This window comes from Camarhynchus parvulus, chromosome 3 (assembly GCF_901933205.1).
Source record: "Camarhynchus parvulus chromosome 3, STF_HiC, whole genome shotgun sequence".
Lineage (NCBI taxonomy): Eukaryota > Metazoa > Chordata > Aves > Passeriformes > Thraupidae > Camarhynchus > Camarhynchus parvulus.
The window spans coordinates 107,999,531-108,066,169 of record NC_044573.1 but is presented as its reverse complement, the minus strand read 5'-3'; the positions used below and the strand labels follow the sequence as shown (position 1 = coordinate 108,066,169).

General features: G+C 42.2%; 2 protein-coding genes across 2 annotated transcripts; both read left to right on the top strand.

Moving 5' to 3' along the window:
• The first annotated feature begins 16,374 nt into the window (after nt 1–16,374).
• On the top strand, nt 16,375–22,688 carry LOC115902671 (zinc finger protein 420-like). The gene is made up of 3 exons (XM_030946356.1): nt 16,375–16,487; nt 16,734–17,336; nt 17,968–22,688. The coding sequence occupies exons 1-3, from the start codon at nt 16,421–16,423 to the stop codon at nt 20,607–20,609; spliced, it is 3,312 nt and encodes a 1,103-aa protein (XP_030802216.1). The 5' UTR covers nt 16,375–16,420; the 3' UTR covers nt 20,610–22,688.
• A 1,468-nt stretch (nt 22,689–24,156) lies between these two features.
• Nucleotides 24,157–55,595, top strand: CDC5L (cell division cycle 5 like). The gene is made up of 16 exons (XM_030945368.1): nt 24,157–24,480; nt 27,299–27,402; nt 28,224–28,385; nt 29,149–29,276; nt 30,099–30,198; nt 30,282–30,500; nt 31,619–31,763; nt 31,887–32,075; nt 33,426–33,574; nt 35,196–35,358; nt 36,407–36,571; nt 38,191–38,271; nt 38,596–38,841; nt 41,594–41,791; nt 53,138–53,350; nt 55,087–55,595. Exons 1-16 carry the CDS (start codon nt 24,436–24,438, stop codon nt 55,189–55,191), a joined length of 2,412 nt encoding a protein of 803 aa, XP_030801228.1. The 5' UTR covers nt 24,157–24,435; the 3' UTR covers nt 55,192–55,595.
• Nucleotides 55,596–66,639: the final 11,044 nt, after the last annotated feature.

Genomic DNA, 66,639 nt, shown 5'->3' with positions numbered 1-66,639 from the left:
ACAGCCCAGTTACAAAATGGAAGAAAAGAAAATGAAAGATTAAAACCAGAAGAGCTGACGGGTCCCAAACCCAGTGCATTATTCATGTGTACTTTAACAATAGCAAATTGTGCTCATCGTCATCTTCCTGCACATCAGATTAAGCCATATGATCTGTTCACAACAGCCCAAGTAAATACATCTTGACAGACCCAGATTTGGGGGTAACATATATTAAAATTATTTTCGTGAAGTTTTTGTGAAACTTACTTTTGATTTAATAAAGCAGTCATGAAATTAGGCAGATGAAGGATGAAGTTGATACCTAGTCATTTCTGACAGGTTATGTGAAATTTCAAGCAAAAAATGAACTCACCATGAAACTATTATATATCCTAGATATATATGAATATGAAATATGGACGTACATATTAAAAAAACATTCCCATTGTTGGCATAAAGCAGGGGATGAGTTGAGGAATTACTTGATGTTTCCAAGTGAGAATGTCCTATGAGTTTACTTTTACTTTCCACAGGGAAAAAGCATAAAAAGTATTCTGAATCTGTAGGAACAAGGGAATTGCTCTGAATTATCAGTTTGCACTGTGTAGGGGTTCATTTTGAGAGATAAAATGTCTCAATGTGAGGAGCTGTTTGGGACATGAATACTGGGTTGTGTTTGGTACCATATACCAAAATCACTGATATTTCCTGGTATGTGGGGAGGGCTATGAATCTGGGTCCTTATCAGAAATGTCTATCAAAAATAGTCATGTATCATTCAGAGGAGGACATGACTTTGTTATTCCTGTTTATCTCTGGCTGCTGTGTCCAGATTTTCTCTTTGCAAAGACCCTGAGATCGCCAGTGAGCAGAGAGAGTGCAAACAGTCTGTGGGGACAGGCCCTTTTGAGTGTCCTCTCCTTGCTGCAAAACACATCAGCCATGATGCACAGCTCAAGCTTTTTGATTAAAAAATGCCACCTTTTCCAAACTCCTTGGAGGAGACGATTTCATCGCATTCTCCAGGAATTCCTACAACTTCCTTCCTTTATAACATTTATTTCTGCAGTTTTACTTCTGAAGCTCATCTTTGAGCTGAGACTTTTAGCTGAGCTTCTCTAGCTTTCACCTCTATTTATGAAAATCATAACCAGCATTTAAGTGGAGTCTCCTCATGCAGTTGTATGTTTTCAACAACTAAATCTTGTTTAAGCTGGTATTTGCAACCTCAAGCATAGTAATTTTTTAATTGTTTTCTTCTGTCTGCCTGCACTGAGTTGCATGTTATTGCCTGAGGGGTTATTTACAAAGTCTAAATTCAGTCTAGGGACACTAAACTCCCTAACTTCCCTTGGCAGGAACTGAAGAATCCACTTTGATTGATACATTTGGCTCTTTCACTACAACCAGTTTAACACATAAAACTTGGATGTTGGTAAACCCAGTCCAAGTGAGTAACTTGGGTCACAAGAACTCCTGCAGCGCTGCAGGCTGGGGAAAGAGCGTCTGGGAAGCTGGAAAAGGACCTGGGAGGTGCTGGTGACAGCAGCTGAACATGAGCCAGCTGTGCCCGGGTGGGTAAGAAGGCCAAAGGCACCTGGGCTGTACGAGCCATGGTTTGGCCAGCAGGGCCAGTGAAGTGATTGTCCCCTGTGCTGGGCATGGCTGAGGCCACACCTCAATTGCTGTGCTCAATTTTGCGCCCCTTCAGGACAGAAAAGACATCAAGGGGCTGGAGTGTGTCTAGGGAAGAGCAATGGAGCTGGGAAAAGGTTGTGGAACTGAAGCCAGAAGCTCACATTTATTAAACAAAGTCATTATTTCTTGTAACCATGATATTCATGCTGCACTGGCGAAAAAAATACCAGTTATGCAGTGAGGAAAGTCATACATGGAGTAAAGATGTCCCTGACATGACAAACCAGCTCTTTTCAACTGGGCAATAGGCTGGCCTCTCAGGGACAATTTTTTCCTCCCCAGCATCTCAAATTTGTAATGAAAGGTTCTAATTTGAGTAAACAAGGCAAAGGAGAAACACAGCAGGAGGTGGGAAAGGAGAGATTGGAGGTTAATTCAACATTAAAGTATGAAGCACGCTACAGCTGTTTCAGGGGTGTGAGAAGACAGACACTAATGCATTAAGAGTGGAAAGGAAATGTCACCATAGGTGCTAAAATAAAATGAAAGCTACCATTGTGTTGAGAAAAGAGAAGAATAAAATATATTGCCAATGGTATGGAATTTGACATTGCCAACCTGCTCATATTTAATATGATGACCATGTTCCCAGACCTCAGTTTAACACTGGTATGAACAGCAATAACTCTCATTTTCAAGGGCTCAAAGACAAAACCATGCTCTGTTATGCTGGATATTGCACAAATAATCACACAGGGACACTTTCTTACTGTTTTTTTTCCCAACCATTTATTGACATGTAGGTTTTGGTAGCAAGCTCCACTGACTTTTCCTTTGCATTTTGGTCTTGCATTCCATTTAATCATGATTCCTTTGTGTCATTCAGACAATGGGGAAAACCCCCACAATTTGTAGAATGGAGCACACTCTACCCTCTAAAAAATCAGATTCAACAGATTGGATCATTTAAGATTCTCCAGTTTTGTGTTACTGTAGCATGATGGCAACAAGGATGTGATTGTCTGTGATCCTAAGATCAGAAGTGTTCTGGAAGCAGCAAAACAGCAAACAGGACAGGGAGACAAGGGATCACAGTGTATGGGGTTGGGGCCAAACCTGCCCAGATTCTTCCAGCAGCACTGGGAGCAGCTAGGCCAGCTCTGCAGGAGTCTGCCCAGCTTCAGGACTAGTCCCAGCTCTGCACCTTTGTATTTTTTTTCATTTGACTTAGTGCTGATTTGGGCTCACCCCCTCCTCTTTTGAATAACAAAAGTCAATCCTCTCCTTTTTGCTAGGAAATCCAGAACCATGCAGAGAGGGACCATCCCTCCAGCAGCACAGGTGAAACTGGTCCTTCTCTTTGTTCCTTACTTGGATAGCAGGACTAGGATCTGGCAGAATGGAGACAGGACAAAGCAGGCTGTGGTGGGATGTTTGGGATGCAGGGTGACATGGAACAGCCAACACTGCAGGGCTTTCCTGGACACTGGCATGAGGACACTGAAATCCTCCCAGTGCTCCCTCTAAAAGAGTTCACTGGCTGCAGCTGGTGGTGTTGTTCCTTGCTTCACTGAAGAGGAGAAAGGGGATTTGTTTTGAAGGAAAATGTTTACATTTATTTAAAGGTAGTCAGAGGTTACCAGAGTGGAAGATGAGATCAGGGTATTTATACAACCTTTGGGGCCAGAGCTGATTATATACTGATAATCTTTACCCAAATAGTGTAACCCAGTTGTGTTGGCACCATGGCTCTCTGAACACTGTTTGGGTGCACACATCTCTATTCCCTGTTCCAGTTTCTCTGCCAAGGCAGGCATAGAGCAGCCCAGGGATGTGATCCCAGAGCAGGCATGGCTGTGTCTCCCACACAGACAGTGGGGATGTTCAAGGGTGCAATCCTATGGCACTAGAGATGAACTCAGTGTCACTGCCCTGGCTCTGCTGCTGCCTTCTGTGTGACACTCCTCAAGTCACTTCCTTCCTCTTGCTGCCTCCGATTGACCCTCTGAAATTGTACATTTCCCAAGGTCTGACTGATCTCCAGCTATTTCTGCCCAGTGCCTGGTAACAAAGCAGCGCCATTGTTGGTTTGTGCCTCTCAGCCCCATTGTGATACAACAATAGTTTTAAAAGGCCAATTTTCTTTCATATTAGAATTACTCTTACTAATTTCTAAATAGACCCATGCTGGGAATTCAAAAATACCAGGATTACAACTTATTATTTAGAGAAAAGAAAAATAGCTGAGACTGAATCCCGTAAAAATATAGAGGCAGATAAGAGTGGAAATTCATGGAGATGCTTCTCTTGGATGGAAAAAAGCAGGTTTCCTTGCTCAATCTGGAACACAGAGTTTAATGGAGAAAGAACAAAGATTGGGAAACAAGGGCATAAGAGAGGCTTGATGATAACAAATCTCTTACTAGGTAGAATGGGGAAGACAAAACTTCTGCTCTGCAATAAAGTGCGGTGGCATCACCAGCTCTTTGACAATGACCCTGCTGAGGACAGCATTGAGCAGAGCTGCCTGAATGACAACCATCACAGCAACCTACTGCTAAGGCAACTTCCCTGGATTTTAACTTCCAGAGAAAGACATTGCTTGGAATTTAAGGGTCCCTGGCAGCAGGGAGAGCACCAGAACCCTCATGTCAAGACCTTCTGCCATTTTCTTCATCAAATCATGTTCAGGTCTCTTTTCCAGCCTCCAGATTATAATCACATGAGTTAGAGAAGTCACAGCTATTCTGTCCTGACTTCCTTTCTGAGGTCTTTTGACCCTTTAAGCCAAGAAAAGATTAATTCCCTCTATACAAAACTGCCAGCTCAAGATGGCTGTAAATATGGCACAGAGTAGGACTGTGAGGGAAAGAAGAAAAAGTACTTTCTCAAAATCATTATTTCTTAGTCACTACCATTTAAATTGCTTGAGTTTTCATGGTTAACGGAACTGCAGCAACACGTTGCTTTCAGAGAGCATTCTCCGTGCCTTGTAAAGTGCTTTAGGTTTTACCTTCTTTGCACTTCACTCCTTTGCAGTGGTGTGAAATGCCCTTTGTAAGGATATAAGAGACCATTACACCTGCAAAAAATTAATCCCACAAGTGTTATTGACTTGCAGCCAGGTCCTCTGCTCATTGCTCTTGATACTTGACAGGAAACAAAAGTGGGAGTAAGTTACATATTTAGTAGATATTCCCTGCATTCACAGAGAAATATTCCAGTTCTTTCCCCCATATTTACACAGTGCTCAGTTTGTTTTGCTAATATTGAGTTATCCCTCTTCTTGCCTTCCCAGGGCCACTCTACAGTGAAAAACTTGTAAGACAAGGAAGGGCCTCAGAAAAGCATCACTGCATCCTCCTTCATCTCAGGTAAGGATGACATCAATTCCTTTGCTGCTCATGTTATCTTCTGTACATCAGAAAAGTATTGTCTTGTTTCTAAGAGGCTGGTTCAGATTATTCTCTTAACAGACCGTGCTCAAAAACAGCAACAGCGACTGTGAATACTTCCTGCACTCAATTACACTGAAAAAACTGAGATGAACATACCCTCAGAAAAAAAAAAAGGTCTGTGGTGAGACCCCTGGGGCATTCTGGGTTCAGATCTTCACCTTGCCACAGTCTTCCTGTCACTGCTTTTTGGCCAGGGATTAAATCTTTCTGTGCTTTAATGCCCCAGAAATGAACTATAGATGCAAATAAAAGCTTTCTATTTGATATCCTCTAAATCACTGTCACACATTCATGGGAACAGAATGGTTTGAGTTGGATGGAACCTTGAAGCTCATCTCATTTCAGCCCCTGCCATGGACAGGAACACTATCCCAGTTTGCTCCAAGCCCCATCCAGCCAGGCCTTGGACACTTCCAGGGATGGGGCACCCAGTTTCTCTGGGAAACCTGTGCCAGGGCCTCACAGGGAAGAATTTCTTCCTCATATTTAACCCAAATATAAACTCTGTCAGTCTGAAGCCATTGTTCCCTGTCCTGTCACTAAATACCCTTGTAAAAGAATCCCTTTCTGGCTTTCTTGGAAGCTCCCTTTAGGCACTGGAAGGAGCTCTGAGGTCTTCCAGAGCCTTCTCTTCTCCAGGCGAACACCCCCAGCTCTCCCAGCCTGGCTCCAGAGCAGAGGGGCTCCAGCCCCTGGAGCATCTTTGTGTCCTCTTATGGACCTGCTCCAACATGTTCCTGTCTTTTCTGTGTTGGTGCCCCCAGAGCTGGATGCAGCAGTCCAGATGAAATATCACAAGAGCAAAGCAGAGAGCAAACATTGTTGGTTGGTTGGTTGGTTGGTTGGTTGGTTGGTTGGTTGGTTGGTTGGTTGGTTGGTTTGTTTGTAGACTCCATGTCCTCATCAGGAGAGAAACTCTATGTTCATTCAGAAGGGGAAATTCTAGGCCTTCTCTATCCATTATGGTTAATTAGAAACACTCTGACAGCATAAATACAACAGGCACAATAACCATGAGGTAAATAAAGACCCATAATTATGACCCTTTTTTCTCTCATCATTGTTGTCATATTGACTTGTGACCATGTTAATGCATGGAGTTCACAGAGTAATACCAATCTATTTTGCCTGTAACTGAATATTTTAAAATATTTTCCTGTCACAGATGTTGAAATGGTTTTTATAACCCAAACATTTGAAGCAAACATTTATTGGCTTGCAACTGATTATATTAAAATCTTTCACATGTACTTAAATAGATTTTATAGCCCTAACTTCACCAGAGAATGTATTTCAGCTAAATAAAACCATGTAAAAGTTTCAGATCTGGTTGAAACTGGTCATCCAGACTTCCCCTGGAGTCAATAGTGAAAGATCACTGAAGTGAAAGACACTCTTGGTGTAGAAATACCAATACCTTCTCTGGATGAGATCAGTTGTTATTTGGAAGTGCCTACTGACATTAAATTTAATAACAAAAATAGCAATAATAATGATGATAATAATAATACCATCATTATTCACTGTGAGGGTGGTGAGGCCCTGGAACAGTTTCCCAGAAAATCTGTGGCTGCCCTGGATCCCTGAAAGTGTCCAAGGCCAGGTTGGAGCAGCCTGGGATATTGCAAGGTGTCTGCCCATGGTAGGGGTGGCACAAGATGATATTTATGGCCCCATCCGACCCAAACCATTCTGGGATTACAGAGAGCCCAGAGAGGTGACTTAAATAAGCCACCCAGTCTGAGGTAGCTAAATTTGGTTGATTTTAATCCTGCCCCGACAGACATTCTAAGAAACACAAGAAACCTGTAATAAAGGATGAACTGGAACATATGGTCTCAAATCTTGAGTTAAGGCTTTCAACTGTGTTACATTCCCCTTGTTCCCATTACTGCCAAAACTGAAATTCCTCAGAGCATGCAGTGGTCATGAAGCCTGCTTGCTATTTAAAACAAAACAAAGTATTTTAGCTGTCCAACTTTAATATTATTTTCCCAAAGGTTTTTAATTACCATTTCCTTCCTGTAGAAACATGACCAGGACAATGATGTTATTAGCATTTGGATGATCTGGGTTTGACTGTGAAAGTCACATCACACTGACCTGGACAACACAGTGAACATGAGTTTGCCTCTCTTTTGGTGCAGAAAATTGTAGGTACCTGTAAGGCTTTTCTGGTAAGGCAGTAGTGTGTTCTCTGAAGCACTCTGTGGACTCTAAAAGAATAATTTTTCCCAGATGCTGAAAAGGATGTCGGGGCAGTGGGGTGAGTAAAAGTATAAGCATTGCAAAAGCACCCACAACGCCACAAAAATAAGACAAATACTTAAACTCTTCTGTTTTCTCTCCAAAGCCTTCACTTACCCCAAAAACTATAATAGCTTTTCAAGTTATTTAATTATTAATTAATGAAGTTTCAAGCTTCAGTCTTACAACTCAATACTGAATTTTCTCTTAATAGTTTTCCTTCAAATAAGCAACATCTCTGCCTGCCTGGCAGAAAGGAAGAACATCCAGCTTTTACCCCAAATATTTTTGTCTATCTTGAATTCTTATCAAAGGTACTTTCAGCCCCCTCTTTATCAGAGATGGTTTGTTTAATCCACCAGACTTGCTACTGAGATGCAGCTTCAAGGTGGTCAAAGGCTGAAAGGATAGAGATTATATCTCAGGGAGTGGGATTGGATGGGGAGGCTGTTCTTTGTAAACCACAGACCACTGGCAGCTTTGGAGGAGATGGACAAAGGGATTAAGTATGGATTTGTATGATGATGAAGACTATGGACTAGATAAACCAAAGCAGAGGAGACTCAGATGCCAAGGGAAGGAATATTCTGTTAGGAATAGCACATGCACAGCTTTTATGACCAAGTGAACTGCTGTATTAGTCTGTGGCTAACTTGGGTCTGCCAGCTCTGCTGTGAGTGCTGACCTTTGGCAAAACATTGATAAAACCCAGGAGAATGATGTTATCTTAAATTGTTGCACCCAGCTGCTAAATTAATGTATGCTGAAACTCTGGGGTTTGCAAAGCCCATTGAAGCCAGTGGAAAGATTCCCTTTGACCTCACTGAATTATTCTCAAGTGCAAATGGAGCTCCAGTTCCAGTGGCTGGTCTCATCTCCATGCAGACTTGTCCTGGGAGAGATCCCATATCAGCCATGGCCTTTGCTGGGTGATAAAGCTATTGCTGATAAGGCCAAACTTTGTACCCTGAAGTGAGGAGGGGATGAGTTCCTCCAATCCCATCAGTCACCTGCATCTCAGCTAATCCCCCTCTGGCCTCTAGTAGTCAATGGGGAGAAATCAGCATTTCATCTGCAACTCATCACTCCTAAATGAACATCTAAAATAGGTCAGATGACTCACACTCTAAATTCCTGCTTCTTCCCATCAACAATAAAGGGAATAAAGCCTGAAGTAATTTTCTCAGATTCAAACATGTGGTTGACAGAATATCACTCTAAGTATCTTCATTAGACTGGCTTTGAAAATGTTGTCTTTTATTGCTGATTGCTAAATCCAACAGCAAAGTCAACACAAGATCCTAAGGGAGACAGGTTCAGATGAACCCAGTTGGTTTTGAGTTGTCTTGCATGAACTACAGAGCTTTGCCTCAATAGGATTTTATATTACCAACTAAAAAATATTCCAGTGACAAGACAGACTTTGATGTACCCTGCTCTGGTTACATGTTCTGGATCACAGGCCCAAAATGGTCTTATGCATATTATAAATATAATAACAATAAATGGACAAGAGGCTTCAAGTTATGGCCACTAAGGAGTTCTCAGAAAGCTCTCATCCCACTGGTGAAGAGAACAGGGGGAAATTCAGCACCAACTTCAAACCTAAATGGACATGGCTACAACAGTCAGACTCCCATTATGCTTAGTGGGGAATGACTCAATACAGGCAATGGAGACAGGAAATCACTTGTCTAAGTAGAAGTATCTAATTTAAGACTGACTTGGACTCCACGTTTTTGGCTGTAGAAAATCCTCTCCAAATCAGGAATTTGACCACCAAGCTCCAACGTAGTCACAAGACAAGAAAAGCCACCTAAAATAAGGTAATTGCTGATGAATCTCATCTACTTGAAACTGCCCACGTGGTTGCCCAGCAATAGCATCCTTACCTGGTTCTTATCCTGACAGGATACAGTGTGATGAGCTGGGCCATGTTCTGAGCCTTCAGAACTGTTGTGTCAGGAGAGAATCATTGAACACAGAATTGTTTAGGGTAGAAAAAACCTCTAAGATCATTGAATGCAATCATTAACCCAGCACTGCCCAGCCTGTCACTAAACCATGTCCCCATGTGCCACAGTTACATGGTTTTAAAATTCCTCCAGGGATGGTGACTCTACCACTGGCCTAGGCAGCCTGTTCCAATAACTGATAACCCATTTAATAAAGATTTTTTTTCCTAATATCCAATCTAAACTTCCCATAGTGTAACTTGATGCCATTTCCTCTTGTCTTATCACTTGTTCCCTGGAAGCAGAGCCCAACTCCCACCTGGCTGTCCCCTCCTGTCAGGAGCTGTGCAGAGCCACAAGGTGCCCCCTGAGCCTCCTTTTCTCCAGGCTGAGCCCCCCCCCCAGGTCTCTCAGCTGCTCCTCATCAGACCTGTGCTCCAGACCCTGCCCAGCTCTGTTGTTCTTCTTCAGACATGCACCAACACCTCATCCTAAGACTAGAAACTAAACAAAATAAGCTTTGAACTAGTAATTTAATTTTAAAGTGAAGTTTCTCTATATATATTTAGTGTTTAAAACAACACTTTCCTAAATGGGCAGGAAAAGTTTTATACTTGTGGGTATGTTCACACTGAGAATAAAAACATACTGTGAAACTTCGACTTTTGCCATGAAATGGAAATGCTGAGCTTCAGACAGCTCAAGAAAGTTCAGTAATGCCCTGCAAAATCTTTAGCACAACCAAACCCATAAAGTGGCTCCACAAGAGGACATGTGAGTATCACTGCCAGTCTTTGTTGTGCCAGTCTGATCCCCTTCCACCAGATGTTTTTGGGATGACAGTCCAGACAAATTACCTCAAACATAAGAGACCCCTTGAGTATTTGAAAAACTCTATTCAGAATCACAGCTTCTAACTTGGCACTTACCTTAAGATATTTCTGACTGTCAGCAGCTATTAAAAACAAGAATAACAATGGTTATTTCCATAATAGCTGTATTTTGAAATCTCAGAGCACATTGTGAACTTAACAGATGTATCTGAGATGTATGGATTCATAGCATCTATCAGGGAATGCAGACCTGTTTGGGCAAGATCTGGATTTCTGTTTTTTTAAATATTCCATAAAGAAATACAGATAAGGAATGAATACAGACAAGGAATGAGATTTCTGAAGGTAGGAACACCTGCCCCTATCCCAGGACTCCAAGCACTGTCCAGTCTGGCCTGGAACACTTCCAGGGATGGGGCAGCCACAGCTTCTCTGGGCAACCTCTGCCAGGCCTCATCACCCTCACCAGGAAAAATATAAATATAATGCCTTTAGACCGCTCAGTCACCCTGGTACTGATCCTACTTTACTGAGAAATCCATACCACTTGGTGAATGTCTCAATCACTTCCAATGTGCTGTGTAACTGCCACTTATGCAAGGCAAAACTACAGGAAAAAAAATGTTTTGCTAAAAATGCAAAAAGTACCTAAAGATAGAATAATCTAATCTGGAAGGAAAATACAAAAATAAGCTAGGAGGGACTTGATGTGTTTAGCTGAGGAATAGGTCGCAAACACAAAAAAAAACTTTGGCTTCTCCTTTCCCATAATTTTTCATCATTTTCAATCTTGTCAGCATGAATAATATTGTTGATTTTTGCTGGGATTTAGAAGCAGCTGCAGAATACAAAACAAAATTGAAAAACAGTTGAAAGACCATTCATCTATTTTGCTTTTAGCTGAAAGACTCCTCCCAGATGCAGACAAGTAATCCCACTGACTATAATCCCATAAACTACATCTGATCACCATATAGTTCAGGTTTTGGGGGATTTTTTAAAGAAGTCTTTTGAAACACACAAACAAAAAGTTACTTGCATGTTATATCTAGATGGCATTATGAGTGCCAGAGGTTCTGATCTGATTTTGTACAGGCATTAATCTTCTCTGCTCATTCCTTCTGTTTATTTCTGTTCTGGGAAATCAGCCTTGGCCCATATTAATTCCTAAACTGTACCTGGAAATTTTGTTTGCCTGGATCCAAGTCAGAGTCACCTGGCTATGGAAGGTGTCCCTAATCACCCAGTTTGGGAGGGTAACAGGAATTCACAATAGGGCATGACCAGATCACACCAAAAGGCCTCCAACCTGCAGAAAAGCCCTACCACACAAAATCATAGAGTCATAAAAAGTTTGGGTTGAAGAGACTTGAAAGCTCATCTCATTTCAGCTCCTGCCATGGGCAGGGACACCTTCCACTATCCCAGGTTGCTCCAAGCCCTGTCCAACCTGGACTTGAACACTTCCAGGGATCCAGGGGCAGCCACAGTTTCTTTGGGCAATCTGTGCCAGGGCCTCACCATCATCAGAGGGAAGAATTTAATGCAAAAACCATGTGAAAAAACAGCTAAACAATCAATTAACATTCAGTTAAAAGTAAATAGAACATTCTCTGTTTTGACTGAAGCACCTTTGCCTTGCTCTGGAAAAAAACAAAACAAAAGTATCATGTTTTCAGGTTGGTCTCAAACCTTGTGCCTAGGAAGCACCTTTTCCACAAACTAATGATGCTATTTTATCTTATGTGGTGTGGATGGGTTATTTTAAGTTAATTTAAGTCCATTAGGGATACAGAAAAACTAATAAGAGAACTTTTACTGCTATTTATATTCAGACAACTGAATTAAGCTTGCAGCCAATACTATCAATGGAGTCTAGAGACAGATTAGCTGGTCAAATGGAGCAGGCAGACTGCATTGTCTGAATAAAAATCTTACATGCTCCACTGAAGAAAACTTCAGCCAGATGGTGAATCATTAAATACCTGCCAATAAGCAAACACCCTTCCCTTCACCTGTGGGTTACCCAGCAACTGGCAATTTGGCAGCAATACACTTATTTTTATGATTAACCTTGTCAATCCAGAGGTACTTGCTTTCCCAAAGAGCTGACCTTTTCCTACATATTATTTTTGACAAGCAATGGATCATTACCCTCTGTTACTGTCAGTGGTTTAATGTTCAGTTTTCAAATTACTATAGAAGGCAGAGGCACTAACACCTTCTGTTAAGATTTCCTCACACTTTCCACAATGAGGTCTTGCTATGCTGGAACTTTCAAGCTGAAATTTTCTTTGCCACATTTGTTTCTCTCTCAAATGGCAACAGATTCCATAACTCAGTTTTGGGCTAACTTTGTTCAGATCAGTGTGGCCTCATAAAAAACAGTAATTTTTGATTCAGAAGTTCTCTGTCTTTCACATCAGAAAGGCACAAGAGAACTTCCCCATCCCTGGAAGTGTTCAAGGCCAGAATGGAAGAGACTTGGAACCTGGTCTAGTGGAAAGTGTCCCTGTCCATGGCAGCGGAGTTGGGAGTCAACGACCTTTAAAAGGGGCTTCCATCTTAAACTATTCCATGACTCTATGAAGAGAAAAAGAGCAAAATCAGTAGAATGGACCACGCTCAATTTGCCAGAGAAAAAACTCTGTATTTCCAGGTTTTCCTGAATTTTACCTTAGATATATTTGTCTCCAGATTAAGGGAAATGCTGCGTATGGCAATAAATCAAACTCTGCTTCCAACACTGAGAGCTGAAAACATATAAGAGCTGTTCTGCTCTGTTCTCTTACAGCAATGTGAAGAGCTTGAAACACTCTGCAAACAATAGGGATTTTCACAAACCTGCAGAAAAAACAGGAATGGAAGTCAAACTTCCTGGCTCCTTTGCCCTAACCATAAGATTGAATTTTTTTCCTAGTCTTGCAGTTTCCAGAAGTTCAAGGTGAACTTAGTGGTAAGGAGATCTGCTTGGGGCAGAATATATTGGAAAGAAGAGTGTGCTGGGATTTCGTGTGACTCTCAATCCTCAACTGCCTCTCTCTGTGGGCATTTGGTGTGAGAAGGCTCTGTGCCTAAGTGCTGCTCAGCTCTTTGTCCTCACTGATGTGTTTTCTTCTCTTCCCTCTGGAGCACACTTCAGTGGAGCTGTTTTCAAAACGGGACAAAAAAAAAAAAAAGAGTCAATGGCAGTATGAGAAAGAGAAAAACCAACCAGCAGGTTTTACAGTAAAAGAATCCATTTAGTTACTAAGCCTTGATTTGTTACCGCAACATCTGGGTTGTTAAAAAGCTCCCAGCTGAAACTGGGCTGAGCAATCCGTCTGGAGATATTTCCTTCTTTATATTAGCTGATATTGATCAATAAGTTCATTTGCAATTTATCCAGACCATTTTCTATGCTTTTCCAGCTGGATTTCTATTCAGCTACTACTTCTCTTACTGCCAGACCATTTGCAATTACATTATGCACCTACACAATGTAAGTTTCCAATTAACAATTCTCTGACTCTCCCAGGTCTAAAGGTGACATTACCTTCTATCCCTCAACTTTCAGGCTTTTTGTTCAATATTTACAGCTTGACTTTTTGTTATGTGCCCTGGCTTGTAAAGTGAAGAATACTGATGTAAAACCTTACAAAATTACTGGCACAGGCCCTTCCAACCTACAGGATTAAATGCAAGAGGATAAAACCCACTTGCAGCCCAAGGCGACCACAGTCTCAAGTTACACTTTTTAGGTCAATATCTTATGTTCGTTGAGGTAAATATGTACCACCATTCTGGCCATAAAAATGTCAAAAAGCCACACATCAAATAATCACAATTTATTTGGGTTGCTTCGATTTCTCATAGTATCTAATATTTCACATAATCACAGAATGGTTTGGGTTGGAAGAAACCTAAAGTATCATCTCATTCAAGCCCCTGCCATGGGCAGGGACACTTCCATTAGACCAGGTTGCTCCAAGTCTTGTCCAACCTGGTGTGGAACACTTCCAGGGATGGGGCAGCCACAGCTGCTCTGGGCAACCTCTGCCAGGGCCTCACCACCATTAGAGGGAAGAATTTTTTTTCCCTAACACCCATTCTAAATCCACCCTCTTTCATCTTAAAGCCATTTCCCCTGTCCTATTCCTTACAAGATACTTTCCAAAACTTTTTTCATGCAGGAGTATGGGCACAAGCACAGTTGCCAGCAGGTTCTGATTACTCCATTGCAAGCTGAATTTGCAAAACAGTTTTGTGCAAAGGGCTTGTGATGAAGAGGATGAAGCTCAGACTGACCAGATTAATTCCTCAGCCATTTCATGGTCACCTTTTTCATTGCATGATGGCATCATTAAGTACTAGGCTGAGAGTAACAGTCCGTTCCTTTGAGAAAAAGAGTAGAAAGAGCCGCTTTTGAAGAAAAAGGCTTGGATTGACATATTTGTAAAGTTTTCACAGAGTTTCGCATGTTTTCTAGTGAGGCAGATATCTTTCAAAGGAGATTATTTTAAAGTTACGGTTTTAAAAAAAGAGAAATAACCAGTATTTCCAGGTTCTTCCCTTGCAGAGCCTGTGGCTGCAGAGCCATCTTGTGGGGGAGACTGAGACGGTTCTGCCAGGAGGAGACCTTTTTACTTTGGTTTTTTCACATGGTGTGGCTTGCTCAGGCAGCAAAAAGTCTACACAAGACATGCTGCTCACCCCAGCATCTGTTTCACTCACCTTGGAGGATCAACAAGTCTTCTCACTCTGTAGAGATTTCCAAACTCCCTCAGAGCTGAAACACAGAAGCCAGTATTCCTCTTACCTGTTCCTAATTTAATGTTCCAGTTAGGAGGAATTTGGAAATGCTCCTCCCTCGAGATTTCATCAGTTCTACTTGAAAATAAAAAGATGCCACCTAAATTTCACAAACTGAACAAATGTTCCTACAAATGGGTACAGCTCCATATACAAGAAGTGAAAGCCTCTGACATTAAGGCTGATCATTGGTTCCATGATTTTTATTGGGGGAAGAATACAGGGAATAGGGAAAATTCCTCTAATTCGAGTGGCTAAACATTCCACCCTCTTTTGGAGACACCACTACTGAGTGCTGAGTCTGGAAAATGGAAACTGGGAATCCCCTAGAGTGCAGAATGTGGGATCACAGCTGGGGGTGGGGATAAAATTATGTCAGGAACAGGGTGTGGGGAACTGGGGGGATCCCTGGGATGGCAGGACAAGGAGCTGCTGGAGAGGCCACAGACATGATGAGTACGCTGGAGCATCTCTCATAAGGAGAGATGGCAGGAACTGGGCCTGGTTAGTTTGAAGAAGAGACGATTGAGAGGGGATCCCAACAATCTGTGTAAGTATCTCCAAGACAGGTGCCAGAAGGAAGGTGCCAGGCTCTTTACAGTGGTGCCCAGCAACAGGAGAAGGAGAAGTGGCTGTAAAATTAAGCACAAGTTCCACCTAGATATGAGGAAGAGCTTACATTGAGGGTGACAGAGCAGTGGAGCGGGCTGCCCGGGGATTTTGTGGATTGTCCTTCTCTGGAGACATTCCAAACCCACCTGGACACATTCCTGTGTCAGCTGCTCCAGGTGACCCTGCCTTGTCAGGGGGCTTGGACTGGATGATCTCCAGAGGTCCCTTCCAGCCCCAAGTCACAAAATTACAGAATGGTTTTTGTGGGACAGGACTTCATAGACCATTCCAACCACCCTGTCGTGGGCAGGGACAGCCTGCATGTATATAAATTGATGGATGTATATAAAGACCTACATGTCTATAATGTAAATATGTCTGCACACAAGTTCACATATTTTCCACTTTCAGCCTGAACAGCCAAGGAGGACAGAATGAAACCAAAGGTGCTGTTTTACGTTTCCTTTAATTTTGTGACTCCTGCCTGCAATTATTTTGTGATTATTTCTGTACTCAGCAGGGGGTTGCCTTATTGCTGGCACATTTCCGATGTTGAGAGTATGATCGGTATTAGCTGAGATCTAATTTTACAGGAAAATAAGTAACAACCGATCAAAATTGCTTAAAGTGGGAATAGGTTTCGCAGAGCATTCGAATAATTCTGCCCAGGGCTGGGGGCTCCCTGGCTCAGGTGGGTGATTAAACGGAGTTTTTAAACCACTTATGAGCACGTTGAAAACTGAATTTTAAGGCGTATTTGAAAGTCTCGGGTCCCAGCCCACACATTCCTGAGGCCGCGCCCCCGCCTCCCCCCAAAGCCGGGAGGTGCCGGCGGCACCGCCCCCGCCCTCTGCGCAGGCGCGCCCGGCCGCTGGTTCGAGTCCCGCGGCGCTGCGGCCCGGAGATGCGCACAGAGCCGGGAGTGGCGCAGGCGGGCGCGGAGGGGATCCCGCCGCCGGCCGCGGACAGCGGTAGGTGCTGCTGGCCTGGGCAGGGACTCAGCGCGGCCGCCGCGGCAGCGACGGCGCCCGAGGGACCGCGGAAAGCAGGGACGGCGGGAGCGGGGGAATTGGCGGGCCCGCGGGAATTGGCGGGCCCGCCGGGGTGTGCGCATGCGCACTGGGCATGCGTGGGGATGATGGTGGACGCGGTGCCGTCAGGTGTTTCGGGGTTTTTTGGGGGGGAATTGCGATATTTGTGTCTGTTTCTCCTCGCAGAGCCCGAGGTGTTTGAGATTGTGCTGCCGATTACTGTCTTGGTGCTGAGCGATGAGGATTTTCTCGAGGATGATGATAAGGACCAGGAAGCGTCCATTCCCGAGGTGGAGCAGGAGTTTAAATTAAGCAACAGCCTTTGCCTAAAAAATGAAGTGGAGCCTTCAAATGACAGCAGCAGTGTAGGCAATTGGGATGCAAACAAGACTGTTTCAAATGAAGAAAATTGTATTAAGTACTCTGAGGAGAAATGGCTTGCTGAGAGTATGTGTAACACATCGAAATTATCTTTAAGTGATGTCCACGATGCAGACACGGATAAATGTGGTCCACATTACATGTTACCTACATCTTCTTGCAAAACAGAGCTTCCAGAGATAGTGAAATACAGTGATGGAGAAGATTGTGCTGACAATGATGGCTTTCAGAGGATTCCTCCTCTCCTCTCCACTGCTGACAGTGACAGAGCTGACACTTTGGAGACATTGGAAGTGGTACTCAAACATGAAGAAGAACCTGTCAGTATTGCAAGTGTTCTTTTTGATGGCAGTCCAGAGACACAAGAAGAAATCCACAAGGAATTTAAGATAATTGTTAAAATGGAAGGTAATAGATTAATAAGATTATTGCAAGAGTTTAAGAAATACAGTAAACCTCAAGTTTTTGAAATAAAAAAATTATATAGAAAAGCTAAGAAACCAATTTCTTTTAGAGTAAGCATTTTAAATTAGATTCATAAATGCCACAGAAGGAAAATACTGCCTGGAGTATGCTCAGTTCTTTCACAGACTCCTGTGAAAGGCAATGAAACTACAAAATTTTGTCATTCTCCTCCAATGAGAACAAGGGTGTCCCTTTCATCAGGGAAATGATTCTCAAAAACGCAGAAAAAGCATAGGATTTGAGAGAATGGAGCATTAGAAAAGTTTGGTGTTAGTACTTTGATAGGAATTCTGCCATAAAGGTGTTCTGGATGTGGTGTTGTCTTGTGAAATTCAGAGTCTTGAGTGAAAATAGTAGGAGAGAAGGTGGCTTCTAACTAGAAGCAACATTTAAATGTTGGGGGCAGAGGGGAGCATGAAGAGAGGCATTAGGGAAAAAATGGAGAGAGGGAGATAATGAGGAAGCAGAAGTAATGAAGAGCAAGCAAGTCATTAGGCAATTTGGGATTATTACTATGAAGTAATAATGAATATTTGTGATTGTATGAAATGTGACATTTTATATCTCCTTGTAGATCCTGATTCCTCAAAGAATGGAGATGATGAAATTGACTACAGGAAAATAAGCAAATTTGAAGATGAAACTCAGAGTTCTCTTTTGGAATATGGCTTGAAAGAAGAGAAATTTACCCATAATTGTTCTGATCCATTTCTTAATGAATGTTCTACTTTTAAGGAACATCTAGAAGATGTAGGGAAACCTGACATGAATGCTTCTACTTGTGCTGAATCGAATTCTACTGGAGAGCATATTTACAAGATGTTAACACCATTCCCTAAGAAAAGATGCCAGCAACAAAAAGTTGTTTCTTCTCATGCAAGCCCAGAAGAGCTCCAGAGCCAGCCAGAAGGTTTAACATGGCTGAATGATGGTGTGACCATCACACCTCTTCCTAAAACCTCTTGTTTTGCAAAGGAGAATGAAAGATTGACTTTCAAGTGCAGGTTTTGTAGTTCTGTGTTTAAATGCAGTGCACACCTGAAGAAACATATTTATTCAACTCATAAAGATAAGAAATTACATAAATGCTGCTTTTGTAAAAAACCTTTTTTCTTTTCTTTCAATCTTAAGAATCACCTTAAATTTCATAAGAAGATTGCTAGGTTACAAAAGGCAAGAAAAAATAGAATAAGTGCGAGAAAAGGGAGGCAGAAAGGATCTGAAGGAGAATCTGAGACCAAGAAAAAAGAAAGTAAATACAAGAAATTTTTCATTAAAATTGAACGGGACTTTACACCGCTGGATGTGCCAGTTAGCTTTTCCTGCAGAATTTGTTTCTTTGTTTCATCCAGTCCTAGAAGTTTTATTCATCACATGAAGGGACACAAGGAGAGACCACCTTACCAGTGCCCTCAGTGTGATTACTCCTGCAGCAGCTGGTCCTACCTGTTAAATCACATGTACTGGCATGCTGGCTACAAGCTCTACCAGTGCAGGTTCTGCACCTTTTTTTCATTGTATTTTGCAAGCATGGTGAGGCACAGCCATGTCCACACAGGGGATAAACCATATTGCTGTGAGCTCTGCCAGGTAGCATTCACCAGCACCTCAGGGTTGGAGAGACACAGGAGGACACATGCAGAGACAGAAATGTGCCAAGCACAGCAACCCAGCTGCCTGAGTGGGATAAAGAGAACTGAAAGTCCTCCAAAGAATTACACATGTGATGAATGTAACCTGGTATTCTACACTAAAGGACATCTCAGCTTTCACAAGAAATTTCATGAACAGGTAAAGGCTAATGGTTACACAAGTCAGAGCAATAAATACTGTACGAGCACAATAGGCAAAGCTGATGGTGATTCTCAGGGCCATGTTTCTCACTCTCTTTTTGGTAGAGAAAATGATTGTCTGGGTGGGGGAATCCTGGCTTCAGAAGTTGAGTTTGAGCAAGAAGGTGGTGTGTGGGACAATAAGAAAATATGCCCTGGAAAGAAATTCCTTGAAAACAGCCTTGAAGGAAGCAGCAGGTTGGCTGTTGCTGGAAACAGATCAGAAGTTGCTCGGACCTCTTACCAAATGGACACCATCACTTACAAAGAGGAACCTTTCTTCAAATCAGAGACCTCTCATTCACAAGTGCAAGATAATGCTTCATTTCATAACTTTGTGGAAAACTTGGAGGATACATATCCTTCTAATTTAAATACATTCCAAACATACAGATGCCAGCTCTGCAGTTATGCTACTGCTGTTCCTAACAACTTCAGGCTGCACCTAAAGATACATACAGATGAAACACCATTTGTTTGTAAAGAATGCAATAAGACATTTAAAACATCAAACCATTTGCAGAAACACAGCCTTCTTCATGTGAAAAATGGAGAGGCGCTTGGAAGTTGCCTCTTTGTAGAGAGGTGTTTAGAGAATCTTGAATTGCATCATGAAATCCAGAGAGGCACCTATCCAGAAAGGGATTTTGATTCCTGCAAAGGCTCAAACAGCTCCTTGCTTGGTTCAGAAGTCTGGGGAGTTCAGCAGGGTGTTCAGAGGGGCACAGCAAATGATGTGCAAGCACAAAGTCAGCCACTATTATATCAGTGTTCAGAGTGCAGCTACGCTACTGGCATTTTAAGCAACCTGGAGCTCCACATCAGAACTCACACAGGTGAGAAGCCCTACAGCTGCCCTGTGTGTCAGAAGAAGTTCCGTACTTCCAGTCACCTGAAAAGGCACAGACTCACTCATTTGAACGTGGGGCATTTCAAGTGCATGAGCTGTGACTACTCAACCAACAAATGGCTGTCCTTGAAGCAGCACCTGGCTTCACACACCGGGGAGGGAACCTCCTCTCCTGGCTGCTTCTACGAGCACAAGGAGCTGCCTGTCAAGACATACAGGTGTGAAGAGTGTGGCTATTGCACAGCCCACAACGGGAACCTGAAGCTGCACCTGAGGATCCACACGGGGGAGAAGCCGTTCCAGTGCGGGCAGTGCTCCCTGGCTTTCCGCACCTCCAGCCACCTCAAGCGCCACTGGCTGACTCACCTCAAGCTGCACTGCAGGAGGTGCAGGTATTCCACGGTGGATAAACAAGCTTTCCAAAAGCACATAAAAACACACAAAAAGAAGTACAGGTGTGCAAAGTGTAATGTGGTGCTGCCCACCAAAAAACTGCTGGAGAAGCATAAGCAGCAGCATGACGTTGGAATGTGAGGTTGAGAGTTGGAAGTTGGTGCTTGGTTTTGGACAGGTTTGCACGTCCTGAGTTTTTTCATGGCTTTATGTTCCTTTGCTGTGCCCAGAACAATGGTTGGTAATGGATGCATGCAGCATTTTGGTCAAGAGAGTGACACTTGGGGTACTGGTTTGCTGCAGGTGTTTCTGGGAACATTAGTTCTAGCACAGGTTGTGCTGAAGAGCTTGGAGACACTTCATCCCTGAGTAACTGCTTCAGTAGAGGTCAGTTATTTTGGCCAGTGTTCATCTGTGTTTAAGCAGTTATTCTGCACCACTTATTTTCTTGTAAAAATTTAATAAGAAAAAGAAATCTCTTTTCTAACTGAAATAATGTGTAACGGGAGGGGAGGAAGGGCATGTTATTTTTGTAGTAATAATTTTTCATATAAGAATTACCAGTGCATCTGGAGGCTAAGTGCTACCTCCCATCTGCTGAAAGTTGCCTCCTTTACTCCCAGGTGCTTTTGCAATACTTGTAAGAGGAAAAAAAATAGTATCTCACCAAATTACAGAAACAAAATATGCATGTCATCACAGGGTAATTGTGACATTGAAATGGTTAACATGTGTCTGTATATATAAGATGTTTATTAAGCTGTTACCTTGTCTGTAGTTTTGATAATTTTTTGAGTAGTCTGACAGAAATTGTAATGTCCAGAAACATCTATTTTATGATACTGGGAATCTTTAAATCTTCAATTTTATGTGAATGTCTAATGTTAATCTAGTACAAAATGCCTTACCTTTTCTCAGGTTGGTAGTTACTGTGTTGTTTGTTAAAATAGATGAAACACTTTTCAAATAACTTCTGTTAGTATGAGCAGTTGCTGATAATTGTGAATGCTGTTTAGTTACATTGAAGACCTTCACAGTATCTGAAATTAAAATTCGTTTAAGAACTTTACTCTTAGTCTAAAATATCATGGTATAAGAACCTTTGTACTATGCAGCAGTTGGTGCAGGGTGTGGTGAACCCAGATGGATGCTGCTTCCAATTTATATTCAAATCTAGACAAATCTTTGTTTGTTTTGGAGTTATGCAGTGCTAGGAACTCTTGAGTGTGGCAAGTGGTTTCAATAACTGTTATCCCCTTGTGTGAGGAAAGACAGCAGCAAAGGCCTGGTGCAAACTGTCCCAATGCTACAGCTCAGTCTATGGAGCAGCAGAACAAACATGTAGTTTAATTTAGAGAATGTAAATGAGGAACTTAGTGCTTTTTTCTTCTGCTTCTGGATGTGTGTTTTTCTGTAGAAATACAGAGAATGTCTTGTAGAGGCTTTCTCCTAACATAGGAGACAGGTTGGGAAGGGCTGCCCAGAGAGGTAGTGGAGTTTTCCTCTTTTCAGATATTTAAAAGCCATCTGGATGTAATCCTGGAAAACCAGCTCTGGGTGGCCCTGCCTGAGCAGGGGCTTGTCTTCCAGACCCCTGCAGCCATTCTGTGATTTGGAGGACAATCTTCCAGTCATAGGTTGAAACTCATGGACGGGTGAATGTATTTAAGGCCAGATCAGCAGAGGTATTCTAGTGATCTAGTTCTTTGCAGCTTCAGTAAAGTCAGACAAGTGTCTGGGCCTGAACCATTGTGGTTACAGATGAGTGATTTAAACCTTGGAGCCACCTAATCCAGTTGTGAGAAAGAAGAATGTTGTCCTGTATGAAGAAAGAAAAGCATTTCTGGGAAATATTAATGGTTACTCAAGCTTGGAGGTGTTTTTACCTGTGTTACATTACAATTCTGATCATTTATTTGAAAAGAGCAGGTACAAAGAGAAAACAAAAATACTGAAGGAATTTTAAGCCCCTATATTAGGTGAGACTAGAAAGGCTAAATCTGATAGAATGCTGTTGTTTAAAAGCATGGTGTGCAACAATGATGAAAAGAGCCTGGTTTAGGGGGATAAATTAACCGCAGTAAATTTCTGAAAGAGTTTGTAAATGTAAGTTTCTTCAAGTTTTAAGTAAGAACAAGAAGGTACTTTCAGTTAGAGCTTGATTTTATAAAAATAATTATTCCTAGTCACTGCCTCTAATAAAAATAAGCAGTTCAATGACTCCTGGTGTTGCTTTCTGTTCCTTATGCACTGCACTGGATTTTGGGGGTTTCAAAGGTATTCTCAGTCTGCTAAGTCAGTGAAATTTAAAGGTTGAGCCATATTCAGTTTCAAATAAGACATGGGCTGTTGTTGGAATTTTTTTTTTTTGGTAGCTAGAACTGTAATGTTTTGTATTGCTGCAGTTTAAACAAAAATCAAAGCCTTTCCTAAATCATACAATGATGTTTCCAATTTAAACCAAAAAAGTTTCATAATTTTCTCCATGAACATACCTGAATTTGGACAAAACAGGGAAATGTAACAAGACAAACTGAGCAAAAGGCTGTCATTTTACCTGCTGTGCATCTTCTAATTAAATGAATACAAGTTAAACTGGAGGTGATGTAAATGAACCATAGTGAGTCAGACCTGTATGGTGTGGTGCTGCATGCTCCTGTTTGGGCCACACTGTGGTCTCACAAATGCCCGTTGGGGCTTGGCCTTGACGAGCTGAGCCAAGCTCCTCTTGAGCTTATCCAAAACACTGCCTGCTCCCAGGAACTTTTGCTGGCTAAGGGGCTCCCTGAGTTTTAAGAGCCTTTGGGAACTTTTCTTACCCAAATAACCACCCAGGAGGAACAACGTTTTTGGTTTTGAACTTTCAGAGAAAGTTACCAACCTGAATTACAGCCAGAGTGGAAAATTGCTATGAGCAAAGCCAAGTCTGTTGTGACTCTCTGAACAGGGGTATTTTAGACCCTCTGAGCTCTCCAGACTGCAGCAGGCTGAGACCAGCAGTTCCCATTGAGTGGGGCCTCTCTGAGCCGCAGAGCTCCCAGGCTGGAGATCCCTGGGGCACCACAGCTGAGGGACAGTGACAGGTCCTGAGCTGAGATCCCCACTCCTTGAGACTCAACCCTTCACCTGTTGAGAGTGACATGAGTACCTACCTATGAGAAGTTCCTAAATTCAGGTATGTAGCTTATATATGCTCCTTTGGGGTGGGTGTGTGAGTGTTAATATGCAAATGCGCTATCAATGTTGCTCTCTGGTAGAATCATAGAATAGTTTTGCATTGGCACCTTAAAGATTATCTCGTTCCACCCCGTGCCATGGGCAGGAACACCTTCCACCATCCCAGGCTGCTCCAAGCCCTGTCCAGCCTGGCTTTGAACACCACCAGGGATCCAGGGACAGACACAGCTTCTCTGGGCAACCTGTGCCAGGGCCTCACCGCCCTCACAGCCACGAATTTATTCCACACATAAACGCATGGGGCTTTTTCCTGAAATTAACAAAATACCTTGGGAACACTGGGGAGATGTGATTTCTTTCCGCTGTCTCTTTTGCGTCCCTTGGGAGAATTTGAAGAGTTTAATGAACGCCCAGTTCCTCCTTTCGGCGCCGGCCGGGCCGCTCCGCCGTGCGCTCCTCCGGCCGGCAGGAGGCGCTAGCGCGGAGCGCCGCCTCAGGACACGCGGGGGGACTGCGCATGCGCGAAGCGGCCGGACCCGCTTCCCTGGAGGCGCAGCGGCCTCACTTCCCTTGGAAAAGCCGCCGGTCCTGCTTCCTTGGGAAAGCCGCTGGATCCGCTTCCCGCTTTTCTGGCAGAGCAGCCGGCCCCGCTTCCCTCGCCCTCGGCACCCGCCGCCGCTGAGGGTGATCGTGCGCCGTCTCGGCCGGCCCCGCTGACACCAGTGGCGCTCCCGCCCCCTCTCCATTCTCTCGCTCCAGGGGTTCGTCCCCGCCTCCCTTCGCCGCCAAGATGCCGCGGATTATGATTAAAGGCGGCGTGTGGCGGAACACCGAGGTAAGACTTGGCGGGGTTCGAGCCCCCGATCCCCCTCAGGGCCGGGGGAAGCCCTCACTGGTGCGCAGGCGCGGGAGGGGGCGGGTGCCGTGTGCGCCTGCGCGGGGGCTCCGGTGCTGGGGTATCCCGGGGCAGAGTCAGGGCTCCTGGAGCCGCTGTGCCGGGACATCGGAGGGGTTGGGAACTGCAGGAGCGAGGGCAGGGAAGGGTCTGGAGCACAGGTGTGATGAGGAACAGCTGAGGGAGATGGAGGGGCTCAGCCTGGGGGGATTCTCTGTCTCTCCACAGTTCCCTGACAGGAGGGTGCAGCCAGGTGTGAGTCTGGCTCTACTGTCAGGACAAGAGGACATGGCCTCAAAGTGCACCAGGAGAGGTTTAGGTTGGACGTTAGGAAGAATTTTTTCACAGGAAGGGATGATTAAATATTGGACTGGGCTGCCCAGGGAGGTGATGGAGTCGCCGTCCCTGAAGGTGTTTAAGGAAACCTGGATGTGGCACTGAGTGCCATGGCCTCATTGACATGGTGGTGATCAGATGTAGATTAAACTCAGTGATCTGAGAGGTCTTTTCCAACCTAACTGATTCTATAATTCCTTGGCTCTGTGTTAGGTGCATTCCCCAGTAACCTATGCCTTCCTCCTTCCAGTAGGCCAAGATCACAAGGTCACATTGGTGTTTTTCCCTTGGGCTGCAGATTGGAAAGCACAGTCTTGTGTGTGTTGTGTCCCTCTGCCCCAGAGAAACTGTTCCCACCGCCACTGGAGTGGAAGCATGGCTGTGCTGTGCTTGGAGATGTCCCTCTCACAGGCTAGAGTGTGACCTGTACTGTACAGGCAGCTTTCTTATGCTCTAGGGGAATGAGGCAGCAGGAATCTCACCCTTAAAGATATTCCCAAATATGGAAATGGCAAAGGCAGAGTCATACAATTTTTAGGATTGGAAAAGATCTAAGATCACCAAGTGTCCAGCCATCAACCCAGCACCACCACCACCACCATGTTCACCATTTAACCTGTCCTTAAGTGCCACATCCACGTGGTTTTTTATCACTTCCAGGAATGATGACTGGAAGTACCACCCTGAGCAGCCTGTTCCAATGCTTTACCACCCTTTCCATGGGGAAAAAAATCCTAATAACTAATCTAAACCCCTGATGCAACTTCAGTCTGTATCTTGTCAATGTGTGTGGACTCTTCATCTGCAAGTGGTCATGAAAAAGAAATAAATAACATGAGAAATCAAGGATGTCAGTTTTGTTGGATGCATGCATAAAGCAAAAGGATGTACCTGGCACTGTAAAGTACAGAACTCTGTCACTGCATACTGTGAACACCAGGCATCTACGTGGTTCCAGGAAACAGTGAGGAAAAAGTAATAGAAGATAAAATGTGCTGTGTGTGCTTTTAAGCACTTGTGCTGTATCAGTGGTGTGCCTGGAGGCAGCTAAATTTGGGGTTGGCAGAGGACAGGAGAACTCACATTGTCTTCACCCCGATCTGAGGGTCTTCCATACTTGATAAATTTTGGTGACATGTGAAGAGAAAGAGCAGTGCATTAAACGGAATCACAGAATCTCCTGGGTGGGAAGAGAACCACAAGGTCCATCAAGTCCAGCTCCTGCACAGAGCACCCCCAAAAAGCCCACCCTGTGCCTGAGAGCATTGTCCAAATGCTGCTTGAACTCTGGCAGGCTCAGGGCTGTGGCCACTGCCCTGAGGAGCCTGTCCCTAGTTCACCAGGCTTTGTGTACCAGAGATAAAATAGGTGTTGGAATTTTTTTGTTGTTGTTGTTTTTAACATTTTGATTATTCGTACAGCATTAAAGGCAGAGAAAGAGGAATCAGGTGATACCAGGTCATTCATAAAATGACCAATTACAGGCAAAAAAGCCTGCTCATGTCACTGGTACAGCTCCTGTGTGCCATAGAGCACCAAGTAAGTGTAAAAAAAACACACAGGGGAGGACTTATTATTTATTTCAGAACAGTAATCACATGAATTGTTGCCTGTAGCAGCTCAAGCCAGATCAAGAGCTGATCAAAAGCTCACAGTTAAAGCTGTTGTTCCCTGGGAGGTGTCAGTGGAGACAGTGTCAGAGTCACTGAACACTCTCTGGGTACAGGAGAGGGATGTGTGTGGTTGACAGGGCTGTAAGAATAGCTTTAATGCATTTAAAATACCACTTTTTCTGAATAAACCAGAAATAATGAACCCATTTATCAAGAAAGGGAGAGAGGGATTGATGGATGGATTGACAGACAATTGACAGCACTTCTGGCTTTTGATCAAACTCAGTGCACACTTCATTGTATGTGAACAACCTGGCTCCCAAGCTGAATCTATCACATTTTTATTCCAGTTGTATTAAAATGTGAAAAATAGATAATTTTTCAGTATTATTTAAAACAAGGCGGCCAGGGATATCTGCCAGTTCTACTTTTTTTTCCAATTGTGATGTCATTACCAGACAAACACTTCCTTATTTCTCTTGATGTCCTTCTGGAAAGACATACAGAGCCTTTAAACACTAGTGCATTAGAGAGCATTGAAAATAATCATTTGGGAAGTTCTGTTGGCTATATGAAGTTTGGAACAATAATGATGTGTCTATTTCATTTAATCTTTATGGATTTCATTGACCTTTGAAATACAAATCTTCATTTTTCTTGAGAATAAAATGGAACAGAAGTAGCAGTGTTATGCTGTGTTATGCTGTTTCCTCTGGGACAGCCCATGAAATTTACCATGTTCTCCTTTGCTTGAGCTCAGACTTTCTGTTTTGCAGTCCATAAGGGTATTTATTTATGGTTTTTTCAAGGATGAAATTCTGAAAGCAGCTGTTATGAAATATGGCAAAAACCAGTGGTCTCGAATTGCCTCATTATTGCACAGGAAATCAGCAAAGCAGTGCAAAGCCAGATGGTAAGTGAGAGGTGCTGTGCCTGGGAATATGACCTTCATAATTAGTGGAAATTTAGGAAAAATGTTACCACAGACTAACTTATGTCCACAGACCAACAACAGTTTTAACACTGTTTGATTTTATTGTGGAAACTTCAAATTCCTATTGCTTGAAAGTAGTTGAAAAAAAATAGCCAGACTTTCTGTTTGCCGGTGACTGCAGTGTTAGCAAATGCAGGATCAGTTTAAATTATAAAAATTAATTTTTCCCTTTATTTAAACATGTTTTAATCAGTGGATATTGCCAAGGAAGTAAAATTGTAAGATACTAATCTCTCTTGCATATAATTATCTAATTTCATGTAATGGGAGTTTGGCTTGAGAGTAAATGTTAAGAAATTGCACTGTGAAATTTAGTATTTTATGATAAATAGGAGCTTTAAACTGATGCAAATACCGATGCAGCATAAATGTATTTGAGAATCAGACTTACTTTTTCAAGTACTGAACTACACATATTTAATAAAATACTTATTGTAGAGATAACAGTACTGACACAGTTGAGGATTAGTAAGATAATTGTTGAAGGTTCCAGACCAAGCAACTCTACCATTTCTCTGTCTTTGATAGTTGCAATTTTTACTTTTTTTCAGGATTAATTCTGTGCCTCTTTACTTTGCCAGAATAGAGATGGGAAAAGGAAGAAGAGGCAGTATCTGTATGAAAAGTGCCAGATAAATAATACATTTTAAAGCTCAAATACATTTGTCATGAAAACCCTCTTGAAGACAAATCAAGGGATAACTTGGATCTGTCATCCTTAATTTTTTCCCTTACTACAGGTACGAGTGGCTGGACCCGAGCATCAAAAAGACAGAGTGGTCTCGGGAGGAGGAGGAGAAGCTGTTGCACCTGGCCAAGCTGATGCCAACCCAGTGGAGAACCATTGCCCCCATCATTGGGAGAACTGCTGCACAGTGCTTGGAACATTATGAATTTCTGCTGTGAGTTTCTGCTTGCCTAGAGGGAAATCTAGCCAAGAATGCCCAAAAAATCTGTGGAGTTGTAGCAGTGTGTCATTCCCTTCTCCTTTGGTAAATTAAAGTGGTTTCAGGTTGACTGAGTTCTTTTGTAAGCAAATCTTTAAAGATTGTGTTCAGTCACTTGTGTCTAGCTTGAAAGAAGCTCCTGGAACCTGGAGAGCAGCTTGGATAGAGATAGGTGTATCTCTTCCTGCTCCTGGTCATTCTGGCTAAGAGATTGCCAAGATTTATGCTTTTATTAGGTTGTTTGGGCATTTTTTGACTGGCTGATCAACAGGAGTGGGTATGTGAGAAAGAAAAGAGACATAAAATGTGTTGAAATGGCTGAATGTGCAGATGCCATCTCTGCTACAAAGAGTTTCTTTTGGCCGCAAAATAGAAAGAACATAATATAAAACTTGATTTTTTAATTTTGTCACACTGCTGGAATTCTTGATTTTATTATTAAGGATTACCTGAAGGGATTTCTTTACTAGCTGTATCAGTGTTGTATTTTATATAATATTTTATTGTTGTAATGTAATAATGTGTTGGTTTCTTTCTCTTGTCTTGTTTAAGATTATGGAACTGTACCACATTTGTGAATTGTATAACAGGTTTACTGTATTGCACAGAGCACCAGGGTACTGCTTTATCATCAGTCTTTGAAGACTTAAGGGGTGGTTATTATGAGTCTGGGGAAAAACAAAGAGCTGGAAAACAAGCACCTACAATGTGTTTTTAGGGACAAAGCTGCTCAGAGAGACAATGAGGAAGAAACTGCTGATGATCCTCGGAAACTGAAACCTGGAGAAATCGATCCAAATCCAGAAACCAAACCTGCCAGACCAGATCCCATTGACATGGATGAAGGTGAGTTAGGAGTGTGTTTACTGTTTTTGGCAGAAATCTGATCTGTTTGATTTTTCTGTTTACACAGCTATTGTACCTTGATTTCTTCTTTTTTTCCACCACTGCCTGGTCATTAATTTACTTGCACATTTTGTCTTATTTCTGTATCTGGCCAGTCAGTTATACTTTTCCAGTTTTTCTTTTCTTGGTGCGTTTTTTGCCTCCTTATCTGTCACCTTCATCAGTTACCATGACTGGCTGTTCTTTACTTTGACAACTGCTCTGCTCATTTGCATTCTGTATCTTCATCATTTTCCATCCGCTCACACCTCTCAGATGAATCCATGCTGAAGCACAGGACTGCCTGACTTGTTTTTTTTTCCTTGCACAAAGCAATGTTATAAACTGAAAAATGCACATTGTTAAAATTCCGGGGACCATTGGTGTTTCAGACAGTCACAGGTTCACAAAAACAGCACTCTCGGCTCTGGAAGTAAATGCAATTAACAAGTTCTCAAGAAAATACTCTCAGATAAAGATGTAAATGAAGTTTTACTTTCATTAATGTGGTCAGTTTGCCTCTTTATGTAAATATTTTAATTCAGTGTTGATACGTATTGATACTATTTTCAACATGAGGCTTTTAGAAAAAAAGTCTTCATTTTACCTGGCCAGTGATTCAGTAAATATATTGGGATAACTTGGAGATTAGTGCTGACACAAAATGCCTGTGATTGATTGATTCGGCTTTTAAAGATGGTTTTCTCATTTTAATGTCACCTTTTTCCTGACTCTCATCTTTTAAGTGCAGATTCACTGCTGTATTTATCTGTGCTATTGTAGATGAGCTTGAAATGCTGTCTGAGGCCCGAGCACGTCTGGCAAATACACAGGGAAAGAAGGCCAAGAGGAAAGCCAGGGAGAAGCAGCTGGAAGAAGCTCGGTAAACTTCCATTTGGTTTCATATCCTGGGACTCCTTTTCTTTGCTCTACACTTTAAATCCCATGGTGGTACTGTTTCTTTAGACGTCTTGCTGCTCTCCAGAAGAGACGAGAACTTCGCGCTGCTGGAATTGAGATCCAGAAGAAAAGAAAAAAGAAGAGAGGTGTGGATTACAATGCAGAAATTCCATTTGAAAAGAAGCCTGCCCCTGGTTTTTATGATACATCAGAAGAAAATTATCAGTCCCTGGATGCAGATTTCAGGAGACTGCGTCAGCAAGACCTGGATGGAGAATTAAGATCGTAAGTGTGTGTTGTAATAAGGAGGGAACAGTGTATTTGAAAAGGAAGCAGCCCATATGTCTGTGTGTTAAGTCCTGGAAACATAGTGTGGGTGGGAAGTGTATTTTCCATGGGACAGATACAAGTGCAGGTGGCCTCTGCCTTTTCAGTTTTTTGTGGTTTATCTTTTCAGAAGGTCTAGTTCACCTATTGTCTGTGATCACCTCTTTTCTTTCCTCTAGTTCACCTTTTATCAGAATAATGTTTCTCACACATGTTCCTGTTCTTTAAGTTGAAATGTTATTTTTTTGAGGTTGTTTTTTTTTTTAGCAGTTTATTTGCTTGTGTATTTAGTGTCTGTCCTTTCAGTTATAACCTTATAGCAATTGCTTGTAGGAGTAGATTTGTAGTATTACTTCAGATGGAGTTGTTCTTAAGTTGATGACATTAAATGCTTAATTTTTCCCCATCCCCCCAGAAATCCCCAAAAGTGTAGTTAAATGCTATTCTTGGGTACATATTTAATTGTACAGTTGCATTTCCCATTACTGCCAAAACTGCATTTTACTGGGAGAGTTCAGTGCCGTGTACAATTTGGTTTATTAATTCATGTGGAATTACTAACTGATTGTTCTGCATGGCTCTTTGTTCAGAGGGTCAGGCAGGACCTTCAGACAGAAGGTTATGATTTCACTGACTGCCTCCATTGCTGTTTGAAGGAAATGCTGTTTTTATTAGAGACTGAAGAGAAATTCGTTCGCACTTTCCACAAAAGAAAATACTCACTTTCCCTTTAGCAGCTGCTGGAGAAAAAGATACTCTTATTTTTACTGTCTAAATTATTGGCCTGACATTTTTTTATTGATCCAGTGACCCTATTTTTTGTAGTTTTTCAGCCTAAAAGCTAAATCTGTTGGCTAATTCCATGATTTAAAAGCATTACACTGCCCTGTAGTAGGTTCTGCTGCAAGATCTGCAGATGTCATCCAATCACCCACAAGGTGCTCCACTCTTCTGCAGTGTTTTATTTCAGCATATCCAGTGTATTAAAAGGGTACAGCCTTTTTGCTCTTGGCTTGTTTGCTTTGCTTTATAGCTGCTCTGTGTGTTCTGAAATGATCTGTTTTCCATAATAACAGTGAGAGGGAGGGAAGAGAGCGCAAAAAAGACAAGCAGCACATGAAACGGAAAAAAGAGTCAGACTTGCCCTCAGCTATTCTGCAGACCAGTGGAGTGTCAGAATTTACCAAGAAAAGGAGTAAACTGGTGCTTCCAGCTCCTCAGGTGAGGTGTTTACTGATGATAAACAACTTATAAGGCCAATACCAAACAGTACTTTTTGTTTTGTCAAATGGATCTCATAGTTACATTGCATCTTACTATGCCTTGGGATTTTCTCTTTCAAAGATATCTGATACAGAACTTGAAGAAGTTGTGAAAGTTGGCCAAGCAAGTGAGATTGCACGGCAGACTGCTGAGGAATCTGGAATCACAAACTCAGCTTCCAGCACTCTTCTGTCTGAATATAATGTAACCAACAACAGCATAGCTCTGAGGACTCCCAAAACTCCAGCAGCCCAGGACAGGATCCTGCAGGTAGAGTATAAGTGTACAGGATGGGTTTTAAGTTTTGGAGCAGGAGTCAACTGAGTAGAAGTGTAAGTGGCAGAGAAACACTCCTTAGATTGTGTGCAATGTTGGGATTGAAGCAATCCCAATCTTCAGGACACACTGAAGGGCATCGAAGCAGAACTGTTTGTATTTAATCAATTGTCACTGTGTTTCAAAACATTCTGATTCTTTTTCTTTTAGTCATATATTGTGCAAAGCTTTTAACCATTCTCCTGGAGCCTTGCATAATTTTCCCTTCCTTGTGTGTCTCTCAGTGCTGAAGATGTATGAGTTCATCTCCTTAAAACAGTGTATTTTATGTTGTCCAACTTTTATTTCAAATAACAAGTAGCAATTAACTACAACAATGCAAGAATATTTTCATAGCACTTTATTGGCTTAAAACTTAGGGTAGCCAAAACCTACCTTTGCAACCTCTGATTGCCTGGATTTTTCAAAAACTGGTTTTGTTGAGTAACATTTTGTTGAATATGTGGAAATGGATAAACTAAATCAGTGCAGCTAGTGTGTAGTACAAAACAAGACCCCAAAAATCCCACTCCAAAACAAAAAACCCTCTGAGTTGACAATGAGCTGTATTTCAGCAGTTCCATGATAGGAGAAAAGAGAAAGTTCCTGGCTCTGGAGATCATAACCTAAGTCTGTACAATGTTTGCAGGAATGCTCAGGCTCACCTTCAAATGGAGTTTATCATAAATGCCACAGCATTATGCATACACATAGGTGGATTAGTGGTCTTCTGGGAATATAATTGCTGTTTACAGTAGTATAATTAGCTCATTTTCAGAAGGAGCTTCTTCACTGTAATAAGGAAAATTGAGATAAAGAAGGGGGCTGTTCATAAAAGCCTCAGCTGAGTCATGAACCAAAAATCTGAATAGTGACCATCTCTTTTGGAACATTGTCTTTGAAGTGCAGTTTGGATAAAGATGACTGAATTCAGGTTTCAGAGTTAAAGTATGCTCTTCCCTTTTAAAATCAGGATTCTTAGGATTACTTGAGTGTTTAGTCACTAAGAAATCTTGGAGATTTATGGAGTCTGGCAAACTGAAGGAAGCTGAAACAATAAGTAAAACACTCAGTTTTGCAACTCCGGTTTATAACATATTTTACTGGAAATGAAGCTCTAATGCCTCTCAGTGGAACAGTAGGGTTTATAAATACCAGTGTATGCGTGTTAAAGCTAAGAAATTTTAAACATTTTCCATGAACTGATATTCAAGTAACTCTTCAGTTATCCTTGCTGCTACTGAATCTGTTAAACATGACTGTGAATGCCTTGGTGAAGCACTGCTTGTGTTGTCTGTTACACAGGAGGCCCAGAATCTGATGGCTCTCACAAATGTGGATACTCCCCTGAAAGGAGGTCTCAATACTCCCTTGCATGAAAGTGACTTTTCAGGGGTAACACCACAGAAACAGGTTGTTCAGACTCCAAATACTGTGCTTTCCACACCTTTCAGGTAAACAGACTCCTTTTGTGATCGGTGCCTGGGTGGGCATGTGTCTGATTGGAGGTGGATGAACAGAGCAGATTTTGATGTGTAAAATACTATCATGATTAGAGCTTGAAAAGGAACTCACTTTTATTTCAAGCCCTTGTTGTACAAGTTTCTCCTTCTCTGTGTCTTCAGAAAGCTCAGCCATGTCCTCTTCATCTGTGTTCAGCTCACTGGAGTTTTGATCCAAAATGTGGCCTTCTGTGGTCTGGAGCAGTATAAATTATTCTGGGGTAATGCAGGAGTATAAATAGTAAGCTGGAGTGTTGTTCTGTATGTGGATCCTGGCCTTTCCAAAGTATTACCTTGGAATCAAAGATGTGGGAGGTCCCTCAGCCAAACCCACACTGAATTTTTGAAAAGCTGGAGTAAATATTTTATAAGCCATATATATCCAAAATAAAATATTTCTTATATTGCCAATCTAAATAGTACAGAATTGCTGGTTTAACTCTTACAGTGAACAAATACATATCCCACAAATGTCAAATACCATGCAGCTAAAACATGTTACAATTGGTACATTTTGTGTGTCAGGTTTTTCCATTTAGGTTCTAATTTTACTTGTATCATGTTAGTAGGAAAAGTGGAGAATGAAATAAAAAGGACCTTTATGGCAGCTTTTCCAAAGCAGCTTTATTTTTGTTCAGAAGCCCTGATCTTTTAATTAAAAAAAGTTCCAGCAGTGAGTGCTTTTTTTGAAGATCTGTTGGTGTCAGTGTGGTGCAAAATAAATGTAGAATTTGACCTGGGGTGATCTGGCTGTTGATTTGCGTTATTTTATATTTTAAAAAGTAGAGATGCTCTAATTTTGTTGTTTGGGATTTTTTATGGTGTGTTTTTAGCTTCTGAAGTTCAGATTTCCACATGTACATATGTTACTTTTGGGTCAACTTGGCTTGCTGGTAGAAATGCTCTGTCAGTGGGAAAATCCAAGTCCTTGAGTAGAGGGAGAAATTAATCAATCCGTGAAGTAACCCCTCATTCACGTAGTAGGTCATTGGGGTAGAGAACAATATTCCTTCCTAGTCTAGAGGAAAAGCAATCTGGCCCAACAAAATCTAAGACTTAATCCATGTTGCCTAACCACAGATGCTTAGAAGTAATTATTATAATGTAATTACTTCTTCAATAGTCAGTGAAAGCAAAGAGATATTTTAGGATGATCCATTCAGTTGCAGTGTGGGACAGCTGTTGGGCCAGATGATTTCAGAGCAAATGACTTGCCCAGGTGGTGGGGAAATCAGAGCTTTCAATTCAACCCTGGTTACTGTATCCCAAAAAAATGCCTGGTGACTGGATAAGCTCTTGTCTCAAAAGCAGCAATGGGAGTTTGTGTTGGTGGAGTTCCTGAAGCTTCTCTTGAAATGATGACGTGCCTAGATTTCAGCTTGACAGGACCTTGGTTGCACCTTGACAGGCTTAAACAATTTATTTTTAGTATTCTTGTAATTGCACTTTACAGTTTCACTGCCTCCCAAGAAAAACTCTAGACTGAATGTATAGACTGTGCTTATGTAACTTTTCAGACTTTTGTAAGTAGAGCTCTTTAGTAAAAAACTAATGACTAATTTCACTTCACTAGAACACCCTCTCAGGGGTCAGAGAGCTTAACTCCTCGAGGAGGACTGACTCCCAAACCTGCCCTTGGCACAACTCCTGGGAGAACTCCTCTGCGGGATAAACTGAACATCAACCCAGAAGAGGGAATGGCAGATTACAGTGACCCATCCTATGCAAAACAAATGGTGGGTAGTACTTAAGAAATGGAAATCTGTGCTCTGCTAATTTTCAGGTTTTTAGTTCTCATCTGCTGAAAATAATTTTATTTTATAATAAGTGTTATTGCTTCCACCTGTCTACGGGTCTGTCCTCATCACATAATAAAATACAGTCCATATTTAAAAGAACAGAAGTCTTGCCTCTTGGAATGGCTTTCAGTGTGCTCAGTAAACACACTAAAACTGTTTTTTGGAGAAGACATAGTTAAGTTTCCATCCTATTTCTATCTTTGAAGCTGAGCAGGAAATGCATCTTGAGCAAAGATTCATTTTTCTTGCAATCCTACACAATCCTCAAATTCCTCATCATCTTGACTTCCTGATTTACCTACAGGACCTTTACATCAGTCTGCCGTGTTGACAACACTGAGCTAAAGGAGTTTAATTTTTGCCATTAGGAGCCCTGGGGTTTGAGATGTTCAGAAATCTGAGTCCCATCCAGACTTTTTCATTACCTTTGGCAACAGATGTTTCCATTCTTGGAGATTCAGCCAGATGGGCCCTGCCAATTAGACATGGCATAAAAGGGCATTTACCTAATAGGTAGCACCTTGGGAACTCCTTTTATGTGGCTGATTCTGCAGCCTCAACTATAGCTTTGAATATCTCCCACCTGAGCTATTGGCAGTTTTCTTTTTGGCCTAGCTAAGATACCCTGTCCAAGTGTTTGCCATGTTCTCACAAAAATAACTCTTCAACTTCAAAATTCCAGAGCTCCTCTTAGCTTGAAGGAGAATATTTGATGTAGTTATACTCTTAGCCTTTTTACAGTATAGGGACTTTTTACTGCTAGAAGGGAAATTGAGGCTTCAAATCCATGGTGGAGTCCCCTGGTTTCCAGATCTGGTGCTTTCTGGCTTTGCAGCAGACTGAGGTGGAATAATTGGTGTGTTGTTACTGTCTGTTAATGGAGATGAGTGGAATCTGATTGTGCTGCACTCAGGGTATTGCACTGCACTCAGGATATGAATCCAGAAGGGAATGAATCCATCACATCTCTCTGCTCTTCCCACAGGAGAGGGAGTCTCGGGAGCACCTGCGCCTGGGGCTCATGGCCCTCCCTGCTCCAAAGAATGACTTTGAGATTGTTCTGCCTGAAAATGCAGAAAAGGAACTTGAAGAACATGAAGTAGATGAAACCTTTGTAGAAGATGCTGCTGATATAGAAGCCCGCAAGCAGGTCAGTGTGTGAGATGTGGATGGTGCTTTTTGTGTAAAATAAAATGTGTTCCTTGGATCGTTCCTGTTGTTTCACACCTGTTCAATGGAAGAGGTACAGCTTCTTCTACAGGATAGCAAAGTAAAATTTACCTGTTTTCTTTGCTGCTATCAGAGTATGCACACACAGAGGCCAAATCATTTTTCTCTCTAAATAACTTTCTTAATTTCTTAATGTTATGTATCACATCATTTTTATGCATGAAGTCCCTAAGAGTGCTTGTGTCCTACCTGCTGTGTTCGTCCCCCAGAAGATAAAAATTTAATTAAAAGCTTTTTTCTACAGTGGCACTTGCTTAATTTTAAGCACATAAGAACTGTGCTTTTTTTTCAGTTTCAAGTTATTCTCTCAAGGTTAAAAATTGCTGTTTGTGAAAGATTAGACAGGTATATACAAACTCAGGCAGGCTGGTAGCACACAGATAAAAATCTGCCATGCAGGGAATTGGCACCCTTGGCCACTACCAGAGGATTACCCAGACAGGCAATTTGTGAATGGGTCCCTGTTGTTTTGTTTTGGTTTAGAATCAAGGAATGCTGGATAAAGTACAAGCCTAAATTCTGCCAGTTAATTGGCTGTACTGGCCAGTAACCAGAGACGCTTTAAATCTTTCTAAAAACAGCTCCTTTTCTATTTATTGCTAAGCCTAAATTTTGTGTTGCAGATGTCTTTCTATTATATACCTTATATAAATATACATTTTTTATAAAAATAAATGGGATTTTTGAGTCCAGAGAACTTTTTAACAATGGCTGTGCTTGACAAGTGAACAAAATATTTTAAAAAAGCCTATGCTTTGATCTTTAAATGGGATAAGCATTTGCCAGAATTTGATTCCTCATGTGTCCTATTTAGGGAGGAACATATTTTTTACATGTATTTGTATGTCATGTGCATACATGCCCTAATAAAAAGTCTGAATAAATACAAGCAGTGTATGTGTGTAGAATAGAGGAAAGAATCTGAGTTGTATCGTCATACGAGAGAAGAGCATCCTGCCTTCAAGAGAAGATGTGACATGCTGGGATTACAACATGGAAGATGTTGGTCATTGTTCCTGAAGTTCCTGACAGCACTGGCTTTTCATGTTATTTATTGCTTGAAAGTGTATTGTAAAGAGAACTCTCTCGTGTTTTTCCACTTTACAAGTAGTGTTTTAGTGAAATATGTGCTTTAAGTCATTGAAGATGAGAAACAGAGTCACAGCTGCTAATTTAAGAATCTTTCTTTTCCTGGTGGATTTAATGTCTGAAGAATTAGAGCAGCTGTCACACATAGAGAAATGTGTAAAGAACAAAATTTTTCTGCAGTTGAGATTGAAGGAGAATTTGATGCCTGGAAATGACTTTTGAAGATCTCTTTTCTGTTGGAGTTAATCTGCTGTGCTCTTCCCATTCATTTCAGAGGCAGTGAATTACGTTGTCATCACATTATTTAGCTCTGGCTTAGTAACACGAAGTCTGTATATACTGGAAGGAATCTTTGCTGCAATAATCAATTAGTTTTTATATCACATACATTCCTAGGCAGCATCTGATTGTGTTACAGTGGCTGGAGTAACACTTGGCTTGTCTGTTTAGGCTCTCCGAGAAGCAGAGCGTGCCAAGGAACTGAAGAGAATGCACAAAGCTGTGCAGAAGAATCTACCACGGCCCTCAGAAGTAAGTGGAGACAAAATTCACTGTTAAGGAACAAAAATTAAAAATAAAGGCTTTAACCATTATAGGAGGAAATACAGTCTAAGGAAATCATGAGAGAGTGAAATCTTTGACTATTCTGATTTTCAGGAAACTTCCCCAGCAGAGCTGTCATGTGGTATTTTGTCTGCACAGATGATGAGATTGCTGCATGTGTCACAAGGGTTTTGGCACCTCTGCTGTGGGGTTCAGCTGATACATAAAAGTTATACTTGAGTGGAGCTACATGAATTTAATATTATCTTTGGTGTATATTATATTTACAAACTTTTTTTTATTCCTGGACAGGTTAATGAAACAATACTGAGGCCCTTAAACGTGGAACCACCCCTAACAGACTTGCAGAAAAGTGAAGAACTCATAAAGAAAGAGATGATTACCATGCTTCATTTTGATCTTTTACACCATCCATTTGGAGAACAGTTTACTGGTAAGAAAGGCAAAGGCCCAGGATTTGGAAGCAACAATGCAGAGCACATGGCTTACTTGGAACAAAATCCCTATGAGAAGTTCTCCAAAGAGGATCTCAAGAAGGTGAGAATTGTGTGGCCTGAGGGGACCTAAAGTCTCCTTAGGGCATAGTTCTGTAATATTGGGGAAAAAAGCCTACACAGAATTGAGTTTGGGAGATCTCCAGAGGGTTGTATGAAGGGCTGTAGTCATGCAGTTGTTGGGGTTGTAAAGACCTCTCAGATAATCAGGTTTGATCATTAACCCAGCACTGCCAAGCATTAAGTAAGGATAAGTTAATAAGTAAGGATGATTTAAGTGCACATTCTGCTTTCTGTGAGCTGATGTTAATCTGGGCTTTCAGCAGAATGATGAGGATGCTCTATTTGCCTATAGATGTTGTCAATGAGGTACAAATTTGAATGTGCTGTGGTTGCTTATCATTTTAAATAAGGCTAAGAGGAATAATACCCCAACAGTTACCAAATTCCACTTTGCCATTTCTGTAAACTGCTGTTAAATCATTGAGACATTAGCCAGGTGTGATACCCACCTTCTACTGCCTCTGAATTTTATTAATCCAGAATCACAAAGCATTTTCTTCAAAACAGTGCAGACTGAATAGGACAATGGTAGTCAGCTTGTACCTTGGAGCAGCAAATCAAGTTGCTTAATTGTGCTTGTCAAGCTCAGTCCAGGCAAGCTGTGCTGGTGCAGAGCCTGCTGGGCTGTGGCAGCTGATCATGCAGCCATACCTGGTCCAGAAGTGCTGAGCAGGCAGATTGGGCCCTGGCTGGCTGCAGTGAGTGGGCGGCCTGGGCACTGTGTCCTGTTTTGCATTGTAATCCCAAGTTAAACAGCAGCTCTGGACCAGGGTTCCAGTTCAGGGTGTTCATTTATTTAAGCAGCTACAGATGTTGCCTTTTGCTGCCAAGTGACAGATAGGCAATTCTGTGGTTTAGCTCTTTCAAAGAGCTTCACCTGTGAAGCTGTGCCAATAACCTTTGACCAAATGCCTGCAGGAATAAAAATGAATGAAAAGAGCAAAATCACGTGCCACCAAGTTGTCTGTCTCTTTAGACTTGTCCTCTGACAATACCTGTTGTATCTCTGCACCTAAACTCCTTATTCCTTTAAGGTGACTCTAAAGATACACAAGCAGATTTTAAATCCATGTCCTTGACCATATCTGACCAATGAATGTAGAGCCTGAAAGGAGAAACACTGAACAGTATGTACTTCCAATATGCTGTGAAATGAAAAATTATACTTCAAGATCTCTTACCAGGAGACGTTAAAGATGGAAAATACAGTTAGATCATGAATTTCACTGCCCTGCCAGTGTCAGATTGTTCCCTTAGGAATGTTCTCCAAGTGCTTTCTCTGGTTGTTTTGAAGTGCAGCAAGAATCAGGTTTGCTATCACTTCCCTTAGAGACTATTACACGGTCCAGTAGTTTTTGTCTGGAAACTTTTCTTCAAAGTCCCTGGAAGTTTCGTCTCCTAACTGATGGGCAGAAGTTCTTTTGCATCCCTGCTCCTGCTTGCTCTCTAACATTCAGGACAATATTCCGTCTTGTCTAAAATCCAGTTCAAACCAGAAAATTTTCCTATCTCTGTGATCTCATCTGGACCTTGTTTATTTTGCTTTACTTCATTTGTTTTTAGAACATCTTCATCCTAAAACCCTTTCATAAAATACTCCTTTCTTTTCCTGATGTGCAGTTCTCTTTTGGGAAGGATTAGTAGTGTTGCTGGGCAAGGTGTGCTGAGCTCCTGGAGCTGGGAAGCACTTCTGGTGCCACAAGTAAATACCCTCAAGTAGTTCCTCACAGTGTGCTAATCTTGGCTAATTGAAATTTATTGTATTTAGCTTTGTCAGGTGTGGTTGTGTTACTCCTATTTTATCTGTCTTGACCATGAAGAACAAGTAATTAATTTTCTATTACCCAGTGTCTATGGAATCATCTAATCTGGTGATACCTGAATTTCTACCTGGTCAGTGTGCAATTACAAAACATAACATCTGCTTGTAGTAAGATAGCTACTGCTGATAGGGAAGTTACAGTGCTGCACCTGTAAATGCTGTTGAAAGAGAGGAGATGGACATGTTCTTATGAACAATGAAGTCTAGACTGACAAAGATGCTTTAGTTTTTTTAGTTATTAATAAAATCAGAAGGATCTGTGTGCCTGTTTCGTTTTGCAGGCCAGTCTCTTTGTCAGAAATATTAAAGAGTTGTGAGACAAACAAGAATCTTTCAGTTCATTGTAAACTTTGTAAACTAAACTGGAAGCAGCAGAGTGCTCGTATCTCAGCAGTTCTTCAGCCACAGAACATGTTCATTTCAGTCAGAGTTGTGTTTCCTGCAGCAGAGCTTACGCAGCTCACCCAAGAATGTTTAGACTTGACTTTCCAGGTTGTGTGGAGAAGGGCAAGCAAAAGGAAATGAAAAGTGATTTTTGTTTCACAGGACAGCTGCTTCTGTCTGAACAATTCTCCCTCCCCTCAAGGTTCCTGCTTTTATCTCTGTTCTTGTGCAGCAAGATGAAGTACCTCGCTGTGCCACAGCTTTCATTAGCCACGCCAGAGTGATGTCAGGTTTGGCCAAATTATATAAAATGAGGGATAGTTGTGCTGTGAGGAGCCTTCTAGCCTGGGTTTCATTTGTAATCCACAGCATCTGTGTTCGATTTCATAGTTAGCTTAACCTGATGGTGAGCTTTGAGTATGAAAAGAAAAGCTGCCCCCATGAATTGCACACTGAAGGTTTGAAAAGAGAAATTTCCTTGTATCCTGTGTATTTTAACTGCATCTTCTCTCATCCTTTCCAACAGGCACAGGATCTACTGGCACAAGAGATGGAGGTGGTAAAGCAAGGAATGGGGCATGGAGAGCTGTCAAGTGAAGCTTATAACCAGGTGTGGGAAGAATGTTACAGCCAAGTGTTGTACCTGCCTGGACAGAGCCGCTACACAAGGGCTAACTTGGCCAGCAAAAAAGACAGGATAGAGTCACTTGAAAAGAGACTCGAGGTCAGTGTCACTTTTTTCTGCCTTTTGCACCTCCTTTTTTTTTGAGTTTCCTTGTGTTTTTTGGGTTTTTTTTCTTTGTAGAAGTTCAGTCAGGTCTTTTGAAGAGATTCATTTGAAAAGGTTGGTGGTTGAGGAATTTTCCTAGGGAGTTTATAGATGTTTTTGTGGTGCTTAAATCACCTTCTCTAATCTTCCTCCTTAAAATATCCCCACACAGAGTATTCCCACACAAAGTTTCTCTCTGCACTCATAGCTGTAGCACAGCTCATCCACTCCATTCTCTACTGGAGAGAAGGTCAGGTTCTGCTGTCTGTTAATTACATGTGGATTTTCTGATGTTTTCTTCATCTCTGCTGTGAGTGGATCAGATCTTTCTCAGTTTGCACTTGATTGTGGCCAGGATGAGGAGAAACCTCAGAGAAGGATGCTTAACAAAACCATCTCTGTGCCAAAGTTCCTCTCAAGTTCTCTTTCCAACTTAATTTTGGTTTCTGACTGACTATTACATACATGAAGGTTAGATAGTCTTGAATTCTTTCCAGGCTGGCATCTTCTTCCAGTTCCAGAGATTCCCTCCAAAAAAGAGAGCAAGGGATGTTTGTGATCCCATTTCACTTTCTTTGTCAGACCCTTTGACACTGATTTCCTTTACCTGTTCCTCTCTCTAGATTTTCCCCCAAACACGCCAAAAAAAAATCCAAAAATAGACAATGTTCATGATAACAAGTAAGCTGGTCTGAAACAGTTTTTTGCCACAGAACGTTTGTTCTGACTTGCAGTAAGTCATAAATGTTTTCTAAAATACTGCTTTAGCCTAAAAATCTCTCTAAATTATGCAAGAATCAGATTATTTTTTTTCCTATGGTAAAAGGAAACTTTGCAAAAAAAGTTTTTCTTTATTTAACATCAGCATAGCTACTGTTGCTAGAAGTAAACCTCCCCAGACAGCTGCTACCCCAGCAATAACTAGAGTCCAGAAAGGCTGAATTTTCACTTGATTCCTACGCATGAAATACAACGTGAGTGTGTGTTTTGTTAAGTCTGTCAGTCAAGGGCGTTGTCCAGGTGCAGCTCCCGCAGTTGTTCGCCCAGCTAACAGGCCAGGAGCAGTTCACCTGCGTGTATCCCGGTAGCAGGGTTTTAGTATGAACTCCAGAGCCCCTGTCGTGCTGCTGCTCACCCAGCAGAGAGCACCATTGCCCTGCCCAGCGCTGCCTGCCAGACTCTCACTTGCTCTGCTCTCCCAGACCCATGTGGGAGCTCAGCAGCAGCCTGGCCTAGCAGGCAGCGTGCCTGAAGTCAGAGGGCTGCACCTAATTGGTGTACAAATCCTTTTGAAATTTAAATATCTTAGGTCCAAAATGACATTAGAAGGGCATTATTAAAGTTGCAAACTCAAACAGTCCAAGTTAGGGAATGCACAAACAGCCTTAATTTGCCTGTGCATATGCTTTTTGAGACAGTCTTTAATTTCATGATTGCAGCCTAGTTTTTCCACAGACTCATTTACTGCACAGGGTGGATGGTACTTGCTTAATGAGTAGCTCTTGAATATTTTGTTTTCTCTTAATTGTTTGGTGTGTGGCCCTGTGCCTTTATCCTTTGCACTGTTTCTGCAGTCTAAATTGGTTACTTCTGTGTGGGCTTTCTTGTGCTGTTGATTTCTGTCCTTCTCTTCTCAATATTTGAATGAGTAGTTGGTGGTGGAATGTGTATTAAGGATACTAAAGCAAAGTAAGGTCAAGTTGTCATTTATCAAACTAATGAATGTTTGTTCTAATTGGTCTTTGCTCTGCAGTCATAAGACAGTAACCCAGGAAGCAAAATACAAATCAGAGGTCTTGCAAAAAAAAAAAGGTTTTATTTTCTGCCAACATTGCATGGGACTCTGTGAAAGACACTTAACAAAATCCTGTTAGCTGTGTCCCATCAGGCTCAGGAAGGGGATCCTTCACCTCTGCTCAGCCCTGCTGAGGCACATCTGGGGTGCTGTGTCCAGTTCTGGGCTCCTCAGGAAAAGAGAGACATGGAGCTCATGGAGTGGGTCCAGTGCTGGGTGGCAGAGATGATGGAGGGACTGGAGCATCTCCCTGATGAGGAAGGGCTGAGGGAGCTGGGGCTGTTCAGCCTGGAGAGGAGACGCAGCTGAGAGGGGCCCTCATCCCTGGGTGTCCCTGTGTGCAGGGAGGGTCAGAGCAGGGCCCAGGCTCTGCTCCAGGGCCCAGCAATGGCACCAGAGGAACGGGCAGGGAGTGATCCCCGCAAGTTCCACCTGGACAGGAGGCTGAACTTCCCTGTGCAGTGACCGAGCACTGAACAGATTGTCCAGAGAGGCTGTGGGGTGTCCCTCACTGGAGATATTCCAGAACTGCCTGGACACAATCCTGTGCCCTGTGCTCTAGAATGACCCTGCTTGAGCAGGGAGGAAGCACCAGATGAGCCACCATGGTCCCTTCCAACCTGACCCATCCTGTGTCTGTTATCAGTCACTGCAGTCATGAGGCTCTGGCTAATGTAGCTACATCCCCTGGGAGCTCAGAGTGCTGCTGGATGAGACTCATGGCTTGGTGCAATTCCACACACAATCCTGCTCTCCCATTTTCCTGTGTTCCAAAATTCCACCCCAGTGGGGCCGGCAGAGCCCCATGCCTGCAGGTGCAGTGAGCACTGTGCTGCCTCTCGCAACTCACTGTTGTTGAGTGCAGGTGGACTCTGTGCAAAGTTAAATTTGACCTGAAAATCTCTCCCAAGTGTGTGCAAAATGCAGTTTAGTGCTCCTTTGTGGCTTGACCCTAAAAGGCCCTTCCTAAAAGGAAGATATATAGGTTTTTTAAGCATAGCTCACCTGCTGTATTGTTTCTTAAACAATAAATAAAAAGCATAGCAGTTTAATGAACAAATGAATATGCAATAAAAAAGCACAGATTTTTTTTCCCTACCCCATTCTCAGCAATGACAAAACCCACCTTCATTTTAATGTTTTTCCAATTAAAATTGTCTGAAAGCAATATCAGTTGAAATAGATATTTTAATGGGAAGTATCAGACAAGCTTAATGAAAAGCAGGGATATTAGATCAGCTTTTGGTACCCCAAGTGCTTGCTTGTACTCTTTAGCTGTCTTTGTGAGAAGAGTAGAAACTGTGAAACAAAGTTTACCAGCAGCAGCAACTGATGTTGGTCAGTTTTGGGGGCTGCTTCTTCTCATTTATAGTGCACTAAGATTTTTAGAGGGAAAAAGCCACAAGAGTGTAGTGATATTTGGCACAGCTGCACATGGGGGAAGTCACTGTCTAATACTTCCATATGGGGCTGCTGACACCCTGCAGATCCTGTGCAGAAAAAACAAGCTGTTTCTGGGTCTGTCTTCATCACTTAGAGATTCCTGGCTGGATTGATGGTGTGGACACACACTCATCTTCCTCTAATTGTCCTGTTCTCACTGCCTGAGTGGTTTAGTGGTGGCATTCTATGTTGACATGACATTTATCTTTCTCAAATGGATGCTGATACCATAAACAGATTTGTGCTGTTATTGATGGACTTGAGGAGGCAAAGTGGAGCCGTTGTGGAGAGCTTCTGTTTGGCTGGGTATCCTGTCCAGGCATCATCAGTAATGCACAGCTCATCAGTAGTTCTGATGTTGGAGTGTACTGCTGTGTATTATTAATACTTTTCATTGCTCTGTTTTGAGGGTTTTGGACTCCTTGAATGTGTTACTTTATGTGGGTTTAGAGTGTTAGAGGATTAGTATGTGAACTTTCTTGCATTACAGATGGGGAGTTCCAGGTCTATGCAGGTGAATCCCTGTGACCTCAGTATGTGGCTCTGGTACACCTTAGATTTGTGGAATTTTCTGATCTTTCCAGTAGCTTTAGAAATCCAGAGTATTTTTCCAAGGCTAGGCTACACTGCAGAGCAAGTGATTTCAGAAGTTGAAGTTTTCTGATGCTTGCAGTTGTGTTGAGTAATGGCTTCAGTTCTCTGCCATGCCTTTTGCTCCCTTCTCTTCCAAACAATACATTTATAAAGAAAAGCATTCCTACTAACATATGTTAAGCTGGGAACATTATAAGATGAAATGAGATAGTAAAGGCATCTCTTTAACAGCCTAGTTGCTTCCCTTTGTAGTTCACAACATAGAAACTTCCTGCCGTCTTTACTTTTCCTTTGAAGACAGTTAATAAAGTTGGCTTGCAGAATACAAATACTTTAATTGTAGTTAACATTATCATTTCAGTTGATTACTAAATTATAAATGCTATTGGAAGCCTGCAGGGAAAAAGTTCAAGATACACTGTGTATGCAAAATCTAGTAAATTAACTATTCTTTGCATTATCCAAGATACATCAAGGTGATGATTTATCAAAGTGTTGATGGTTGCTTTTAATGGCAGCCCAAGTCCTCTGAATTAATTCAGATTAAAACAACTTGCTTAGGTGGAGTTTTATAGGATACCTGGTACACTCTGCTGCAGGGTGTATCACTTTAGTTTATTGTAGATTATCTTTTAATTTCTCTCTAGTTTATGTGCTAAAGTTTGCAGTTTCTTTTGCATTTTCAGGTGTGCTGGTACTCAGAAAGCACCCATAGAAAATAAGAGATTTTATAGGACTAGGAACAGAGAAATTACTCACAAAATTAAAATATGGTAAAAATCCTGAGTAGCATTGCTTTTATGGTCACATGTTTTATTTTGTCCTAATGTCTTGTATTTGTGGAATACACTTCAGAGGATCACAGCAGAGAGGCATCAGGGGTCTTCACTGTCAGATTGTTCAGAATCTGGTATGTGCTTTGAAATAAAGGTCAGCGTTGACAAAGCTCTCATTGCAAATGCCCTTGCACACCCTCACTGTCCAGAACTGAGTGCTGCAGGATCACCATGGAGCTTCTGCTGTATTGAGAGGGAGCCAGGCTCTTTGGCAGCTCCTCTATTGCTTGAGCTTCCACAACCTTGTCAGCCTCTGGAAGAGGCCAGTGCAGGCATTCTGGTTGTGCAGGAGTGGTGTTTGGAGGCACTTACACTGTGCTGGCTGCCCTGTGACCTCACCAGACACTGCAGTGACCTCTGTTTGCTTGTGGTTTATCAAAGCTCTTGGCCTCTGGTGGGTGTTGCTGTCTGTTTTTCCTTCCCCAATGAGTGATAGAGAGTTTCCAAAAAAGTTTAGTAAAAATAAATTACTCATTTTTCATCATGAACTATGCTCTTCTAGACGTGTTTCTGCTGTGATTGAGATAGGATCCTTGAATCATTAAATTTGGAAGACCTCTAAGATCACCACGTCAGCCATTAACCTTATACCACAATCTTGTTCACCTCTAAAGCATGTCCTCAAGTGCCATATCCACACATTTTTTGAACAGTTATAGGGATGGGGACTCCACCACTCCCCTGTTCAGCCTGTTCCAATGCTTGGCAACCCTTTCCATAACAATTCTTTTCCTAATATCCAGTGTAAACCACCTCTGATGCAATTTGAAGCCATTTCCTCTCATCCTCTCATTTGTTGTTACCTGGGAGAAGAGACTGACACCCACCTCAGTACAACCTCCTTTCTTTGTAGGGAGCATACATAGGTATCACTCATAAAACTGCTGGTCTTAGAAGCTGTTCTCAAATAAAAGATCTTCAAAGTGAACTTTAATGTCGTGGCTGTAGGTCAGCAATGACTACTGACTTGCACAGTAACTTTCCTAGATTATTCTAGTGCTAGTTGGATGCTGTGAGCCCCTGTAGGAACACTTGCTTTTCATATACCCTGTATTGTTTTTACTCAGCAGTCACACTGACTCATGGTGTTTGAAGACAAGTCATTATAATTTGTGGAATATACTTCAGGGGGAGCATGCTCTTGGGTCATTAGATTTGGCTGTGAGTAGAGAGAACAGTGTTCTGCAGATACCAGTAAGTCATAATGGTACATGATCTACGTGACAAAGTACAATATAGGAGTTTATCTGGGGCTCCCCTATTAAACTGGGAAAAGGCAGCTTTATATTGCTATGCAAGCTCTGAACATCTGGTTTAGTTTCAGTTGGGAAGCTGTAGCTGCTTACCAGCAATGCCTTAAATTGAGTATTTTTTTAAAGTGAATTTTTCCATAAAAAACGTAGTGTGATCCCAGTCAATTAGAATTAATTTCTTCTTTTTCATGTCTTACCAGCTACAAGCTCTGTCTCTCTTTGACTGCTCTGATCCTGATCAGCCCCTTTACTTCATGATCCTCATTCTTCCTCGTACATTAAGTAGAGCACCTTACGGGAGGTGAGGTGTTCAAGGCCAGCTTGGGCTTGGACTTGGTCTTGGAGCAGTCTGGTGTAGTGGAAGGTGTTCCTGCCCGTGGCTGGAGGGTTGGAATGATTTGATCTTTAAGGTCCCTTCCAACCCAACCCATTCTCTGATTCCGTGATCTTTAGTGCCACAGCAGAAATGTGAAATTGTGTCAAGCCCATGAAGTGGTTTTGGTCAATGAGCTGAGCTAATGTTTAATTGATTGAGGCCTTACTGTTCTACACTGGACATGCAATTTTGGTTTGATACTAACTCCAAGCCTCAGTTTCCAAGAGCTGACTTATATTTTACTAACTTGGGGGTAACTCAGGCAGGGCTCTACAGGGAGTTTTGCCTGGTCAAACTCTAGACAAATAGAACAGTGTTTCAAGCCAAAATTGGAGAATTTTGTCCAAGAACTTGGAACTGAAAAAGCATTTTGAAGTAGAGAAATTAATGACTCTTTTTTTTAAAGTATGCTATTGTTGAGTGCACCATAAGCTCGTAAGGGCAGATGATCTCAGCATGGCCAGAGGATTCTGTAGTGTGGGGGTTCTTGTTGTCCCTGGAGTGGTTGGAAATGCCTGGCCTGGAGCACAAGCTGCTGTTGAGCTGAGCACTCTCACTGCAGACACTGCAGCTGAGCCGGCATGAGCCAAGCTCTCAAACCTGCCATTTCAATTAAGTCAATCCATCTCCTGCCAGCAGAACTGAATTTGGGAGGGCCACGTGTGGGTCTGAGGTGAGGAAGGAAGTTACAGTAAGGTTTAGAGTAGTCCCATGTATGTTCCAGGAGTGCTCTGCTCAGCCGGCGTGGCTGAAGCTGGCAGAGGATTTCTGTGCACAAGCGAGGCAGCTTTGTGATGATGTTGATTCTCCAAGGTCACGGAACAGGTTGGTTTACTTTGACTGTGCCTCTGCTCTGAACATGCGGCAGTTTTTCTTCCATGTTTGTTTAATCCATCCAGCATGATTAGGAAGATCAATTAAAAGACAAGAGAGCTTAATGCTGTTCAGGGATTACCAAAAGCTCCACATTAAAGGGAAGGAAAACAAACCAGTCAGTACAGCGAAAAACCCTTGGAACTGAGGAGGGGTGTCCTCAGTAGACCTGGTGAGATGAGAATTCTGAAAATGAAGTTTTTAAGGCAATTGAGCTCTTCCTTCCTCACGGTCAGTTTTTCTTAAATCTTTCCCAGTGATGTTTGTTCTTATAAGGAATCCTTCTCTGTCCTTCGTTGTCCTTAGTTAAACCTTACAACTAACATCTAAAATTTCCTTCCCAATTTAAGTCCCTCTTCCTTTCTCAGTAGCAGTAAGAACAGATGAATTTTTCACAATTAACTTTGGGATATTTAAAGCAGGGTGTCTTTTTTTTTCTCTTTTTTTGTTCAGCAGAGGAAAAACAAATCAAACAAACCCTGGTTTTACAGTCAGTCTCCCTTTTCTAGATCATGTTTTATAAACCTCTGGTTATATCTGTTGCTCTTTTGGCTCTTTTGTCTGCTGCTTGTTTTGGTTTCTCTCCCTTGGTTCTATAGTGCAGTACTGAAAACTGAACACCACTTTAGAGTCATGAGGGAAGCTTTTACATTGGAGATTTGGGATGGGATGAAGCTCTCACACTTGCCTTAACATCATATATCATGTTACCCCCTGTCTGTACATGCTGTTCTCATTTTGCTGTTGCTGGTATAAAAGTCAGCAGAACCAAAGCTGACCAAGGAACAGTACAAAATAAATAAGTGGAGAAATCTTTCAAATGTCTTTGCTCTTTCTGTTAGGTTCAGGGGGAAATGGTTGTCAGATTTTACTCAAATCTATTTCTTTGCTTTAAGCAAATAATGTAGACTACTGTTTAAACACACCTCTTCATAACTGCTTGGAATTTTTAGCTTGGTATCTGAGCCTTAAAATTTTATGAAGCTTGAACTGAAATTATATGCAGTTTTTGGCACTAATGCAGCAGTCAGCAATTTTTAATAAATAGTATTTGTTACAAAAGCTGAGACCTCCTTTTGACCTTCTCATAGTAGGTCCTAAAATTTTGTAGTTGGGAGGGAGGGGAAAAGGTGGTGAGTGTTCACATTTCTCCTTAAGCAGAGAAGGAAGAAAGGGCTGTTATTTCTGGTTTTAGAAACTTGGGAGGCTTTTTTCTTTTCTATTTCTTGGTTTTGTCTTTTCACAGCAGTGAGGCCTGTGATAATCCAAGATGGGACAAGGAACTGAATAGAAAAGCAATATAGGAACATGTAACCTAAGGAGCTCTAGTAGTTAAGAGTCCGATATCCAGACCAACTCAGAAATATTAAGTCAAATCCTCTGAAAATTTCAAATAATCAGGGACTGGTGCTGTAATAAGTATTAGACTTGAACTGTCTTTGTTAGAAGCTTTAAATTTTAAAATGCTTTATTGTATCGAACACCTTAAGATAGTACACACTTGGGGTGGGATTGATCTACCTGGTCTTGGATAACAGTGTCTAAACAGACAGTTTGTGCTCCCATCACCATCAGTGAAGAGCCCTTCATGAGGTGTTTAATCTTGTCCCAAGGCTCTGGATCAGATGAGCCATGCCCTGGAGTTGCCAGTTTCTCTCCTGATGACAGAAGGATCTCCTGTGACAAACTCAGATGTTGATGTCTAAAGCCAAGCAAAGTGAATCCCACCTGAAGAGTGTAAAAGTGCGAGACCAAGCCAGTACTGCCACTGCTGCTGGTACTTGGAGCATGAGGATAATTCCGGGCTTGTGACTACAGTGCCCTGATCCAGTCTCTTTTGTGTATGGTGGGGGTAGTGCTGATAACTGTATTTATGCCCTCAGGTACTGAGTGTTTCACATTTTATGGGAAAATTAGGTGGTTGAGAGATCGTGGAATCACAGAATAGTTTGGCTTGAAGGGATCTTCAAGGTCAGCTCATTCCAACCCCCTGCCATGGGCAGGGACACCTTCCACCAGCCCAGGTTGCCCAGAGCTCCATTCATCCTGGTGTTGGACACTTCACGGATGGGACAGACACATCTCTGGGCAACCTGTGCCAGGGCCTCACCACCCTCACAGTAAAGAATAAGATCTTCACTCAGGATGACAGAAGAGTGGAACTTCTCTAAATGGTCTTTTTTAGCCTGCTCTGAAGAGTGACATTATGATGGGAGTTTCATTTCATACCAGCCATACTCTACATTGTCTGTAATGCTGGGAGTAGTATGGACAGTTGATCTTTGTTACATTAGGCCTCTGTTACAAACAAAATTCTGTTTGCCTGTGCATCCATCTATTCCATGATCTCTAAATGTCAGTGGTGCTCAGCGCACATTTTTCATCCAAGGAACAGTAATTGGAAAATAGTTCATTGGCCGCACAGCTGTATTTGTTGTTGCAGTAATAGCATATTATTTACCAATGAAGACATTTAAAGCTTTCATACTTTTCCATCAGAGAGTATCCTCACAAATCCCTAATCTATTTATTTAATTTTCTCTAGATTTATATAAATATTGAAAAAGAGGCGCCTTTCTGTATGCTTAAAGCACCTTGGGCATAGCTTAAGTCTACATTGCCAGCAGAGTTTGAAAAGCATAGCAGTCTGCATGGCTCTCCCCAGGAGCAAACTAGACAGCTCAGAAAGTCAAATTTCTCTTTCACTCACCCATTAACAGTTTGCTCCCTTGACCATTCACTTTGTTTATCTCTGCACCACCAACTAAAACTGTTCTAAATGAGTGAATAAATTGTTAAGGAGTAGGAGGGCACGTTACAGAAACCTGCAGCTGTGTAAGAGAGGGTACTTCAGTACAGTTGGAAGGCTGATGAAATGCACTTTGCAGTAGCTTGGTGTGTGAGACTGTGATGGCTGACTGTAGTTATCTCTGTGAAGGGCAGATCCCTCTTCAGTAGTTCCTCCCCAAAGGAGTTCTGTTTCATTAGTAATAAATGATATATTGAGTAATTGTAGCAATGAAAACGTGCTGCATTTTGGTTGATTATTGGTAAATTCTTTGTATGTGAGAACATTCACCAGTAAAGCTTTGATTTTTAAAGATACGAGGCAAGGATTGGTGACTCAGACACTGTGGTTCTGAATTAGTCTTTTATATTTTAATACTTGAGAAACTTTCATATCATATTTCATGTTTTGCACTAATATATCATTAAGTCTGGCAAAAATCAAAATATGAGAAGTTCAGCTTTTTCTTGAGCTTGGCATTCTTCACACAGTCCTTTCTAATTTTGTTGGGGTTTTTTTAAGGAAGTAGCATTAAAAAAGCCTCAACAAGGAACCTTATGTCCCTGTTCAGAGATGTGAGCTGTTGCACCTCTCCGCAGTTGTGCTCAGTGGTGGAGGCCTTTGTTCCTTCTTGGTTTCATAGGATCATAGAATGGTCTGGCTGGAAGACACTGTAAAAATCATCTCATTCCACTGCCTGCCATGGCAGAGACACCTTCCATATCCCAGGTTGCTCCAAGCCCTGTCCAACATAAACTTGAACTCTTTCAGGGATGGGGCAGCCACAGCTTTTCTGGGCAGCCTGTGCCAGGGTCTCCCCATCCTCACAGGGAACAATTTCTTCCAAATATTTTATGTAATTTAATATTCATCTTTAGGCCATTTGTGATTAGGATTCAGTGTTAAAGATTTCTTTGATGCCTTTAAAAATTCTGATTTCATTCTTTTAGTGCTCATATAATTTTACCCCAGGTGGAAAAATACACAAAGACTTCTGTTACCTTTGGTATTTATAAATGTTTCATACAACATTTATAGCAAATTAACACAAATATGTTCAGTTATTGGTGTTGTGTCCCAGTTGACAGAATTTTGTAATTTGTGTCACTTGTCTGTTTATGGATTTTGTCTGGATTACAATTTTAGAGATGTATTATGTCTATTGTAATGATTTTAACCCAGAGGTCTAGATAGTTGTAAAATGTGAAGTATGATTATTTTAATAGAAATCAAAGAACTTGATCAACTCAACACCAGTCCACAGATACATTTTTACTTTTTTCCTCCCCTCTTGACTTTTGAATTCTGGGTAACTAAAACAACTCTTGGCTTCCTTCTGGCAGATCAACAGAGGCCACATGACCACTGAAGCCAAGAGGGCTGCCAAGATGGAGAAGAAGCTGAAGATCCTTCTTGGGGGTTACCAGTCTCGAGCAATGGGGCTCATCAAGCAGCTGAACGATCTGTGGGACCAGATCGAGCAGGCCCACCTGGAGCTGCGCACCTTTGAGGAGCTGAAGAAGCACGAGGATGCTGCCATCCCTCGAAGACTGGAGGTGAGATTCCAAAATCCAGTACCTGAGGTCACACCCAGGCACCTCATGGAAAAGATGTTTTTACAAGGCATGAACTCTGACCTGTAGGAGCGACAGGGGGTAGGACAGTCGGGATGGACAGAGATGAGAGATCTCTGAAGCCAGGTCATGGAACTTGGGGTTTATTGCAAAGAGCCTGGGTGCAGGGCCCTGTTGGGAGCTGCCAGCCACGGCTCAGAGCAGGCCCAAGAGAAGTAAAGAGAGTGGTAAAGAGGATGAGAGGGGAGAGAGGATAAGAGGGTAAGACAGCGAGGTTCCCAAAACAGTACAATAAGCCTTCTTCTGTGTTGAATATTCTAATTCTCACTAACCAATCTAGTACAAGATACAAATCCTATAGCATTTACATACAGCCTATAAGAATCACTACATTACCATACTGTGTTACATTTTAAACCCTAAAAACTCCTCTTTGGACCCCTTCTGCTAAGCTGGCAGGGTCTGCTTGGACCCTTGGACCTGTCTGCAAGCAGAGGATATTGTTTCATCAAAAGGGGATTACCTTCAGCCAGCCATGCCATTGTTTTCCAGTTGTTCAGTAATTAAGGCTTGGTATGTCACAGCTTGCTTTCATTTCAATCTCGCTTATAGTTTCTATATTCTCAAAATCTTTTGCCAGGCAATCATATTTATAAGGCTTTCCTGTTTCATCTTCCCCAACACTGACCTTTACAGCCCAAGTTGGTATCAAGTTTTTAATGCCCTCTTAAAATTACACTTTTAGCTGTTACCAGATTCATCTGTCTTTTACTTCAATATCAGCGATTCTGTGATACACATATTAGAGGCTGGGACTAATCTGGCAGTGTGTTCTTTAACTTTGGGGTTTTTTTATTTCCTTGCGTGGTTTATTTTATAAGTCTTCTGCAATGCGTATCAGCACAAGTTCCATCTCTCTCTTGATTTGGTTTGTTTCAGTTTTAATTACTCTTAGAGCTTTGGGTAAGTGTAAAACTTGCCTAAAATCTCCTTCTTCCCTAAAAGCCAGCAGACTAAATGCTGGTATATACCTGAAATCACTACCTTGGAGCCACTTTTCTTAGTTTAAGGATCTCCAGGATATTCTCCTTTTATTCAGCTAATGAGACAGCCCTTAATCAAGACTCAGTCCTAGGTTTGAACCAGCACCAGCCTTTCTTTCCAAGGAATAAGTGTTCACCTGAGCACAATTTTTATTGTAATGTGATTTTCCTCCAGAACAGAGGTTTTCATTGAGGTTTAGATATTCTCAACCACTTGCTAAAAAAAGATAAAATTCATCAGTTCTTAAAACTGATTTTGTGAAGATGATTTAGATAATGCTGATAGATGTGTCTACAAACTCAGAAGTGATTAATTGATTTACTGAAAGATAACAGTTAAAACATATTAAATCACTTGATAACTGCTAATAGCACCTGTTTTTAGTAAATGGCAAGGTTCCAATTTGAAATCTCTCCTTTTGAAGCATTTGATCTTAGCTGCTGTCAAAAACAGGGTGAGCTACCTGACATTTGAAGTAAGATAACTGTGATTCTTAATACTCTACATCCACTGCTCTATTTTACATTTATATTTAAAGTAAGTAATTTCAGCAATGTTCTGTCTTAATTTTGAGCTCTTCCTCTGGAGGAACTAAAATACAGCCTTTGGTAATGATCTTCATGGGTGTGACTGGTGGAAAACTGACTGGTTGTTTACTGATGTTTTCCTTACAGTGTCTGAAGGAAGATGTGCAGCGACAGCAGGAGAGAGAAAAGGAGCTCCAGCAGAGATTTGCTGACTTCATGTTGGATAAAGAGACTTTTCAAGCAAAGTATTAAAGCACAAAATTCCATCTGTCACTGATGTAACATTTCTAAAGTGTGCAGATACTTCTCCAGCAGCTTTTGCCAGCAGTTGCAGAAATCGAGTGTAGTCTGCTGTTTCCATCTTGTCAAGTTTTGTTCCTTCAATGGACTATTCCAAATGCTCTAGGTATGAATAGCTCTGGCCAGTGTTAAAAATGGGATTGAAATGTCCAAAATTTTATTGAAAGAAAAGAAAAATCACTCTGGTATGATTTCAGCCATGTCTTCATTTGCTAGGGTTATCACGTTATTCCTAGTGTTTTACCAGTCTTAAGACCTGTAAGATACATGCAGAATAATGTCTTTTGAATAAATCTGGAATGTTAAAAAACAATGAAGTAATAATGTCTGTCTTTTAACTAAAATTGAATCTTCACCTACCCCAGCCCTCATTTGTTTTTCTGATCTTCCCTTCCCCCTGCTGCTGCCTTTATTTTCCATGTCTGATTTGTAATAGGAATTACTTGTGCAGGATAGTTGATGTACAGATAATAAATACTATGTTCCCAGCTCTTCTCTGTGCCTGTGAATAAACACTCCCAGCTTTAGCTAGGTGCTCTAATGGTCCTATTGGCATAATCTCCCCATCCTGGACCCATGCAGGGATAAATTTTATAAAGACACCCAGCATGGCCTAATGCCTAATGGAACCATAGATTTCAGTAGAAAATGCACTGTTAAATTTTCTAAGTATTAATTTTTATAAATCATCTGCTGCTTTGTTGCCCATGGTGTGAGGTAGGAAAGAAGCTCTGTGTTTTCTCCTCCTTTCACCAGATCCCAACAGGATGAAAGTGTCTTATTGCTTTGTCTTGAAGGGTAAGGAAGGATAGAATTAGAGAAAGGTGGGAATGTGCCTAGACTTTGGGGTTTTTGAGCTATAGCTTGTGGAAAAGCACAGGGAAGAAGGCAAAACTGTTGTTAACAGCACAAAATTCAGCAATTAAATACATCCAGCAACACGCGTCGTGTAATTTTGCTTGGATATATTTGGAATTTAGATGGGGATTTTGCTGTCTGGAATTTTACCAGATTGCAGTGTCACTTTGCTTAGGCCTTGGAAATGTTACTGGGGAACACTGTCAGGGCTGTGCCTGTGTAGCTCTGTCAATGCCATCCATGGAGATTAATGATTATCAGATTTTTTAAATGTAACCTGGGTGAGTCCTGCTGTCAATGACAGGAGTAGGGACACAGCCAGCCTTGGAATAGCTTTCCCTTTACTCACCAGGACATCATTCTTCTGAAGTATTAATGCAATTATAGACTACATTCTTCTAGAAATGTGTTAAATATTTAACTAAGCCAGAACACATCTGGAATGAAGTATTAAGCATCAATCTTGTAGCATAATGGGGTATTTTAGCTCGGATGGTTATACCCAAAAGGAAAACTCATGGCATATCATGTCAGTTCTTGTGGTTGTGTGGTAGCTGGAGATATTAACAGAGAAACCCTTGTAGGTTTACCAATACCACAACTACAATTGTTTCTTTTCTTTTTAGAGCTGCAGCAGAGCCTCTTTGATGTGCCCTGTATTTTTGACAGCTTTGGAGCTAGACAGGTATTCAAACTCTGCCTCAAATTGTTTAAATGAAAAATTCAGAAGGACTGATCAGTCACAAAAGACTTTTCTTTCTTGAAATGTATGCAATTAACCAGTCATTAATTGCAGCAGGCACGAGGTGGTTCTATTTGAGAAGTACCTGCAGGAGGTTTGCTCAGTGTTTCTGAAGTACACAACACTTAAGCAAGTTCACAGTTTTCCCTGTCTTTTGTCAAGAGTTTTTGTCCTGAAGTTTCTATCTCAGTAATGAAAGAAAACTATTAATAAAATCTCTTTCCTTACTTAGAGCTTGGCTGTGCCCTGCTTTAGCTTTTTACCTGCCCTCAGCTGCCTGCTCTAGGGCAGCCAGTCATAGATCTGCTGAAATTACCCCAAAACCTCCACACAGGGTGCTCTGTGCATTTGTTGGTTCCAGAATGGTGTGAATGGAGCAGCAGAGCCTGGATAAAACATCCTGAGATCATTCAGGTGTGGGTTCTTAAACTGGAGTGCTCAGGAAATGTGTCCAAGCAAATTTGGATGCTGGTGGATGCCAGTGCTTCCAGCTGCAGGTGATGATGGAGCTTGGGCTTGCCAGGTCTGTTTCTTGGGCTTTGGCCCAGTTTATGTCCTGAACAGCACTCCCTGTCTAAATGGCTCTGTAGCTAAATGCAGATGTTTGTTGGACACAAGAGTGACCAGCACACCTTGACAACAAATTTTTATTTTAAAATTCTGAAGCTGGCCACTGATTTGATCTTTGTTTCCAGGAACAATAATAAGTATAACCATAAACAATGGAAACTTGTGAACATTTCACTACAGTGGGGAAGCTCTAACCTGTGTGACAGAGGTGGGATGGGGGCTGTGCTGTGTGTGTTAACAATTATTTTGAGAATTATTTAACATTCTCCCCGAGAAATTCCTCCATTTCCATTCAGCATGCCAAAATATATCTGCAAGCCTTTAAATAATTTCAGCTGATGATTTTCCTCCCTTCCTGGAATCAGACTTGGCATTTATGTATTGGATCAATCCCATAGCTGGAGCGTGCTTCAAAGTCCATGGAGTTGATAAGGCTGTCATTTACTTCAATTGACTTGGATTCCAGTACCTGGGAAAGCCAAAGGGATTAAATTATAACAGCTGGGTGTCTCATCCATACACAACAGATAACAGAGATCCTGAGCTCGGGGCAAGGGGGAGACTCCTCAGAGGCAAAGGAGCTTCCCTGTGAGAAATCCAACAGAGCTGAAGCCAGCTCTTCCAAACCTGGCAAATCTCCAAAGAAAAAAAGCACTGTGTAACACTGTAATTAGTCACGGCAGCCAGCGGTGGCCAAGACACACCAGAGCTCTCTGGCTGCCTTAAAAAGACACTTCCAGTGCCAACAGGAGCATCTTTGCCTGTTGCTGCTTGTTTGCCTTTTGCACCCTTGTTTGCTGAGACAAGCATTGGGGCAGCACATTTGGGTTAAAATATGCTCATCCAGCTTGATTGTTCAATCCCCTGCACAGGGCAGATGAGACTTGGGCCACATTTCCAGGTAGGAAGTGCAAATGAAGGTGGAAGTGGGGCAGAATAGTGTCCAAAGAGGGTCTGGAGCACAAGGGAGCAGCTGAGGGAGCTGGGGGGGCTCAGCCTGGCGAAAAGGAGGCTCAGGGGGGACTTCCTGGCTCTCCACAACTCCCTGGCAGGAGGAGGCAGCCAGGTGGTGGTCAGGCTCTTCTCCCTGGTAACCAGTGATAGGGCAAGAGGAAATAGCCTCAAATTACACCAAGAAGGGCTAACTTGGATATTGGAATAAATTTCTTCATTGAAAGGGTGATCAGGCATTGGAATGGGCTGCACAGTGAAGCAGAGCAGTGACCACCCCTGGAAGTGTTCAAAAACCAAGTTCATGTGGTGCTTAGAGACCGGGTTTAGCTTTGGGCTTGGCAGTGCTGGGTTAATGTTTGTACTCGATGATCTTAGAGGTCTTTTCCGACCTTAATGATTCTGTGATTGCTTCTGCCAGAGGATGTCCCACTTCATTGTCTGCCTAAAGTGAGTGTGAAACATGGGCTGGGTGCTCCAGGGCCAGTAGCTGACATGAGGTAACTACCCACAATTAGGTCCCTGACAGACTCAGCTGGATCTGTGCCCCTGATGAAAACTCTGGAAATTCATTGTTTTTTGTCATCATGGCCTGAACATAGATTTCTAAATAAAATGCATAAAAACCCATGTTTGAACTTTTGTTTTGGCTGCAGACTTGCTAACAGTATCATAAACCAGTGTGTGAACTTTGGCTTGCCTTCAGTATCCTCGGTCAGTGATGTTGCTGGAGAAGAGAGATTATTGTGGTCTGGACTTAATCTGCCTCACATTCATCTCTGGAATCCAGCTTGCAGTTATCTTCCATAATGTGGGTTCAAAGCAACACCTGTCTCCCAAGCAGGATTTAAAAGTGGAATATCAAATAGCATTTCCCTCATTTTCCTAACTGAGTGAAAAGCACATTGAAAAATAGCCAGATGCTCATCTCAAGGCAGAGTGTCCCTGTAACTGATTCCAGACCTGTGTGCTCTGCCTTTCCAGGGCTCCAGTTTCTACCTTTCCTTACCAACAAAAAATACCTGGTTCTGCTGATCTTGAAGACTTGCACTGACATTAGGAGTGAGATCAGACCCTCAAAAAGACTTCAAAAGACAATCTGACACATATCTAAGCCAATGCAGCCCTGTATCTCCCCTAAGCACATGCAATTGTCTCACCCTCTGAAAGTTCCGCACTAAGCACTTTTGAGACTTTATTATAATAATGTTGAAGCAAAGGGGAGTAGCTGTGGATAAAAAAAAAGAGGAGCTTAATTTTTTTGGTTTCGTGCAGACCTTTAGGTGAGTCATCTCCCCTTCAGCAAGCCTCATTAGCTTTTTATGTATTTAAATGAGGTGGCTTTAACCAATTCCTGCTGCCTCAGGGGTGACTGTGATGCACACAGTAGGTGAAAAGGTAAAGAAGTGGGTATGGCAGAGTTTTACATCATTGCTGCTGGTGTGATTACTCATAGTGGGTTTGATTGTTTGCCAGTTGTTGGGGGGTGCTGTCTGGGTTTACTGTGATTCATTGAGAGATGCCTTAGTGTCAGGGTTAGAAAAGTCTTGCTTTCAAGTCAAAAGTTTTTCACAGATCAGATTAGACAGGGCCTGCCTCATTCGATGACTTTCAGGTTTCCAAGTCACAGCCATGGTGCTGATGTGTTTGGATTCCTCAAGGATTCCTCAAAGGAAGTGCAAGTTCATCTTTTAGGATCATTTATGTGCATTGAAAGCATTTAGGAATTGCAACACAAGGAAACACAGACTGGTTTGTTATTTATTCACTTCATACATCACATCTTTTGCCAAGTACATGCTACTGGTAAATGCCTCACAGGATCAGACAGATGTGTGTGTTAGGTTCCCCTCTTCTCCTCCCTCTCCCTCTCCCCTCCCAGGACAGAAATGTGGGGTTTATTTTGTATAATTATCAGGCCAGTAGCATTTTTAAGTGTGTTATGCAGCTTAGGTGAGATTGTGGTCCCAGTGAATTCAATGGGAGATTTGGCTTCAGCTTCAATGGAGCTGGGATTTCTTTTCCTCTCCTCTCCTGTCTGTATTTGATGAGCCTTTTCGTGAGGAGAAGAAAGAGATCCTCTTTTGAGAAATAGTCATGAATGCTTAATAAAGCTGAATGAGCCAGCCAGGATTACGTTTTTAGCTCCATAGCCAGCAAAATCTATTCCAGAACTAATTCTGATTAAAAGAATCCACTGGTTGAACCTCAGACACAAAGGCACCCCTGGAGTAATTCAACTGTATGATATATTTATTTTTTAAAAAAAACCTAATTATTGCATTGATCTTTGTAATATCTGGCTCTTGTGTAAAACATTGATTTCAAAGCTGTCTCTCTCTTATCTATAATTGTTCATTAATTATCTTAGGGCTTGGGCAGGGCCATCACTGTAGCTGGGTCTTAAAAAAAGACTGAGTTTACTGACCACATTAATTAGGCTCCATGGCAGACCATAAAATAACTATAAATAAAAGTTAAATTATTCCTTAGATTGTGTTCCCCCACTTTTTTTCTTAATTCTGACTCAACCAAATCAATCTCTAGCACAGAACAGGCTTCTCCCTCCTTGATCTATGCTCCTGCCAAGTGCTTCCAAGGGTCTGGGAAGAGGTAGGGTCTTTCATTAGAAAGGTGGAGAACACAGATATTTACAAGACCCTGAACTCTGAAAGTCACCTCCCTGTTCCAGCTGGTTTATTCAAAGATATTCTCCCTTCAAACTGCTGCTTCTACATCCTTAGCTCATCCTGGCTCCAACAGTGACCTCCAGGGTTTTTGTTCCCCATTTTTCTGATGCTTTAGTTGAAAAGAGACAGAGCTGGTCATCTTGCTTCAAGTTTAGAGGAAAACAAAACAAAACCAGGAACAGCAGTTTGGTGGGAACACCCATGAGGTGTTTTCACCCCACATAATAAATGGTTGGGCATTGCTTTGGAGGGCCCTGAGCAGTTTCTGTCCCTGTTGCAGCAGATTTTAGTCACACAACTGTGTAATTTTGCTATGACAAAGTGCATCCCCCCCTTTCTGGGAGAGATGCCAAACTTTCAGCCCTGTCATGGATTGGAAGGTCTGGACTTTTGGTCACACTTCTGCCAGTCCCAGAGATCAACGCTCCCAGCATCACTGTGTTGCCTGGAAAACACCCAAATTCTGGTGAAGGTAGAATTTTTTGTCTCTGGCTTCCTGCATGGTCTCTAGAGAGGGAGTATCTGGCCACTTCCTACCTCATGGAAGGATTATACAGCAGGGAAAAAAAACTATTTTATGTATTTAATGTTTGCTATATCACATCCTGTGGATTTTATAGAGTCATAGAATCATTAAGGTTGGAAAAAACCTCTAAGATCATCAAGTCCAACCTGTGCCACAGTCATGTTCACCACTAAACCATGTCCCACACTGCTACATCCACACAATTTCTGAACACTTCCAGGGATTGTGATTCCACCGCTGCCCTGGGCAGCCTGTTCCAATGTCTGACCACCCTTGCTATGAAGAAATTTTTCCAAATGTCTACTCTAAACCTCCCCTGTGGTGCAACTTGTGGCCATTTTATATGCCATTAATAATGGCAATGTTACCAAAGTCCAGAAAAAAAAAGGGGGTCCTTGAACTACAATCAATATAAAATATCCCACCTAATCCTAAATCACATTAAGCTGGGAGTGAACTTAATCATGTGGGCGAGGATAGAACAGTGAATTTGATTTCCTAGCAGGTCCTCTAATGTGTTGTTAGCAGCAGAACAACCCCTCCAGCTCTGCATTTAACTTCCTTTCATTGCAGATGCCTTTTGGTTAACAGCAAGGATCTGATTTAATTTTACAGCTACCCGGTGACCACAGGATGGGGATTGTGCATCACCAGAGAATGCACAAACGTCTGCCTGCCTCCCCTTCTTCCAGCAGGAATGAGGCATGGCAGGAGCACAGCCAAGCCCATGTGGCTGTGACTGTAATTGAAAATACTGCTGAATCAGCCAGAAGGACAAGGGTTCACAGAGGAGCTTGGGCCAGGCAGACACATGGCCTTGGAAGCACCAGGCAAAAAGTGACCACAAGTAGTGGCATGGCCAGGAGAGGTTGAAAAATGTGAGCAGGGTGGGAGGCACCTTCCTACCCAAGAGGACAGTGGTTTACATCTTCCTCAGAAGAGGAGGGGCAGGCACTGATCTCACTGGTGACCAGTGACAGGACCTGAGGGAATGGCCTGAAGTTGTGTCAGGGGAGGTTTAGGTTGGATATTAGGAGAAGGTTCCTCACTCACAGGGTGGCTGAGCGCTGAACAGGATCCCCAGGGAAATGGTCCCAGCACCGAACCTGACAGAACTCAAGGAACGTTTGGACAGTGCTCTCAGGCACAGGGTGGGCTCCAAACCCAGAGTCAGGCTTCAGAAGGCAGGCAGCAGCACGGATCAGCCTTTCCCCACCCATTCCCTTGGTTTGGGGAGCAGGAGCCCAGGAACAGCTGCACAGCGGCTGGAAGCCTGTCACAGCACACAGCTGGAAGCAGTTTTCCTGCTCAGCAGAGGCTGAGCACAGCTTCCAAGCCCCAGGGTGGAAGGAGGATACTGCAGGGAAGCGGGGCAAGGCAGAGGAAGGGAGAGAGACGAGAAGCTGTAATGAAGTGCACACATGTGCATGTGTGAAGGAACAACCTGACACGCAAGACATGTGCCAGCAAAATTTAAAAAAAATAATAAAAAGTGACTCCTGATACTTCTCTGCTCATGTAACACGTGCAGGGCTGACCTCAGATGCCTTCTGTCTGGCATCACCACACTCCCAGGGATGATGGGACTCAGGTGACGTATTTGGTCATCTCTGGCTCAAGCTCCTCAACAGAGAACTTGGCCCAGTAAAAAACAAGGGAAGGGACAAGCACAGCTGGAAGAGAATCATCATCATAACTCTCTGCTGCTGAGCAGTGCCTGGACCAGGAGCTGCCCAATTTTGCACTGTAGCAACAAGGGACTCAACTTCTCTTCACCTCTTCCCAGGCCAGACAGACAAGAGCGCTTCAAGGAAGAGTTTGGGAGACTTCAGTCAGATTTGTCTTTGTTTATTAGATCCAGTCACTGTTAAATGAAAAATATCTGAGCAGTCCTCAGGCCTGGGTGTGGAGTCCAGAGCTGCTCCCTGCTTGCTGGCTGTCCCTCTGAGGTCACAGGGAGCTCTGTGCAGGACATGGCCACATCTGGAGCTGCTGAGGTCACTTGGTCTGTTCAGCCCTGGGAAGAGGAGACTGAGGGGAGACCTCATTGCAGTTACACCTTCCTCATGAGGGGAAGAGGAGGGGCAGGCACTGATCTCTGCTCTGTGGTGATCATTGTCAGGACCTGAGGGAATGGCCTAAAGCTGAGTCAGGGGAGGTTTAGGTTGGACATTAGGAAAAGGTTCTTCAGCCAGGGGGTGGCTGGACAATGAACAGGCTCCCCAGGGAGTGGTCACAGCAGCAAACCTGAGAGAGCTCAAGGAGCTTTGGACAGTTCTCTCAGTCACAGGATGGGATTGTTGGGTTTGTACTGTGCAGGGGCAAAAGCTGTACTCAATAATCCTTGTGGGCCCCTTTGAACTCAGAATGTTCTATAATTCTATAATTCTATAATTTTATGATTCAACAATTCTATGATCTGTGCCAGGAAACTAAGCCACACCTATCCTGTCTCTTGCATGGATTATGCCCATGACCATATTAAACTGGTTTTCCCAGGATGATAACTATGTCAGAAATTTGCCCTGGCCCCTGCTAAGATCTGAGGAAAGCCTGGAATCCATGCTGCAAAGGCAGCACACAGCACAGACCCTGGCTCCAGCACACTGGTGACACGTGTGTCATGTTTATGTATTTCATGCTTATTATAGCACATCCTGTGGATTTTTATAGAATCATAGAATCATGAAGGTTGGAAAAGACCTCTGAGATCATCAAGTCCAGCCATCAGCCCAGCACCACAATCATGTTCACCACAAAACCGTGTCCCACAGTGCCACTTCCACACAGTTTCTGAACACTTCCAGGGATGGTGGCTACACCACTGCCCTGGGCAGCCTGTTCCAGTGTCTGACCACCCTTTCTATGAAGAAATTTTTCCAAATGTCTAATCTAAACCTCCTGAGGCGCAACTTGGGGCCATTTCCTCTTGTCCTGTCCCTTGTTCCCTGTGAGCAGAGTCTGACCCCCACCTGGCTGCACCCTCCTGTCAGGGAGTTATAGAGAGTGAGAAGGTTCCCCCTGAGCCTCCTTTTCTCCAGGCTGAGCTCCTTTCCCAGCTCCTTCAGCTGCTCCTCCTCAGACCTGTGCTCCAGACCCTTCCCCACCTCCGTTCCCTTCCCTGGACACGCTCCAGCCCCTCAATGTCTGTCTTGTCATGAGGGGCCCAGAACCAGACCCAGGGTTGGAGGTGTGGGCTCACTCCACAGCAGGACAGACTCCCCTGAGCCATGTCTGTGTGTCCCTAAAGGCAGTGCCAGGCACTGGCTTCCCTGGCTGGGCAAACACCACAGAGGGACTGAAGATACCATCAGGTCATTTCTCCTGTTCTTCTACACTGAGGCTAGAAAATGGCAAATAAGATGCAGGATTTGGCTCCACAGTGTTCACTGTTGTCATGACTCATGAGTTATTTTTATCTTTTCTGTAACAGAACAAATGGCTGCAGTAATTAATCTCTGTCTGTTCTGACAATGGCCCGGCCAAAACACATGATGTTTTTGCAGACAGTGTAAGAAGAGAAGCACAAAACATCATGTGTGTGAGTCAGTATTTTAAATATTTTCCTTAGGTTTGCTTTTTTATATGCTTTAAAATATGCTTATGTGTTGCATTCAATGTATTAAATGAAGTTAAAAGGAGCAACAAGTGCTGTTGCACAGGTTAGCTGCACAGATATAAATCTCTGTTTTGAAGCTCAACCACATGTGAAACAAGATCTAATCAAATCATGGCAACAGCAAAATTAATTTGAGTCTTTTCAAGGCGATCCAATCCCAGTGGAGGATTTTACTTTGCCAAGCTCCTTCCAGCTTTATTGGATGATAATTATTTCTGTAGAAAGAAATTTTGCAATCAAATGTTCTCCCAACAGTACTTTTGTTTTCTGCAGAGCTGGTTGAGCAATGAAAAGATTTATTAGTGGAGAATGTATTAACAAGGAATTTGTGGAGAAACAACCAAAAAAACAGTGAGTGGAATTTCCACGAAATATCTCCAGGGTGTGAGTTTGCCAAGCACAGTTTGCAGATACCCAGCGCTCCCTGTGGAGTAACAATCATACCCCAAACTCTGTAAACAAGTATTTTTACCACCCAGAATGCCTAAGGGGGAATACCAGTTCACAGTAGTATCACAGAATCACAGAATGGTTTCAGCTGGAAGGGGCCTTAAAGATATCTTATTCCAACCCCTGCCATGAGCAGGGACACCTTCCTCTATCCCAAGTTGCTTCAAGCCTTGTCCAACTGCCCTTGAATAATCCAGATCTACAAACCCCAATTCATCTGTGAGCCCAAAAGAGCAAGAACCTCATCTTCTGAGTTCAGGCTGCCCCTAATTGTTGGCTGAACTAAAAACTGCTCATGCCATAAGCATAAATTATGATTTCTTGTCCCTTCCTATGAAGCTTCACGTTCTCATGGTCAAGAGAATATGAGCCAGACAAGCCTTGCACAGACTTACACAAACACATGCTAAAATAAGAAATATCCATTTTCCATACCCATTATTCACTATCTGAACAGTCCTGCCATCCTCCTATTTAATAGATTTTTCATTGCCATGATCCATTAAATAAGACAATAATTAGGCATGTCCTTAATCACTCGAAGCCTGTTGCTCAACAGGACATTTGTATTATTACCATCATTTTTGTGATCTTGGGGAAAACATCCTCCAAGTCTCTTGTAACAACAAATATGCTGCTTTTGCTTCCTTCAGACTTTGTAAAAGTGAGAGGAAAGCTTGTTTATGGCATTAATTAAGCCTTTCATTTTTGTTTATCAAATAAAATAATCTTTTCTAAAGTTGTCTTTTTTCCCCACCTATAGGAAAAAAATGCAGGCTGCATATCCAGGCTCTTCCAGTGCTGGAGTATCTGTATTTGTGTTGAAGATAAACAGTGACAAATTTCTTTTCTTTCTAATTTACAGAGAGTTTGGGCTGATGTATTTTCTGGAGTTTCATGGAACTGATGTGTTTGATAGAATTCAGGGGATATTTTTGAACTGTTAAAGGAAAATACACAAGTATTTCCTGAATTTGTTTCTTCTTATCCCATA

Excerpts from the sequence above, each read along its gene's own strand:
- LOC115902671 (XM_030946356.1), top strand. The coding sequence starts at position 16,421 with ATGCGCACAGAGCCGGGAGTGGCGCAGGCGGGCGCGGAGGGGATCCCG. Across the intron at positions 16,488-16,733 it reads GCCGCCGGCCGCGGACAGCG|AGCCCGAGGTGTTTGAGATT; the intron begins GTAGGTGCTGCT and ends TTCTCCTCGCAG. Across the intron at positions 17,337-17,967 it reads GATAATTGTTAAAATGGAAG|ATCCTGATTCCTCAAAGAAT; the intron begins GTAATAGATTAA and ends ATCTCCTTGTAG.
- CDC5L (XM_030945368.1), top strand. The coding sequence starts at position 24,436 with ATGCCGCGGATTATGATTAAAGGCGGCGTGTGGCGGAACACCGAG. Across the intron at positions 27,403-28,223 it reads AAGCAGTGCAAAGCCAGATG|GTACGAGTGGCTGGACCCGA; the intron begins GTAAGTGAGAGG and ends CCCTTACTACAG. Across the intron at positions 53,351-55,086 it reads CCATCCCTCGAAGACTGGAG|TGTCTGAAGGAAGATGTGCA; the intron begins GTGAGATTCCAA and ends TTTTCCTTACAG.